This window comes from Dendrobates tinctorius, unplaced genomic scaffold (genome assembly GCF_039654945.1).
Source record: "Dendrobates tinctorius isolate UK_male_01 unplaced genomic scaffold, ASM3965494v1 ptg000158l, whole genome shotgun sequence".
NCBI classification, from domain to species: Eukaryota; Metazoa; Chordata; class Amphibia; order Anura; family Dendrobatidae; genus Dendrobates; species Dendrobates tinctorius.
The window spans coordinates 41,409,708-41,472,980 of NW_027361825.1; the positions used below are offsets into that span (position 1 = coordinate 41,409,708).

Below are 63,273 nucleotides of genomic sequence, written 5' to 3' on the forward strand. Positions count from 1 at the left end.
TCAATGTGGTTCTAAACGGCGCGTGCGCGCTGGAGACCAGAGGCGTCAGCTGATACAGGGGAAGGCGTCATACATTACCCCGGGTGCAAGGAGGAAGGGAACCTCCCAGAGCCCGGGGGAAGGCAAAAAGACGCCGCCCCCGATCGCCAACACCAAGGAAAACAGCGCGCACGCGCACAACCACTAAATCACCACCGGAACATAATGTCAGAGTAGAGAGAAGAAAACCTCCACATTAGAATAATATAATGTAGGACAAAAGTGTACCAAAAATATGCACCCTTACAATCGCGAATATGCAACAGTATATAGTCATATATAAAACATCCTATATCAGGAATATACTTTCAGACATACATACAAGCACAATACAAAAGATCATATAGACATGTAGTAGAGGAGCTTGATAGTACGGTAGATGATCAGAGGTGATGAAAATATATTTTCACTTCCAGATGAATTAGAAGGTCCCACGACAAACTAGAAAGATGAATTAAAAATGGGAGAAAAAATATTAAAAACACAAATAAAAACACGAGAAACCCTAATCCTGAGAGAAGGGGGGCCAAGGAAAAAAAAAATGAGAGGGAAAGAAAGGTAAGAATGTTATACTAGGATAATGAGAATGTCTAACTACTAAATAAAGGGTCCTACAAAAATCCTACAAAAAAGAGGAAAAAGACAGAGATTCATTGAGGCCCCTCGGGGCCAGGGTGTCCAACGTTACTATCCATTTGGCCTCAACTTGGGCCAATCTACGTTTATAGTTACCACCTCTTATGCCAAGATGGACCTGATCAATACCTCTAATCTTGAGCGAAAAAGACTCACTATTATGGTATTGCCGGAAATGGCGGGGTAATGTTTTAAGAAGTGATGGATCGGTCACTGTCTTTGACGCACAAATGTCCCGCACATGCTCTCGTACCCGTGTTCTTAACTCCCTAGACGTTAGGCCAATATATATCTTGGAACAGCCACATGTGGCATAGTATATGACGTTTGTGCTACTACATGATATCCGATACCGGATATCATATTGTTTCTGTCCGTCAGAGGAAGTAAAGGTAGAGCAGCGCAGGACATTTGTGCATGCCAGACAGTGACCGCAAGGTATGGAACCAGTAACAGGGCCCCTCGTACCAAATGGATTGGCCACAGCGGGTACATAGTGACTATTAACCAGAAGGTCATTAAGATTTTTTGACCTCCTTGAAGTCATCAGAGGGTGCTTACCCAAACACGATCCCAGGGAAGGCTCAGTACCCAAAACAGGCCAATGTTTAGTAAGGGCACGTCTCATATTGTCCCACTGATTATTAAAGGTGGAAATGAACCTAATAGGTCCATCATTGCTAGTCCAAGAGTTCCGAATATGAGATTTGAGGAAATTCAGGATGTTATTCAACATTTTAGAGATTTGCTTCGTAAACGGACCCGCATTTGGTGGAACCATGCATTTCTTGAAAAATATCTACAGAAGGACCTCATACCGCGTGGCCTACGGATTCAGGTCTTTCCATCTTTTCCTGTAAATGACGATGTTTTTAAAAATAAATGGGAAACTCTGATTAATACATGTTCCAGGGGCTTCATGGAATTACTTAAACAGATGAACCATGAGTCCCTGGTATCCCTGGAATCAGAGATTGAAACCTTACAGGTTACTCTCCGCAAAGAAATGACCAGTGATTCCCTAAAAAAACTAAATGAGGAATTGGATGAGCTGTCCCAGAAATGGGCCCAAGAAATTCAGACTACTAAGGCTAAAAAATTCCAAAGAGACGTAGAAGATAAAAAATTGCTACGTGTCTATAGATGGCGGAATCCGCAGGATCGTTCGAGATCACAATTTAGGAGCTATTCACGTTCCAGGTCCAGATCTACTTCTATGAGGTCTAATTATTCGGGGGAGGATGAGCAGACCCCCAAAAATTCCACTAAAGTGGGTTCCTTTGGGATTATTTCTACAAATAAACGGATTCTGACGAGACAGACGTTGAAAAATAAATTCAACAGTGGAAAGGCCTCGCAATCTCAGGGGGGGCTTCAGGTACTCAACTTATCATTACATGTATTGTCTGATACCCAATTGGAGGTTCTATCTCAGGGCCTCTCTTTTTGTCCCAGTAACTCTTTCCATTTCTTCACAGCCATGAAAGACCTGCACTTATTTTCTCGTAAGCTCTTGCTACGTAAATTACATATGAAGAGAGACTCCAGCGAATCGATGTGTGAGGTCGAGAGAGAGGCTTTACGCAATTTGGAGGAGCTCTTAAATGAGCAAACAACTACTATCTCAAGTAGGTTTCCACTATCTATTTTACCTAGGTCAACAAAATTCCCCCCCTTGTCGCTAAGTCCGGCAATTGAGGTTTTTACAAGGTTGGTACAGGAGGAATTCAAGGAGTTGACAACTAGGCGTCAATATGACAACCTTACTCATGCTCAACGCACTGCCATATCTGAACTTCAATCTTTGCCTGATGTTGTTTTTAAACCGGCGGACAAGGGGGGGAATATTGTTATCTGGCCTCATGAGAAATATGAACGTGAGGCATTTCGTCAACTGAGAGATATGGATACCTATTCTCGTTTATCTTATAATCCTCTTGCGACCTTCTCTCTCGACCTACAACGTATTCTCATTGAGGCACTTGAAAATAATATAATTACTAAGCAGGTCTTTGATGGTCTGGTTGCTAAATATCCAAGAGTTCCCACTTTTTATTTGTTACCCAAAATCCACAAGGATGCCCTCGACCCTCCGGGACGTCCTATAGTGTCAGGCATCGATGGACTTTGTGATCCTGTATGCTGTTTTATTGATTTCTACTTAAAACCTCTAGTAGAAACCCTACCATCGTATATACGTGACACTACGGACGCCCTGGCTAGGGTCGATGGCATCTTTGTGGAAGATGGGACTTTGTTGGTGACCGCAGATGTGGAGAGCCTTTATACTTGCATTGAACATTCACATGGGATCGATGCGGTCCGCCTCTTCCTGGGTTCTTCCGACCTGGACGGCCCCTTACGTGAGTTGATCCTCGAGCTGCTGCACTATATCCTTACCCACAATTTCTTTACATTCAAGGATCAGTTCTTTCTGCAGAAACGCGGCACGGCCATGGGCGCGGCCTGTGCGCCCGCGTACGCTAATCTCTTCCTCGGTTCATAGGAGAGATCTGTTTTTGGCGACGCGGGCGCGCCGGCCGCTTCCCATGTCCTGTGCTGGCATTGGTATATTGATGACATCCTATTTTTGTGGGATGGGACTATGCAGCAGCTCGGAGATTTTATGAGGACGCTTAATCAAAATGCATTTAATATTCATCTAACTTATATTTCTGACCCCCAAAAAATTAACTTTTTAGATGTCACTCTGAGTGTGGATTCTTCGAGCCACATTCAGACTGACGTCTATCGCAAACCAACATCTGTTAACTCTTTGGTGCATGCGTCCTCTGCTCACTACCCATCTACTATTAGGGCTGTCCCGGTCGGACAGTTCCTACGGATGAGGTGGATCTGCTCATCGGATATGAAATTTGAAGCCCAATCGGCTGATTTAAAATCACGATTTTCCAGCCGTGGATATTCTAATAGATGTATAAAAAACGGTTATTTAAGGGCAAGGGCGACTCCACGATCTGGTCTCCTCAAATCCCATATTCGGAACTCTTGGACTAGCAATGATGGACCTATTAGGTTCATTTCCACCTTTAATAATCAGTGGGACAATATGAGACATGCCCTTACTAAACATTGGCCTGTTTTGGGTACTGAGCCTTCCCTGGGATCGTGTTTGGGTAAGCACCCTCTGATGACTTCAAGGAGGTCAAAAAATCTTAATGACCTTCTGGTTAATAGTCACTATGTACCCGCTGTGGCCAATCCATTTGATACGAGGGGCCCTGTTACTGGTTCCATACCTTGCGGTCACTGTCTGGCATGCACAAATGTCCTGCGCTGCTCTACCTTTACTTCCTCTGACGGACAGAAACAATATGATATCCGGTATCGGATATCATGTAGTAGCACAAACGTCATATACTATGCCACATGTGGCTGTTCCAAGATATATATTGGCCTAACGTCTAGGGAGTTAAGAACACGGGTACGAGAGCATGTGCGGGACATTTGTGCGTCAAAGACAGTGACCGATCCATCACTTCTTAAAACATTACCCCGCCATTTCCGGCAATACCATAATAGTGAGTCTTTTTCGCTCAAGATTAGAGGTATTGATCAGGTCCATCTTGGCATAAGAGGTGGTAACTATAAACGTAGATTGGCCCAAGTTGAGGCCAAATGGATAGTAACGTTGGACACCCTGGCCCCGAGGGGCCTCAATGAATCTGTCTTTTTCCTCTTTTTTGTAGGATTTTTGTAGGACCCTTTATTTAGTAGTTAGACATTCTCATTATCCTAGTATAACATTCTTACCTTTCTTTCCCTCTCATTTTTTTCCTTGGCCCCCCCTTCTCTCAGGATGAGGGGTTTCTCGTGTTTTTATTTGTGTTTTTAATATTTTTTCTCCCATTTTTAATTCATCTTTCTAGTTTGTCGTGGGACCTTCTAATTCATCTGGAAGTGAAAATATATTTTCATCACCTCTGATCATCTACCGTACTATCAAGCTCCTCTACTACATGTCTATATGATCTTTTGTATTGTGCTTGTATGTATGTCTGAAAGTATATTCCTGATATAGGATGTTTTATATATGACTATATACTGTTGCATATTCGCGATTATAAGGGTGCATATTTTTGGTACACTTTTGTCCTACATTATATTATTCTAAGGTGGAGGTTTTCTTCTCTCTACTCTGACATTATGTTCCGGTGGTGATTTAGTGGTTGTGCGCGTGCGCGCTGTTTTCCTTGGTGTTGGCGATCGGGGGCGGCGTCTTTTTGCCTTCCCCCGGGCTCTGGGAGGTTCCCTTCCTCCTTGCGCCCAGGGTAATGTATGACGCCTTCCCCTGTATCAGCTGACGCCTCTGGTCTCCAGCGCGCACGCGCCGTTTAGAACCACGTTGATTGGCTCACTGATTCCCATGTGACCGCATCACATGGGACATAAGAAGGTCCTGCTCTTCACCACACACAGACTTCCCTTGAGAAAGCGTGGTCTCTTCACGCGAAACGCGCGTCGGGCTTTTCCTCACCTGGCCCTGGGGTCATCCCGCTCCTGCCTATACCTGGGTAAGATATCGTGCTACTGATGCTGCTTTTAGGCGATCGGTATTTACCTGTATTCTATGGTATCTCCCTGGGCATTATTTAATAACATGTCGGTGTACAACTGCACTTGCTTTCTATTTTTTTATATATACACCGCATGTATATTCTATTCTATAAGGCATGGTGGAGTGGGTATTACCCTGGGTGAACTGTTTCTACCCTGTGGTGTTGTCATTTTACTTATTATATTTTTGATATGATGTTACCCTATATATTTCAATAAAGATTGTAAGATTTTTTATCTTATTCACCTGTTGACTCAGATTCTCTCTTGCATGCAATTTTGTTGGAGTGGGTGTCTCTTCTCTTAGGGGGAGCACAATTTATCTCCCCTTTTTCATGACACGCATGATGTCACTGAGGCATTTGTATCTAATAGATTGAAGGATGCAATAATTATTGGTGATCTCCTAAGCTGTGTTCTGTATGAAGAAGCATGAAGGCCGCAGTATCACAGATCCGAGCTTAGAAGGGACACATGGCGATGCGGGGTGCAGGCTGCTTGGGGACTGACTGCAGGGAGGGCAGGTGAACTTAGATCTAAATACCACTTTAGAACCGGGGTCTCTGTAGTAGTTCAGTGGGGGTTTCATAATGACAGATGCTTTTGGAGCCTAAGGTTTCTGTCCACCTGACCTTCCCACTGCAGAAAATCTAGTGAAGTCCAGAACTGTAGATGCAGAAATGCATATCTACGTGCAATACAGAGGCCGATGTGTCAATTTATACTGCAGATTTGAAACCCGCGACGTGGTCAGTCTATGCTGCTGGTATTCTATAAACCTCATTCACGGTGGCTCAGTGGTTAGCACTGCAGCCTTGCAGCGCTGGGGTCCTGGGTTCAAATCCCACCAAGGACAACAAGGAGTTTGTATGTTCTCCCCGTGTTTGTGTGGGTTTTCTCCTGGTTCTCCAGTTTCCTCCCACATTTCAAAGACATACTGATAGGGAATGTAGATTATGAGCCCCATCGGGGATAGTCCGAATAATGTCTGTAAACCAGATCTCACACTTTGCACTGACGAGGGGCAGTACCCCGAAACACAATGCCTGCAAATTGAGATTCTGTCTTGGCTTTTATCAAGACATGTAACAAGTCATGTAACAAGTCATGTAACAAGTTAAATAAGCATATATTAGCAATTAGCATATATTCCAGAGGAGCATTGCTGCTTTAAGTCTCCTCACCTCAACATGCTTAGCATGTCATTCTCCGCAAGGAGAAATGATACTTCTCGGATATTGGTTAGACGTCGCTCACACAGCCAAACCAGATCTCACACTTTGCACTGACGAGGTGCAGTTTCCTGAATACCTTGAGTGCTGTCTCTTGGCCTTTCGGCATCGCCACTTCGGTGGCTTAAGCCGGTCGCTGCTTTTGGGAGATAGCCAGGAGGTTTCGGGGAGGAGATCCTTCCTTGGAGTTGTGGACGATGGGAGTCCGACTTCAATTTTCTGGTACCGGTGATAACCGGGTCAAAAATGGATTCAGGACTGACATCGCTGAAGATAAGAAGTTGCATTTTTCTCTGGGATATTTGATCAACATGATGTTTTATGACATCCTGAAGATTCAGAAGTCTGATATAATATGCCTGCAGGAGTTTAGGAGAGAAGGCAGGTATGTACTGGTGCTATCTTGTATGGCGGCTTGCCAGAATTTGTTTACTGCCCTGAAAAATGGAGTTGCAAATCCTTTGCTGGAAGGTCTTACCTTTACTGTGCTGTGTACTCTAAGGGAGATATCCCACTTGTTGTTTTCATGCACAACCCTTTTGTTTCCCTGGAGGATATTGCTTTATTTTTGAAAAGACATTGCTTTTATGTTCAGTACTCCCACAAGGTCCTGAATGGAGAAGGGCTCTGGACCGGTTAGTACAAATTTTTTGTGAAATTTGGGATGGATCCCCAAGGCCCGGGAGGCATCCATTATCCCCCTCTTAATTTTTCAATTGGAAGAAAATAGTGTTTTTTTTTGTGCTTTCCAGATGCCCTAATGTATTGCAGGAGGTGTAAAAATTTCGGGCATACCCAGGATAGTTGCAAGGAGATGCCAACTTGCAGGAATTGCAATGCTTCTGGCCATATGGCAAAAGACTGCACAAATCCTGTTATGTGTAATGCTTGTGGTGAGGAGGGCCATAAGTATCGGGACTGTAAGACCAGGATCAGTCCTAGGTCTTACGCTGAGGTCTCAGGTGGGGCAGCTGCGCCCCCTGCTGCTGTTGTTGACATTCCACAGGTTTCAGACCCGGATCTTTTTGAGGAACCTGAAATCATGGATGCACATGAGGAGGCCCTGCCCAAACGGAGTCTCCCAGCCCAGAAGTGGCAGTTTTGGAAGTTGCTGATGTTGAATGTGAGCTCCCTCATCAGTCTGATGTCTGTGGGGAGGGGGAGTTGGAGAGTACTCTTGGCAATACCCCCAGTGTATCTTGGTTTGCTACTGAGGAGGAGTTGGCCAGTTGTGGAGATTAAGGTGACTTCACTCTTGCGAGGTCCTCTGAGGATGAGGAGCCTGGAACTTCCTGTAAGAAGCCCAGAACGGATTGGGCAGACACCGGTGAAGTTGGTTTAAGTCCGGTGAGTGAATGTAGTTACCCTCAGAATGTCTTCTCTCCTGACACCAAGGCTTTTATAGGCATTCCCGCAGACGTAAACAGATTCGAGGAGTTGCAGTTCCAGATGGAAGACGAAAACGGCTGAAGAGGAAGTGGCGTGTTTGTCATCATGTAAATAAACAGAAGGAAAAAGACGGCACACCAGGGTGCACACACCAAATAGAGATAAAGTGAAAAAAGCTTTATTGTAACAAAAAATGCACACACATGTTAAAAACATTTAAAACACTAAAATCAGTGATAAACTGTGTAGTACATATAACGGACATATGTTGACAATCAAAATAATCTGCATAGAAGTCATGGAATGTGGCAAAAATATAACGGTTACAATACAACGACCATACTTTCAATGTACCGTATTTTTTGGACCATAAGACGCACTTTTTTCCCAAAAAATTTTGGGGAAAAGTGGGGGGTGCGTCTTATGGTCGCAATATACTCACCTCCGGGGCTCTGCGGTGCAGTGGTGGCAGCGGGCGGGGCTCTATGGGGCGGTGGTGGCGGCGGGCTGTGCTCCGGTGCAGGGGCGGCGGCTCCGCCGGCATTTCCTCCAAGCCTGGAGGCCCCCCGCACATCCCTTGCTCCGAGATTTCGGGACGAGATCTGAAGCCGCGCATGCGCCGTCCCCGGACAGGCGGCCATCTTCCCGGCGCCCATACTTTCAATGTATATGAGTCTCTACTAATACAGACATATCACCATAATGACAAAAAGATGTAAATAAGCTTGTTAACATATGTTACACTATTTCACCCATGGTGGTAAAAGAATATTTCATCAGGGGAAGGTGAAGTCCAATAACACAGTCAAAGTTTAAATAGTAGTAAGTGCACTTACTTATTGTTACCTCTCTGAAACATGCGTAGTTAGCAATATGCTGACGCTTCACTCCTGCCTTGGATGTTTATCTTTGGTTGCCCAGACAACTCTCTGGAGCTTCCGCCCTCCCTGTTCCCTCCTGTTGCCTTCTCTCTGAGTGATTCTAGGAGCCTGACACGCAGGCTGAACCGCACGCTTAGGCACTATCAGGAAGCCATATGTAAATAGCTGGATGATTGCTCCTTGGCTATCAACACAGGTGTTGACGATCGAGGTAACAATAAGTGCACTTACTGCTATTTAAACTTTCACTGTGTTATTGGACTTCACCTTCCCCTGATGAAGCTACAAGACGTAGCGATACGCGTAGGGACAGGCAGTACAGCACTTTAACCTTTGGTGAGTATGGCTATCTTAGCATCTATGCAATTCACATAGGATCTTATAGGGCCATATTATTATTAGCTCACTATTATGGTATTGCTGGTGTTGAGTAAATATTCTTTTACCACCATGGGTGAAATAGTGTAACATATGTTGACAAGCTTATTTACATCTTTTTGTCATTATGGTGATATGTCTGTATTAGTAGAGACTCATATACCGTATTTTTCGGACTATAAGACGCACCCCAATTTTCAGAAGGAAAATAGGGAAAAAAAATAATAATGTGTCAAATGGGGGTCCGTCTTACAGTCCGAATTCAGCTTACCTGGGAAGGGATCTGGCACAGGTGGAGGAGTAGTCACAGGGGTCATTCAGTGGTCCAGGCTCGTGCGGTGGCGGCTCTGTGCTGGGGCAGGTTGGTTGTGCTGGGGCAGCTGTGCTGGGGCAGGGGCAGCTGTGCTGGGGCAGCTGTCCTGAGGCTGGGGCAGCTGTGCTGGGGCAGCTGTGCTGGGGCAGGGGCAGCTGTCCTGAGGCTGGGGCAGCTGTGCTGGGGCAGGGGCAGCTGTCCTGAGGCTGGGGCAGCTGTGCTGGGGCAGGGGCAGCTGTGCTGGGGCAGGGGCAGCTGTCCTGAGGCTGGGGCAGCTGTGCTGGGGCAGCTGTCCTGAGGCTGGGGAAGCTGTGCTGGGGCAGGGGCAGCTGTGCTGGGGCAGCTGTCCTGAGGCTGGGGCAGCTGTCTTGAGGCTGGGGCAGCTGTGCTGGGGCAGCTGTCCTGAGGCTGGGGCAGCTGTTTGGGGTTGGGGCAGCTGTCCTGTGGCTGGGGCAGCTGTCCTGAGGCTGGGGCAGCTGTGTGAGGCTGGGGGAGCTGTCCTGAGGCAGGGGCAGCTGTGCTGGGGCAGGGGCAGCTGTGCTGGGGCAGGGGCAGCTGTGCTGGGGCAACTGTCCTGAGGCTGGGGCAGCTGTGTGGGGCTGGGGCAGCTGTCCTGAGGCTGGGGCAGCTGTCCTGAGGCTGGGGCAGCTGTGTGGGGCTGGGGCAGCTGTCCTGAGGCTGGGGCAGCTGTGTGGGGCTGGGGCAGCTGTGTGGGGCTGGGGCAGCTGTCCTGAGGCTGGGGCAGCTGTCCTGAGGCTGGGGCAGCTTTGCTGGGGCAGCTGTCCTGAGGCTGGGGCAGTTGTGCTGGGGCAGGTGGGCCTCTGCGTGGCGGTGGTGGCGGCGGGCTCCGCCGGCATTTCCTCCAAGCCCGGAGGCCCCCCACACATCCCTTGCTGGCCGCTGCCATGTTGCGGTGGCCTCCGGGAACATGGGCGCCGGGAAGATGGCCGCCGGTCCGGGGACGGCGCATGCGCGGCTTCAGATCTCGTCCCGAAATCTCGGAGCAAGGGATGTGCGGGGGCCTCCGGGCTTGGAGGAAATGCCGGCAGAGCCGCCGCCCCTGCACCGGAGCACAGCCCGCCGCCACCACCGCCCCGCAGAGCCCCGCCCGCTGCCACCACCGCACCGCAGAGCCCCGGAGGTGAGTATATTGCGACCATAAGACGCATCCCCCACTTTCCCCAAAAAATTTTTGGGAAAAAAGTGCGTCTTATGGTCCAAAAAATACGGTACATTGAAAGTATGGTCGTTGTATTGTAACCGTTATATTTTTGCCACATTCCATGACTTCTATGCAGATTATTTTGATTGTCAACATATGTCCGTTATATGTACTACACAGTTTATCACTGATTTTAGTGTTTTAAATGTTTTTAACGTGTGTGCATTTTTTGTTACAATAAAGCTTTTTTCACTTTATCTCTATTTGGTGTGTGAGCCTTGGTGTGCCGTCTTTTTCCTTTTGTTAATTCATCTTGTCCCTTGGCACACAGGCAGCACCCTTTATATTGGATATTGCATTTATGTGGTGGTGCCCGCCTTTTTCTCTGTTCATCTTTTGTCATCATGTAAATAACACAGTCATGTTATGGCTTCCCAAGCTGGTTGGGGCATTGCGTCCCTGAATGTCAGGCAAATTAGATCCAATTTCAGGAGGGCAATCGTTCTAGATTATATTAAACAGATGAATGCTCACATCTTTTGTCTTCAGGAATGTGGGATTGTGGACACTCCGAGCAATAAGGACTGGCCTTACGACAGCATGTATGGTCTGGCTCATGTGTTAATAGGAATGATCGTGTTGGGATATTAATGGGTAACAGGGAGATTAGTTTAGATAGCTACATGGTGGTAGAGGTGGGTAGATGTAAAATTGCACATGTCAGCTATAGGGGGTGGCGGGCTAGAATTATTAATGTGTACTGTCCATCAGGACACGACAGGAAAAAGGAGCGTCTGACTCTTGGAAAAATTAAGTTTGTTTCTTCCGGGCAAAATGCCTACAGTATTAGTTGGTGACTTTAATTGTGTCACAAAAGGGAATTGTGACATAACTGGTAAAAAGTTATCCAATCTTATTTCTGATTTTTCCCTTCTAGAAGCTGCTGCTCTGAAATTTGGCATCCCACCACTGCCAACGTACCATGCTGATAGGGGTGGTATTGCATCCAGGATAGATAAAGTGTTGTTTTCCAAAAATATGTGGTGTGTGAATTTTGAAAAAAATGCTGTACCTTTTTCTGATCCTGAGTGTTTGAGAGGTGTGCTTAGTGCGATTGATGACCGTGTGTATGGGGGTGGGGTTTGGAAGCTGAATGTAAGATTGTTAGATGATGAGGATGTGATGAATGAATTAAAAATAAAGTATAAAGAGTGGAGAGTATGTAAGAGGGATTTTGCGTGTGTGCTGGAATGGTGGGACTGGGTTAAGGTGTGTTGCAAAAAATTCTTCAAAAAATGGGGCTATAAAAAAGCTGCTATTTATCGGAGTAGATTTAATGATTTAAACAGGCGTTTATACTGGTTAAAGGGAATCTGTCACCCCTTTTTTGAGATATCATATAATGATATCATTCAATTGTGTGTCACATAAGGATTCTCTTAGTACTTTTGCTTCCCCCTGACCCTGCACCTTTCATGCATAAATACCTTTTTTATATCGGTTCAGATGTATGTGAACTGCCGCTGTCCGGTCCGCTGGGCGGGGCTTATTCAACTGCTCCCCCCCTCCCTGTCTTGCTCTACATAAGAAGAAATGCGTTGAATAAGCCCCGCCCAGTGGACAGGACAGCGGCAGTTTACATACATCTGAACTGATATAAAAAAGGTATTTATGCATGAAAGGTGCGGGGTCAGGGGGAAGCAAAAGTACTAAGAGAATCCTTATGTGACACACAATTGAATGATATCATTATATGATATCTCAAAAAAGGGGTGACAGATTCCCTTAAGGAAGTGTGGAGAAAGTGGCATGGATGTGTCTGATCTGCTGGCTGAGACAAAGAGTGAATTAAAGCGTGTTATGGATGAAAAAGGGAAAGAAATCATCTATCGCACCAAAATAGAACATCTTGAGAAAGATGAAAAGTGCACGAGGTTCTTTTTTAAGAAAATGAATGGGAGAAACGTTGATATGGATAAAATCCTGGATAGGAACGGTTTGTGTGTGTCAGGTGAGAATGTGATAAAGGAGGTGAATAGGTTCTATAGCAAGTTATATGATAAAAAATGGATTGATTCTGGTCTTGTTTCAGAAGTGCTGAATGGGTTAGAGAACAAGTTGGATAGTGGAGAATGTGATATTTTGAATGAGGATGTAATTATGGAAGAAGTAGAAAACGTGATGAAGAGTGCTAAAAAGAATAAGACTCCAGGTAAAGACGGATTGCCGGTAGAATTCTATGTGAAGGCGTGGGATTTTCTGGGTGCTGATTTGACTGAGATATGTAAGTATATGTGGGAGAGTGGTAAGTTGTGTGAATCAATGAAAGAGGGGGTGGTTGTGCTTGTGCATAAGAAAGGTGAGAGAAAGTGTTTAGAGAATTGGAGACCTATAACATTGCTGAACGCAGATTACAAAATCTATAGCAAATTGTTGGCGAATCGTATGCGTGAGGTGATTGGTAGTGTTGTGGATGAGGATCAAGTGTGTGCTGTGCCTGGAAGAAGTATGAGTGAAAACTTATTGTTATTAAGGGATTTGATTGGAGACTGCATGGGAAGGAAACGGAAGTGTATGGTTCTGTCAATTGATTTTGAGAAAGCGTTTGATAGGGTCTCGCATGTGTTTTTGTTTAAAGTTGTGGAGAGAATGGGATTTCCTCAAAAATTTGTGAATGGGCTAATGTCTTTGTGTTAGGAACGGCGGAACGCACTAAATAAAAATAATAATAATAATAAAGTGCGTTCGCCGCTCGGGGTCCACCGTGCAGTAGGTGATATAACCGCTAAGTGGTGGCAGGAGCAATATGGCGGAAATGCGCAGAGTTAAAATTCACCCAGGTGCGCAGAGCAATCTCAGTTAATTCACAGAGATGCCAAACAAGTACAAACACAAAAGACTGAGCCTGTTGAGGTCACAGTACTCAGTAAAAACGCACACACGGTATCAGGTCACAGGAGTAGCCCAAGACGGCGGCACTATGTCCATCTAGACCTACCGTGTGTGGAGCGTCGCAACTGCGGATGCAAAGGGGCTGCTACTGCAGCGCGGCGTGGACCCTGCCGCTAAACGTCAAGGCTAAGGCGCAAGCGCAATGTCGGACACTAGCAGCTGTGGATGTTGCAGCAGAGGAGCGCTGGCGCTGATTCTAAACGCAATCCCTAACCACATACGTAATATCAGAGGGAAGGGATTTTATAATGAGTCATTCACCAGAATCATACATCCGTCCTCATACACACAGCAGCAAGTAAGTCTATATTAGCGCATGGCGGAAGAGCCATGCACGCCTTTTATAGCAGCCGGGATCTTCCACAAGCTTCCAGATCTCTGAAATGGACCAATGAGATCTGGAGCGGGACCTGACCACATGACTCCCGATCTCCAATGGGAGATCGTCCCATGAGCATGCTCAGTAGGAGGACAGAAGGACTTAGCCTCAGGAGAGATTTGCTGCAAGGCAATCTCCTCTGCAATCTCCTCTGCAGTAGATAAACAGCAGGAGACTGCAGAATGTGAGGGTCTGGATCCCTGCGGAGTAAACACAGAAATCCGACGCCTAACACTTTGTATGATTGTGTGTCAAGTGAGTTTCCTTTTAATGGGTGGTTGAGTGAGAAAATGAATATTAAAGGGATTGTCCGGGCTTTTCACATAATCTCAGTGCACATCTGGGCTGCAGAATGGTGACAATAAGTAATTTACCTTCTGTCACCAGTTTGCAGGGTTTTCTAGATATCAGTCTGTTTTTTCTGAGCAGAACGTCCAAGGTTCTGGCATTGAAATGAGAACTGGTCGTTTCCTCCTACTCTACTAAAAACAGGACGATTTTCCCTCCTCACTAGTTTCACTTTCCATAGATCACTGTTCAGCGTGTGTCTGGGGGAGGAGCAGCTGCTCTCTGCACTGAGGCTGCTAGAGGGGGAGGATTTGTTACTGTGTGAGGAGGGATAGGCTTCTTCATGTGGATGGGGAGGGCCTGTTGCTATGGAGGGTGGGGTTGTTGCTATAGAGGGCAGGTTTTTAGCATAGTAGGAGGAAACAACCAGTTCTCATTTCAATGCCAGAACACCCCCCCTTGGATGTTCTGCTCAGAAGCAAGAGACTGATCTCTAGAAAACCATGCAAACTGGTGACAGAAGGTAAATTACTTATTGTCACCATTCTGCAGCCCAGATATGCACTGAGATTATGTGAAAAGCCCGGACAACCCCTTTAAGTCTGGTGTAAGGCAGGGGTGTCCCATGTCCCCTGTCTTGTTTGTATGTGTGATTGAACCCTTGTTGTGCTTGGTGAGACGTGATAAAATGATGCGAGGTTTGTTGGTACCTGGGAGTGGTGGGAAGCATGTGAAAGTTCTTGGATATATGGATGATGTTGTGGCTGTAAGTGAAAGTGTTGCTTCTATGAGTAGGGTTAAGTTGCTTCTGGAGTTTTTCTGTGGTGCATCTGGCTTTAGAGTGAATTGGAATAAATGTAGTTTTAAATGTTTTGGGGATGACAGGGTTAAAATGGAGGGGGTAAAGTGTGAGGAGGGTGCTATTAAGGTGCTGGGAGTATTATTTAATAAGGACTTGGAAGGTAAGGAGAGCTGGGAGGAGTGTGGATTGCGCATAGAGCGTAAGTTAAATTTTTGGCGACTGAGAGACTTGACCTTGAGTGGTAAGATTTTGGTCATAAAAGCGGTGATTCTTCCGATTTTGCTTTTTATTGCAACAGTTTTTCCACTGTCGTGTAGGAAAATAAAAAGAGTGGAAAAGTTAGTTTTTACTTTTTTCTGGAGCAGTAAAATAGAGAAACTTAAGAGAGAGAGTCTTTTTAAGGCGTGTCACCATGGTGGCATGGCCTTTCCAAACATTGAGATTTTTCTGGGGCTTCAGTATATCAAAACTGTTGTTATTTTGCTGAATAAAGGAAATAAGGGAGCATATATGGCAAGCTATTCTGCTGGTTGGATGTTATATGTTGGAGAAAGAGGGATGCTAGAGTGCCTGTTGCTTTCCAGTGTCCGGTCTGGCATGAGGTGATTGAGAAGTTTGTGAGGAAGCATGATTTACTGAGTGTACCGATGAATGATTTTAGAATGGCTAAGAATGTGATGAAAATAATACGTAAGAATGATGTGGAATGTAATATTGTGGGGCTGAGAGGGAATGACGTTTCGGTTGCATGGAAGAGTTTGGGAACGCACGGGATGTCTAATAGACAAAGGGATATTGTATGGATGTCCTTGCACAATATTTTGCCTGTGCGACAGGTTCAGAAGAGACGAGGTCTGACCAGAACTGATGTGTGCCCGAGGGAAGGATGTGAGACTGTGTGGCATACTATGTGGGACTGTGATTACGCGTGCAGTGTGTGGAAGTGTGTAGGTGGGTTGTGTAAGGAGTTAGCAGGTGTGAGTTTTATTGACTGGCGTGTTGCAATGTTTGGAATTGGTGCATGTGGTCGTGTGAAAAATAGAATCCTATGGTTATGACTTGTGTGATGCAGAGTTTGTGGGATGTGAGGAATTTAGAAATTTTCAAAGATAAACATGTATCTGTGAATAAGTGTGTCAGGCTGATCCTTTCTAGATTATACTTGATTTATATATTAGACAGCGAAGGCGGTGGTGGTTCTGATGCAGAGGGTGTCAGGAAATTTAAAAAATGGCAGCACCTGATCAAATATAAGTGAATTCTAGTGATGTTTATGATGTTTTTTGTGTATACCCTTGGTTTGCTATACTAAAATAAATATGAACCATGATGATGAGAGTTGAAACAACGACGTTTAAGTTGATGAGCTTATATTGAGTTGTTTATAACCTGAATGGTTTAAAAAAAAAAAAAAAAGAAACAGTGTCTGCAAATTGAGATTCTGTCTTGGCTTTTATCCTAAGTCATGTAACAAGGCTCCTTAACCCCTTCACGACCAATGACGCCACATAGGCGTCATGAAAACTGGTGCCAATCTGACAAGTGACGCCTAGGTGGCGTCATGACTTTAAAGCCCCCCTGCGGGTCGGATGACCTAGGTCACTGAAAGGTCACCCGACCCGCAGATACAGGGGGCTTAGTTCTTCACCATAGGGGGCGTGGCTTCGCCCCCACGTGACTACGATCGCTCTGATTGGCTGTTAAAAGTGAAACAGCCAATCACAGCGATAGTAATATTTCATCAATGAAAATTGATGAAATATTACAATCCAGCCATGTCCGACGCTGCAGTAGCATCGGACATGGCTGGTGACAGCGATCCGACCCCCCACCCGTTAACGGGGGCGATCTGCCCCCCGCCACTGAATGACAGCGGCGGCACATGTGCCGCCGCTGTCATCATCCCCCCCGCCTTCCCTCCGCTCCCCCCGACTTCCGATCTCCCCTCCTCCCACCCCCCGGTACTCACCGAGTGCCGTTATGGCTCCCGGTGTCCCGGACCATGGGCACCGCCATATTGGAAAATGGCTGCAATTTCCATTCATTCATTTTGATCACTGTGATAAACTCTCACAGTGATCAAAATAGAATGAAAAGTAAATAACCCCCCCGTTTATCACCCCCATAGGCAGGATCAACTAATAAAATAAAGAAATTATTTTTATTTTTCCATTAGGGTTAGGGTTGGAAAGAGGGTTAGGATTGGAAAGAGGGTGTTAGGAATCTGGTTTCTATCATGCCTATGCGGCAGTCCAGATCCTCACATTTGTCTCCAGAGGCTGTCCTTCTTCCCAGCTTCTGAGCATGCTCATGGGACGAGCTCCCATTGGAGTTCAGGAGTCAGGTGCTCAGGTCCTGCTCCTGATTCCATTGGTTCTGCTCAAGGCTCTGGAGATTTCCGGCAGGTCCCGTACGCTATAAAAAGTGCGCATGGCCGTTCCGCCATGCGCTAGTATTTCATACTTGCTGCTGTGTGTTTGCTGATGGATGCTTGGACTGGTGACTGACTCATTAAATACCCCCTTCCTTGGTTATTACGTATGTGTGAGTGATTGTGTTCAGCCAGTATTAGCGCCAGCGCGCCCAAGCTTCAGCCTTGCCAGCAGCTAAGCGTCCTGCATTGCGCTGCCAGTGTAGCGGTGCCTTTTCTGCGGCTCAGTTCTCGCCGCGCTGCGGTAGCAGCTGTTCGGGCGTTCGCAGTTGCGACGTCCCGCATCCTATTTTTACGGTAGGTCTAGAGGGGATATTCCTGGTGTTTAAGGCTATTTCTGTGACCTCTAATACCGTGTCCACATCGCTAAAGTCTGTGACCCTATACAGACTCAGCGTTATTTATGTTTTTGTTGGCAGTTCTGTGCATATAACAGAGTCTGCTTTAGTGCACTGGATGCAGCTAAAACCCTGTGCACATTATCGCCTGAGTGCCCTGCCTCTTTTAGCAGCGGTTACTCCATCTACCGCACGGTGGACCCCGAGCGGTGAACGCACTTTATTTTAATTTTATTTAGTGCGTTCCACCGCTCATAACAGAGGGTTAGGGTGGGAATTAGGGTTATGGGTGTGTTGGGGTTAGGGTTGGGATTAAGGTTGGGGATGTGTTGGGGTTAGGGTTGAAGTTAGAATTGTGGGGTTTCCACTGTTTAGGCACATCAGGGGGTCTCCGAACACATGACACATGCACAAAAACTGAACGGGTCAATAAGACCCTGTTCACACCACCCAAGAACTAAGACACAGAAACAGAACACAGTATGACAAACGTGCATGAATACTCTGTTGTAAAATATATATAACATTTTGCAAAAAAATGTGCGCTAAGCCACTCCGCCGCATCATGTGTTCTGAATCTATTGATTTCTTGCTTATGCAAGCTTTGGGAGATCCCCCGCCTCTCTCTTTTGGGACATGCATAAAAAGCCATTTTGCCCAGCAAGCCCATACCGGGCAGCACCTTTCTGAACCCTGCTCATGAAGGTATTATTCACATGTTCAGGTTTTTAAATATATTAGATAGGACTGCTCCGAGAAGGGTATGCCTTGACGCGGCGGAGTGGCTTAGCGTACATTTTTTTGCAAAAAAACGTATCAACAAAATACCCTGGTTTTGTTAACATCTTTTACTAGCACTTGCTACTTACAGTTATATATATTTTACAACAGAGTATTTATGCACGTTTGTCATACTGTGTTCTGTTTCTGTGTCTTAAATTTTAGGATCCATTTTATCCTGTTGCCCATGTGAAAATGAAAAAACTGAGGCTAAAAGAGAATTTTTGTGAAAAAAAAGTACTTTTTTTTTTTTTTACAGATCAATTTGTGAAGTATCTGGGGGTTCAAAGTGATCACTATGCATCTAGATAAGTTCCTTGGGGGGGTCTAGTTTCCAAAATGGGGTCACTTGTGGGGGCGCTCCAATGTTTAGGCACACAGGGGCTCTCCAAACGCGACATGGCAACCGCTAAATATTCCAGCATATTTTCCATTCAAAAAGTCAAATGGCGCTCCTTCCCTTCTGAGCCCTGCCGTGCGCCCAAACAGTGGTTTATGACCACATATGAGGTATCGGTGTACTCAGGAGAAATTGCTCAACAAATTTTATTATCCATTTTATCCTGTTGCCCATGTGAAAATGAAAAAATTGATGCTAAAATTTTTGTTGGAAAAATTAAAATGTCCATTTTTTATTTCCACGTTGCTTTAGTTCCTGTGAAACACCTGAAGGGTTAATAATCTTCTTGAATGTAGTTTTGAGTAGCTTGAGGGGTGCAGTTTTTAGAATGGTGTCACTTTTGGGTATTTTCTGCCATATAGACCCCTCAAAGTGACTTCAAATGTGAGGTGGTCCCTAAAAAAAAAAAAAAAAAAATGGTTTTGTATATTTTATTGTAAAAATGAGAAATCGCTGGTCAACTTTTAACCCTTATAACGTAACGTCCTAACAAAAAAAAATTTTGTTTCCTAAATTGTGCTGATGTAAAGTAGACATGTGGAAAATGTTATTTAGTATTTTGTGTCACATAACTCTCTGGTTTAACAGAATAAAAATTCGAAATTTTCTAAATTGTCGCCAAATTTCTGATTTTTTTTACAAATAAACGCAAAAATTATCGACCTAAATTTACCACTAACATGAAGCCCAATATGTCAGGAAAAAACAATCTCAGAATCGCTAGGATGCGTTGAAGCGTTCCAGAGTTATTACCTCATAAAGGGACACTGGTCAGAATTGCAAAAAATGGCCTGGTCATTAAGGTCAAAATAGGATTGGTCATGAAGGGGTTAAAGAGACAATATTGACTTTTAGGATTGCTACTTCCAATAGGTGGCGCTAGAGTTCCAGTCCTCTTCCTCTCTGAAGAGACAATTTGCATGTCTGTAAAGCGCAGTGGAATTAATGGCGCTATATAAATGAGTAAAATAAATTCACACTGCTGCTTCTGTAAGGCTGGTCTCACACTAGCTTTGTGCGCGTCCATGCGCATGTGTCCTGCACCCCTATCTTTAACATGGGGGGGGGGGCGGCATGGTCTTGCGTTTGCACGCGTTCGTATGCATTTTCGTGCGCATGTGGTTTTTTTGTAGTGTGTGCCTAGGCGCGCCAGACGCAACCTGTTGCATTTTTGGTCCGTCCAACCTGTCTCAAAAAAATGCATGCGCACGGAATGCGCAAAAAAAAATCACATTACAGTCTATGGGAATGCAGGCGTGCGCATGTGCGTTTAAAATCGCATGTGTTTTAAGAGTTAACATGGCTAGAAACTGGTTAAAACGCATGCGCCTAAAAAAGCAAACGCCTGCAAAACACATGATGTTTTTTAGCATGCAATTCTATTGCGCACGACGCGCAGCGCTAAGAAACGCTAGTGTGAAAGTAGCCTAACACATGGTCCATAGGTAAAGGGACGGTGTAGCATCCACCTGGGGGAATGACCCCTCCAGGATTCAGTACCTTTCATCACCTCTCCAGCATAGAGCCATAAGACATGAGGGCTTGTTTCTTGCAGGAAAAGTTATATTTTTTCCAAATCCTTATTCCAATAAATGTATTGACTTGAAGGTGTAAGAAGCCAATAAGTGAGTGCTCCTGCCCCAGGCACATTCAGACTGCACGTTTCCGCCCATGGTGGCTATGTACAGTATATACTGTATGTAAGTGCGTCGCCCTACTCAAATATGGCTGCGGCTGCTGTGCGTGTCAGGGGGAGGAGCCTCGTCAGCCTACGGTCATGTGCCAGCTTGCCCTTTACAGATATGGCGTCACGTCTAGCCGCCGCCTGCCCTGCCCTCTTCGAACATGGCGTCCGCTGCTTCAAGCGCCGGAAAACGCCAACAAGGTGACCCAGAAGCTCACTCTTCGCGTCGCCTTCTGATGACGGAACGAGCTGCCATTGGTGGAGATTGCGGTAGTGTGTGCGACTGTGTTCCCGGCTGCTTCTCCCGAGATCCGGCGAGTGCAGTGACAGAGCAAAGCGCAAGATGGCGGCGCCGGGGGGTGAGACTCAGGTAAGTGAATGTATCCTGCGCCTCGGCCTATAGACCGGAGAGGAATGCGCGGCGCTGCGGGGGGAGACCATAGTAACACGCAGGTGAAAGATCAGTGTGGAGCCCCCCCTCCCTGCAGCGCTGTGGTCCGGTCCGTGCCAGTCAGTTTCCTAATTCCCCCCAATGTCATATGTGCACGGGCAGCCCGAGCCAGGGACGGACGGGGATGTGCATCACAACTCTCAGCTGGCACTACTGGTTAGTGCATAGAGAAGCTGTGGAATCCGCAGGCTGGGTGGTAAATGTCAGACTGCAGGACTTGCCACCCTCCACACCCTGATTATGGGAGAGGGGACCCCCAGCATCCGCATAGATCCCTGGGAGGCTAGCGTGGGAGAGGGGGACCCCCCCAAAACCCACTCTGCACACTTTGAGCAATGGAAGGGTGATCGATCACTCTTTCCCCCTCTTCGATCCTTGGCATTGTGCATGGCAGGCAGGTATTGCATGTGCATCCTCATAGACAGATGAGCAATGTATGGCAGGCGTCCATCAGAGTCTTTGTTGACCCTGCGGAGACAGGTGGGTCAGTGGGTGCTCTCGTCTGGTGGCCTGGCTGTTACTAGACAGACCACATCAATCAGGGCTCATCCCACTGATTATTATACATTTTTATAGCGCCATTTATTCCATGGCGCTTTACATGTGAAAAGGGGAAATATAGACAAGTATAGTAAACATGTGCAAGACAAGGGACACACAAGTACATAAGGAGAGAGGACCCTGCCCGCAAGGGCTCACAGTCTACAGGGATGGGTGAGGATACAGTAGGAGAGGGTGGAGCAGGTCATGCTGTAGTTCAGTAGACCGAGGATTATTGCAGGCTGTAGGCTTGTCAGAACAGGTGGGTCTTCAGGTTCTTCTTGAAGGTTTCCGTTGTTGGTGAGAGTCTGATGTGTTGTGGCAGAGAGTTCCAGAGTATGGGGGAAGCACGGGAAAAGTCTTGTATGCGGTTGTGGGAAGAGGAGATCTTGAGAGGATTGAAGTTTGCTTGTGGGTAGGTACCCGGAGACCATGTTACAGATGTATGGAGGAGACAGGTTGTGGATGGCTTTGTATGTCATGGTTAGGGTTTTGAACTGGAGCCTCTGGACAATAGGAAGCCAGTGAAGGGCCTCGTAAGGGGGGAGACAGGTGGATTAGTCGGGCAGCAGAGTGTAGGATAGACTGGAGTGGTGCCGGAGGGGAGGCCAGCACACTGGCACTCCTTCCCCATAGGCAGAGTACTACTTGGACAAGACTGAGAGAGGGTAAAACCGTGTGCCAAAACTTTATTGAACCACCAACAGACAATAGAGCAGTCCCAACAAATACACAAGGTGGTGCAAATTACAGAGTCTCACCCTTCCATTGGCTCAGTGCGATTAGAGGAGCTGCGACTTCTAGGCCTGACTACCTCCTCCTGTTGCACCCTGATTTTGGCGGACACCCATAGAGCGGAGTTAGCGGCAAGCTTCGGAAGCTGACATTCTTTTGTGATATGTGGCCAGTTGACCTGATTGTCTCAACCTGGCTTCTCCAAATGTCTCCATAGGTTCAGAGATGGTCAATGGAGCAGATCTGTATTTCTCCAGCTGGAGCCATGGTCCCCTAAGCTGGCATCCTGTAGAATGTCTCAAATCTGTATTCCTCTGAATGGAGCCTTGTTGCATTGGCTACTCTTATGTAGAGTCCCTCTTAGAACAGAGGCTGATCCCACTTTTATAGTTCACAATTGTCCTTCAGGCCACCATCATCCACAGGTCATGGGGAAGGTGGGATGAGGTCATCTCTCATTTGTTCAAGTTCTCATTCAATCTGCATAGTTTGTCCTTCACCGGTTGCAGGTCAGCACGCTTCATGGACTAATACAATCGGTAACCACTTATTAGCAAACATTGATTGTTCAATTACCCTGCGTCTGTCTTCCAAGGATAGCAGCACAATAAGTTGCAACAAATATCAATTCAAGAGTCGTCGTTCAGACTCACATGAACATTGGCCTATGTCTCTTGACCCACTGAAGAAAAATACGACTGGCCCAATTAAGAATTAATGCTGTGTCGTCGCAGCCCCCAATATAGAATTCAGAGGTTAGCCCCTTGTTTGCAGTGGAGTACGATTGTGCCCAGTCCTCCAGAGACAGAGCCATCCTGCTATCCCGTGTAGGCTGGCTTCAGAAGGGCATAAAATTCTGTATGTGGACTGCTATGCCCTGACTGACCACTGGTCTCTTGACGTGAGCTTACTGCATCCTAAATAGGTCATGGTGTGTCTTGCAGTTTTGCAAAGGCACGTTACGTCGTACTGTTTATTAATAGGTTGTCCAGCACCTCTACCGTCTGCACACCTGCCGGTCATGCATTTTTCCCAAACACACTATCATCGGTGAGGCACAAGTGAGCGTCGCCGTACAGCCCTTGTCAGTGTTGAAGTGGGAAGTAATTTGTACAACTGATCACCCGAGTTCTGGCCAATATGTTATACGTAGGGGCAGCTATAGACTTATGTCATGGTGCTCAGCAAGACGGCTAAAAACTGTGCCGTACTGTCTACCCCTTCACAGAGCAAAGCTGAGCAACTTGGATTCACCACCTTGGCTCTTATCAGGTGCTTTATGGAATTGCTATGCATGCAGCTTGCTGGCTCCGCAGAGCATACCCATTAACCACAGTGTTAATGTTTGTGTCTGGTTGGACCTTAATCAGGAATTTTTATTGCGTTCACTTATTAACCAGTTCACGGGAGGATTCATTCACAACGGGTCTTTATGTAATTACTGGAGGTGTGAAGGCATCCTCCCCCGGGGTCTATGCGAAATGGAGTGGGAAATTACTCCTTAAATATTTAGGTATCCCACAGTGAAGTTTGGGCATCATCTTCTACATTCTTTAAAGGGCAACTTGGTAGGGTACCCTCACCCAACATCAGACTCTTTGGTGTGAGGATTCATAAAGTGGCCATTCCAATGAAGACCATCGCAGGGTGATCCTCGAAATGTCTGACTAGCCGCGGCTTCAGCATACATAACGTCTAATTAGAAGAGCAACTTTCTGTCCTCCTGAGTTAACCCCTTTCAATGGGACTTACCCTTATATTTAAAGCTGACAAGTTGCTCCATTGCACATAATATAAGGCAATGTACTCATGTGAGGTAGCAGGTGACGGCACATGGTGGTATGTGTGTGGCTATGTAAGAATAAAGTGCTTCAAGTGCGGTACCACAAGTGGAATTAGGTGCATATAGTGGACAAGGACTTACTGGTTTAGTGTAACTAGAGGGATACCAGCCTGCTGCCCCTAGGCGCGTTTCGCTGCATCTTCATCAGGAGGCCTCCTGAGGAGAAAAAGTCAGCCTTTGATCTCCTCCTGTGCTGAAGCCAATTTGTCAATCATGCCACTGTGTATGATCCCAGCGAAATGCAGTGGTGAGTGGCGGCGCTCCCCGATTTAGTCCACAAGAGCCTTCTTTGAAGGTGTTATGTTCAGATCAGGCGTCCTGTAGCCAGTCTGTGCTTAGCTTTCTGTACTCAAGACCATGATACACGGACGTCTGAATTAAACCTAAATTGCAGATAGAAAATCTAGCCAAACTGGCTGTGGTGCCATTGACATATACATCTTTTGGCCAGTAACACACTCCACCGTTCTACTAAACTGCATCGAAATCATAAAAGCATCTCTAGAATTTTATGCGGGTTCCCAATGGCTATTAAAATTTCCTAATTTCTATCCAGATTGCCATTTATACTGTAAGGGCTCATACTCACTTGCGAGAGACTCTCTCGCAAGTGAGTATGAGCCCTTAAAAAGATATCCAGCTCCTAACAATGATGTCGGGCTTCTCTACTGGTGTTTGTACAGCTCGAATGGGCAACACCCTGAGGAAGTGTCATCCAGGGCATAGTCTTACACATAAAGATTTTCATTTAGAGAAGTATTATTTGGGTAGAAAGGTAAAATGAGCAATTGTAAGTACACAGTGTTAATAATATGATTGTAATATATTAAGAGGAGAAATACTTTGATGGGAAGAGGAAGAGTCCTTCTTTAAAGTGGTTTTCCAGGCTCCAAATATGTATTATGTAGACACTTAATAATTAAAGGTGTATTGCAGTCTCTAAAAAACCACTAGATGGTAGATCTGTGAAGCTCCCACCTATAGTACCTGGACATGCACAATACTATATCGGCCACATGTGTGGACACTATAATGGGTTATTATGGATCCAGCAAAGTGGTGGCTTGATCAGTCATTTTATTTTGGGCTCATTATGTCACTGTGGGTGCCCAGACAAGCCTGAATTCGGGGCGGAATTGCATAAATTCTTGCACAAGTAGTTAAGGAAACTGGAAGCCCCGGTTTTTATTTTGAGCGATGTTGTAACTTCGTCAGATAGGAAGCAGATGATAATTTCTGTAGTCCTAGTGTTTTGGGGACAACGTTCTATGGAAACACACAGGATACTATCCAAATGCTGAGTTTACATTCGCTTCCACTCAAAAGAGGTGGCTGGTCTAAATCCCAAGGAGACGAACCTCCCATGTTTCGGCCATATACGGTACATTAAAGCACTATTGCCATATCTGCAGCTAATTTCCTATTTCTAGTCTAAGAAATTACTTGGAGGCTTATTTCCATCATTAAAGGGACTCTTGTCACCTCATTTTCGTGCTGTATGTAAATTAGTTGGGTCCGGTCCGATGGGCGGTGTTTTTTCTCCTTCCCTCCACCCCTCCTTGGCCACTGTACGCAATATTACAGGTAATTTCCCTAGTGATTGTCCATATGTCTTCATATTTCTTTTGTTTTTGTGGAAATTTCTGTCATCCAGGCTTAGTGGTGCGTGTAGCTGTCTAATACCTTGTGGGATGTAGTGATAATAGAGGTTTCCGTCTAGGGGTGTTTCCAGGTCCAGTGTGATGGAGGCCGCTTTAACTCCCAATTATGGTTAGATGTTGTTCCTTTGCGATCGTTTACTTTTTTTTTCTTTTTTTTTTTCATACTCGTGACCCCGTTTGCCTTGGTGTTTGTGGTGTCAGCAGGTGTTTTTTTTTTTCTATGTGATGAAAACATTTCTTTTGTGTGTGTATAATACAAGGAAACTGGCAATTCAGGAATCTGGTGGCAGAACGTATTCAGGTCTTGTTTAGCTGGAAAAGTGTTGTGCTTTTCATAGAGGTGACAGTGGATATGACGAAAGACTAAATACTGCGGATCAGTGGGTCACATTCAATCTTGTGACCCAACATACAGTTGTGCTCAAAAATTTACATCCCCTGCCAGAATTTTTGCTTTCTTGGCCTTTTTTCAGAGAATATGAATGATAACACTATAACTGTTTCTCCACTCATGGTTAGTGGTTGGGTGAAGCCATTTATTGTCAAACTACTGTGTTTTCTCTTTTTAACTCCTAATGACAACAGAAAGCATCTAAATGACCCTGATCAAAAGTTCACATACCCTGGTGATTCTGACCTGATAACATGCACAGAAGTTGACACAAATGGGATTGACTGGCTCCTTAAAGGTAACACCCTCACTTCAAGTTTGTGATCACCGAGATTAGTCCTGCCCGGGAGGATCTTGTTATCTGGTCAGTTTTACTGCACAATGAAAACCGTAAACAACAAGCCAAGAAAATGTTGGTGGAACTGCGGTTTTTTTTGTTTTTTCTCACCACGCCTGAAATTTTTTCCTTTTTTTCCTCCATACGTTATATGGTAAAATAAATGGTCTCCTTCAAATCTACAACTCATCCCACAAAAAAAAATCCTACAACTATGGAAGAATGAGTTATTGCCCAAGGAAGGGGGGGGAGGAAGAAACAAAAGTGGAAAAAAAACAAACAAAAAAACGACTGCACTTAGATAGCATTTGTTTTCATTCTCCTCTACACTTTGTTTAAACTTTTTGCGTGGAAATGGGCGCATTATAAAATCCACAACCTGCCTTTTATTTGGTCATAATGTGTTATGAGTTTAACCCTTTGCAACACTACACATGCGCCACCCCGATCCCTTTACCTGTAGATTCCTACCTCGGCTATTACTGTTTTGCAACATTTGGTGAGAGAACCTGTTTCTGGTTTATTTATCACAGGTGAGGGGCTGTTGATGGATTAGCAATTAACAGATTACCAGTCGTATTGAAGAGATAGAAAAAAAAATGAAAATATTGCCCATGGCCTAAATAATATATCTGCTTTACCCCTGCTGTTGCAGGGTCTCTTCCACTGATTCCTCCCCCCCATCCTGCTTGTGTTCTGTTTACATTGGCTGCAGCGGGCACGTCCTGTATACCCCACGTGACCACTACAGCCGATGAGTCTTCTGCTGTGGAGGCTATTGAATGGCTGCAGCGGTTGTGTGGGATGGGACGTGACTGCTGCAGCCAATGTAAACCGAAGACCAGCAGGGAGGATCAGGGATGGCGAGGGTAACATAGGTGGGTATGTAGCTACTTATCTTAGCTCTATGGCCACCTGTGAGGAATGTCTTAATTAACTCAGAAAACGCCTGTTAAGAAATATACTATGTAAATTTAAAGGGGATGTCTGGGTGCAGGTATTAACCTGTCCGTAGAATAGGTTGTTAATATCTGATCCGTGGGGGCCTGAGCTTGGTGCTCGAGCATCTATCAGCTCACCGGTGGGGGTACCTGTGCTCGGACAACCACATTAATGTCACCAGTATAGGGGTCCGGGGATAGCACTGTGTATACCCTTGTGTACGCTGCAATCCCCCAAGGACCATGCAGACTGATACTGACATATTGCAGCATACAGCTGCTTAACCCTTACTGCAAGAGCTTAGTCCTGATTCTGCACAGCACCTGATGAAGTCACATGGCTTATTAAAGGGGTGCACCACTACCTGGCCATCCCCCGAATTAAATAAAATACACCCCATTGTAAAATGAAAATACCCTACTCGCCTCCCTTCCCGGCCACAGATCTCATGTGGCATAACAATGTGATGGGAGACCTGGAATGGAGCCAGTGAGGAAGAGAGTATGGGGGATTTCTATTTTATAAGGGGAACTGCGATATTTAAAAAAAAGAGAAAAAAGTGTCCGGTTAGTGGCCACATTCTGCAAGTGGGGAAAATTGTAATCATCCGCCTCTGAAAATAATACATTTTGTCGCGACTCATCTTGATTTTTACATTGATCTGATTTACTGACAATGAACTTTTTTGTGCTTTTGCAGACCAGCATCAATGGCTCTGTCGGGACCGAAGCAGCCATCGCTCCTGACCAACCGAATGCACAACAGCAACAACAACCGCCCCCGCCTAATGCATGGCAGGTGATCAAAGGTGTCCTCTTCAGGTCAGTGGTCTCTCCGTACCCCAAACTTATAATACTGCAAATGCATCATGTACCCATCACCAGGTGCAGCACTCAGGTATTAGGGCCACTGAATGCGTCACACTCAGGTCTGGGCCGTCTATTGGGTCCATGTCGCCCTTTTGGTTTGATAATGGCAATTTATTAATACGACCACTTTCTATGTATATTTCCATCTGGATCGGTCACCCGTCAGATCCCTTTTTTCAATGGTTTCCAATCTGTGAAGAATAGAGCGCAGCTTTATCTGCTCCCCAGTATATGGTGCTTTGCAGGGTGTACTTTGTTGTGTTACCCATGTATGACCAATAGGTGGCACTATTGAGCCAAGGGTAAATCGATTCTATACCAATGAGCCATTTCTACAGGCCGAATCACATAAAGCATGGCAAGCACGTGCCTAAAGTGACTACAAGAGCATATTACAATAGGTCATTGGAGAGAGTGCAAAGCGATTCACAGGACCCGGTCATCAGTAATCTGTGGCTGCCAGACGGGAGTCCAGTGAAGCTCCTCTTACCTGACTCTTTTTTTGATTAAGAACCCTAATGCGTAACACCGCAACAATGACATTGCCAGGCCGAGTAATCAAAAGTGGAGTCTGGAAACCGACAGGTAGGAGGTGGTTCACTGGGCTCCTGTCCACTAACCACCGATTACTATCGTGGCCCCTGTACAGAATCCTGGGAATGGATTTGCACCAAAATCACGTCAGTGGTTTTGCAAAGGGTCAGACCCTCATAGAGGTAAATGGAAGCGCTCACCCACCATTCAATGCCACACTCTAATCAGCTGATGGGCCGGGGGGCTCAGAGCTTAACTCCCTCCCATTTGATAATCCTACAGATGGGTCATTCATTTTGACAACCTTATATAATAATGAGATATGAACTTATTCCTTCACTGACACAGGAATCTGTATGAAGGCTTCACTTCGAGGAACATGTCATGTCATGTCGACTTCTCTCCTATTACAGGATCTTTATCATTTGGGCCATCAGCAGCTGGTTCCGCAGAGGATCAGCTCCCCAGGACCAAAACACATCCGCTGGGGCTCCGCGACCCCCCAGCCGCAATCTCTTTCCTAAAGACACTTTAATGGTACAGTTGTATTATGGCTAGTACTATCCGGCTGAATCGCACCGCCAGCCCAGTGGCCACTAACTTTGTCGCTCATCTTGTTTTTCTGCAGGACCTCTACGTGTTCCTTTCGGAGAGCGAGCACTTCATGGAGTTTAACTCTTCTACGGCTCTCTTCTGGGAGCAGCGAGATTTGGTCTACGGGGACTGGAGCAGCGGCGAAAATGGAGACGGCTGCTACGATCAGTACTCTGAAATCAGTATTCCTGAGGTGAGGGTCTGCTCAGTTATTTGCTAAACTTATGTGTCAGATTTGTTTTTAAACAATTTGCAGGTTTGCTGTTAAAAAAAATCCCCTGTGTACCCCACAATGGTACCTCTATTAAAACTTCAACTCATCCTGCAAAAAGTAGGCCGCACACAGCTCAGTTAGCAGAAAAATAAATTGGGCCACACTATGGTGTCCCTTGATTGCAAATATGTTGGATTTTCTGTTGTTGGTCACAGTTCATATGCAGTTCACTTGTTATAGACTTCAATGCAAGTCACGTGCGATGTGTCTGCAAGAGCTGGCCTCTTTCAATAATTGCATTTAATGTCTTGGTCTTAGGGAGTCCAGAACAATGGCACCTTCTATATTCATGTATACCTGACCAAGAGTGGCTTCCACCCAGATCCCAGCCGGAAGGCCATACATCGGAGGCTGGCCACCGTTTATACATCTCGTAGTAAGGATTGCGTCTTCTTTATTATGGTCCATCACTCACCATACTGTTCTGTGTATTTCCCTATTCCCCCCCCTCTTTCACTATTTGCTGTCTCTCATTGCCACTTTTTTTCTAATAACCCCCCACAACATCACACAGGAGGATGTTGTCTCATCCTAATAGGGACAGGAAATACGAAAGAGGTCAAATAGCCCCTCCCATCTTCTTACCCCAGTGTTTTTCCTGTCGCTATAGGAATTAAGAGGTTATTCTTAGTGCTTTGTGCCGGCGGCAGACACCAGACATTTAACACAGCTGGGCAGCAGGAGATCAGTCGGTCTTACCCTTCTTCTCCACATGCTGTTCTTGGCTCCCTAGGATTTAGTACATAGTTTTTCCCCCACTCTGCGCCTCTGGGTAGAGTCTGGGGGAGTTCTTGGGCGGGAGGCCTCTCTGAGCTCTCCAGACCCATCTCCTCCCCCTGCTCCTGCTGGCGCGGACCGCTGTGCTGCAACGAAGTATGCTTCTGGCTTCCCTAAGTGTAAACTAGTGCAGTCCCGGTGGCTGGAAGCGACGTCAGATGCCAGTCTGGCATGCTGAGATCATCACTTCCGGTTTTGCGTTCCACATTGGAACGCACCAGGAAATTCAAACGGTGGACTTCACCGATGGAGTCCACCAACGGGGCAAGAGCGGAGAAGGAACCCCTCTGATTGCACGGAGGCGCTGGCCGGTCGCCCTACTTAACCCCTTCACTACCAAGGGTGGTTTGCACGTTAACTACCGGGCCAATTTTTACAATTCTGACCACTGTCCCTTTATGAGGTCATAACTCTGAAACGCTTCCGTGGATCCCGGTGATTCTGACATTGTTTTCTCGTGACATATTGTACTTCATGTTAGTGGTAAAATTTCATTCATATAACTTGCGTTTATTTATGAGAAAAACGGAAATTTGGCGAAAATTTTGAAAATTCCGCAATTTTCCAACTTTGAATTTTTATGCCCTTAAATCACAGAGATATGGCACACAAAAAAGTTAATAAGTAACATTTGCCACTTGTTTACTTTACATCAGCACAATTTTGGAACCAAAATTTTTATTTGTTAGTAAGATATAAGGGTTAAAAGTTGACCAGCGATCTCTCATTTTTGCAACACCATTTTATTTTTACGGACCACATCACATTTGAAGCCACTTTGAGGGGTCTATATGATAGAAAATACCCAAAAGTGACACCATTCTAAAAACTGCACCCCTTAAGGTGCTTAAAACCACATTCAAGGAGTTTATTAACCCTTCAGGTGCGTCACAGGAATTTTTTGAATATTTAAAAAAAATGAACATTTAACTTTTTTCACAAAAAAAAATTACTTCAGGTTCAATTTTTTTTATTTTACCAAGTGTAACAGGAGAAATTGGACTGCAAAAATTATTGTGCAATTTGTCCTGAGCACGCTGATACCTGATATGTGGGGGGGAACCACTGTTTCGGCGCATGGCAGAGCTCGGAAGGGAAGGAGCGCCGTTTGACTTTTTCAATGCAAAATTGGCTGGAATTCTGATCGGACGCCATGTCGCGTTTGGAGAGCCCCTGATGTACCTAAACAGTGGAAACCCCCCACAAGTGACCCCATTTTTGAAACTAGACCCCCTAAGGAACTTATCTAGATATGTGGTGAGAACTTTGAACCCACAAGGGCTTCACAGAAGTTTATAATGTACAGCGGTACAATTAAAAAATCATATTTTTTCCACAAAATGATCTTTTCACCCCCAATTTTTATTTTCCCAAGGGTAACAGGACCCTAAAAGTTATTGTGCAATTTGTCCTGAGTACGCTGATACCCCATATGTGGGTGTAAATGACTATTTGGGCACATGGCAGAGCTCGGAAGGCAAGCAGCGCCATTTGACTTTTTTGGCTGGAATTGAGATCAGACACCATGTCGCGTTTGGAAAGCCCCTGATGTTGCAAAACAGTGGAAACCCCCCACAAATGACACCATTTTGGAAACTAGGCCCCCCAAGGAACTTATCTAGATGTGTGGTGAGAACTTTGAACCCCCAAGTGCTTCACAGAAGTTTATAACGCCCAGGCGTGAAAATAACAAAAACATTTTTTTCCACAAAAATGATATTTTTGCCCCAAAATTTTTATTTTTCTAAGGGCAACAGGAGAAATAGGACCCCAAAAGTTGTTTTGCAAATTGTCCTGTGTAGGCTGATACCCCATATGAGGGGGTAAAACACTGTTTGGGTCCATGGCAGAGCTTGGAAGGGAAGGAGCACCATTTGACTTTTTCAACGCAGAATTGGCTGGAATTGAGATCAGATGCTATGTTGCGTTTGGAGAGCACCTGATGTGCGCAAATAGTGGAAACCCCCAATTCTAACCCTAGCCCTAGCCCTAACCCTAGCCCTAACCCTAGCGGGAAAATGGAAATAAATACATTTTTTTAATTTTATTATTTTTCCCTAACTAAGGGGGTGATAACGGGGGGTTTGATTTACTATTTATGGCGGTTTTTATGTTTGACAGCTGTCGCACGCTAAAAGACGCTTTTTATTGTAAAAATAGTTTTTGCATCACCACATATTGAGAGCTATAATTTTTCCATATTTTGACCCACCGAGTCATGTGAGGTCTTATTTTTTGCGGGACGAGTTGACGCTTTTATTGGTATCATGTTCGGGCATGTGACATTTTTTGATCGCTTTTTATTTCATTTTTTGGGACGCAGAATTTACAAAAACCAGCGTTTCATGAATTTCTTTTGGGTGGTGCGTTTACGCCGTTCCGGGTGCGGTAAAATTTATAAGGCGGTTTTATTCTTCGGGTCAGTACGGTTACAGCGATACCTCATTTAGGTCGTTTTTTTATGTTTTGGCGCTTTTATGCAATGAAAACAATTTTATATAAAAAATAATTATTTTTGCATCACTTTATTCTGCGAGCTATAACTTTTTTATTTTTTCGCTGATGATGCTGTATGGTGGCTTGTTTTTTGCGGGACAAGATGACGTTTTCAGCGGTACCATGGATATTTATATGCGTCTTTTTGATCGCGCGTTATTGCACTTTTTGTTTGGCGGTATGATAATAAATCATTATTTTTTGCTTCGTTTTTTATTTTTATTTTTTAAGGGGTTCGCTTAAGGGGTTAACTATTGGGACAGTTTTATAGGGCGGGTCGTTACGGACGTGGCGATACCAAATATGTGTACTTTTATTGTTTTTTTTTTTTTTTTTTTTTATATTTCCAAAAAATGAATTTATTGGGGAATATTATTTTTTTTTTTTTTTTTTTTATTTATTTGGCGATTTTTTTTTTTTTTTTTTTTTTTTTATTTATTTATTTATTTATTTTTTTAAATTATTTTTACACTTTTTTTTTATTTTTTTTTTACTTTATTACAATGTCCCAGGTGGGACTTCACTGATCTGTCACATCACAGATCACTGTGACAGATCAGCGATCTGTCACAGGCACTGCACAGGCTTCCTCATGCCTGCGCTTTGCAGGCATTGAGGAAGCCAGCTTCCTGCAGGCCCCCGGAGGTCCCCGTCGCCATATTGGATCCGGGGGCCTGGAGGAAAGGAGTCCCCCGCAGCAGCGCTGGACATTGCGCTGCCGTGGGGGGCTCAGGGAAGCAAGGAGGGAGCCCCCTCCCTGCCGATGCTTCCCTTTAACCCCCGGTACACCGCGATCGTGTTTGATCGCGGTGTGCAAGGGGTTAACCTGTCGGGGGCGGTCCGTGACCGCCCCTGACACATTGTGCCGGGTGTCAGCTATGATAATTAGCTGACACTCGGCCGCGATCAGCGGCGCTCACCACGTGGGCGCCGCTGATCGCGATGACGTAATATTCCGTCCATGGTAATTAGGTCCATGGTCACATGGACGGAATATTTCGTCATTTGTAGGTAAGGGGTTAAGGACCCCCGTACAGAGGGTCAAGTAAGGTAGCACAAACTGTGGTAGCATGGAGTCTGATCCTTCCCACTCTGCATCTGTGGAGCCCAGTGCTGTTCCGATCACAGTAAGTTTACAGGCATTGGATCCCCTCCGTGGTGCAGGTGGAGATAATTAACCTCCTCCCCCCATTTTACCTTCTCCTCTCTTTCAGGGGGACAAGGAACCTATAACCAACGAGTAAATCCAAGGCCACTAGTCGTAAATGTGCAATATGTGGAAAACCCCTATGTCAGGAGTGTATAGAGAAGGTTCTAAAAGAAGAACAGCCCTCTTTAAGAGAAGAAATTAAAGGGATGGTACGTCAGGAGATACAATCTTCTCTAACATCCTTCTCCCAGGCAATACCTGCTCCTAATGTCCCTCAAGCAGCAAAAATGAGGAAGATCTATCAGGAAGAGGATTCGACCTCCCAGGAGTCCATGCCGGAGGAATTCCTGAAAGAAGGCGAGCAGAGTCCCAACCCGGAGATGCTACTTTTCCTCTAATAACATATAGGAACTCCTCACAGCAGTGAGAAGAACCGTGGAAGAGGAGAAACAAGCATGTACAGTACAGGAAGAAATGTTTGGAGGTCTCCGATCAAAAAGGAAGCTGGGTTTTCCTGATACACAAGAATACCTGGGAGCTGGTTCTGGAGGTGTGGGAAGCTCCATAAAAAAGCTGAGCACTCCCTCAGAATTAAAGGATAGATTCTTAGTGGATGAGTAGACTGCAAAATGCTGGTCCGAAGTAGCCAAGGTAGACATTCAGGTTGCCAAGAGAACTACCTTCCGTTTGAGCATTCCTCTCAATTGAAGGATCCTTTAGAGGGCAAAATGGAGGGACTCCTCAGGAAAACCTGGGAAACCTCAGCGGCATTACTAAATACAAACGTGGTCTCTACATTGATAGCCAGATTTATGTCTCGCTAGTTTGAACAGCTGGAAGAACACCTGGCAACAGAAACCCCCAGAGAAGAAATCCTCTCCTCGCTACCCCTTTTCCAAAATGCTACAGCTTTCCTGGCAGACGCCTCAGCGGAGTCCCTCAGAGTAGCGGCTAGATCAGCGGCTCTTTCCAACTCGATGAGACGAGCCCTGTGGCTGAAATCATGGAGTGGAGACGTAGCATGTAAGATCAAGCTATGTTCCATTCCCTTTAAAGGGAATTATATCTTCGGGCAAGCTCTGGATGACTTGCTAGAAAAGGTTTCGGACAAGAAAAAGTCACTGTCCGAAAAAAAGGGTGCCAAAAAGAGGTCCTTTCGACCCCCTCAGGATCAATCTTACCACAGAGGTACAGAGGTAAAGGAAAGACAGGGAAGTGGAGCTACCCCAAGAGAGGTCGGGGCAGAAATTTGTTTCTCTCCCAGGGCAAGCATCAGAGTAAACCATGATGCTCAAAGGAAAGAAGGAGGTCGTATTTCTAATTTCCTTCCACAATGGCAGGAGAAATCTACCAACCCATGGGTCCTAAGATCCGTCCAGGAAGGGTTGAAAATAGAATTTACCTTCTACCCTCCACAAAGAGTAAGAGTCACAGAACTCACTACACAGACACTCCAAGGTGCCCTAAAGTCAGGCCTCAGAAACTTATTGGCCTCGGGGGCAATATTGCTAGTCCAGGAGAAGGAGAAGAACAGGGGTCACTAATCCAGTATCTTCTTAATAAAAAATACGAACGGATCCCATAGGATTGTAATAAACTTGAAGCCCCTGAACCAACACATCTGTTACAGGAGATTCAAGATGGAGTCCGTCAAATCGGCAGTCCCTCTGATAGGAAAGAACTTTGTCATGGCAGCAATCGATCTGCAGGACGCATATCATGTCCCGATCCTTCCCAACCATCGGAAGTTCCTGAGATTCGCAGTTGCCCAAGGAGAGCAGATAACTCACTACCAATTCCACTTACTCCCATTCGGAATATCGTCGGCACCCCGAATATTCACGAAAATCATGGCAGTGATCATGGCTCATGTCAGAGGTCAACAGACTTGTATCCTCCCATATCTCGACAACTTTCTGCTGGTAGCACTAACAGTACGGGTGTTACAGGAGCACATACAGACAACTTACCAGATTCTTACATCACTGGGATGGCTAATAAATCATCAGAAGTCAGATATGATTCCTTCTACCAAAAAGACTTTCTTAGGAGTCTCCTGGATTCTCAGGAGCAAACGTCCTTCTTGCCCAAAGAAAAACCGATTCAACTGAGGGCAAATATAAACATCCTGCAGAGCTGAAGATCGGTATCCATGAGGCTTTGACATCTTGTATCCAGTCGGTGGCCTGAGCCCAAGCCAACACCAGAGACCTGCAGAGCTATGTGATAGCAGAGCAGGACAGATCCCCCAGAACACTGGACAAGAAAGTGTCAATACCAGCCGGAATACGGACATCATTAGCCTGTTGGAACAACCCAAGGAAATTGAACAATGGAATACCTTGGATCCAGACCCTGCTAGTCACCATAGAAGTAGATGCCAGCAAAAAGGGGATAGGGTGCTGTAGAGTCTCCCTGACATCCTTCCAGGGTCTCTGGTCAACCCAAGTCAGCAGACAGTCTTCGAACTTCAGGGAGTTGAAGGCAGTGGAGGAGACCCTCTGGGCAGCAACAGCAATGGTCTGAGGTACCCACGTGAGGGTCTGTTCAGACAATATAAACACAATTGCACACCTCTGGCACCAGGAAAGGTCGAAGCACGAAGACCTAAAGTGTATCTCGGCAAGAATATTTTCGTGATCTGAAAAGAATCTTCTCTCCGTGTCAGTCATTCACATAAAGGGAACAGACAACAAGCAGACCGACTTCCTGAGCAGAAGAGATATCCACCTTGGGGGGGGTGGGGGGAGTCTGAATCCAGATGTTGACCAAGAGATGAGGCAATCCAGGGGTCGATCTATTTGTGGGACGCCAGAATGCAAAGGTAACCTGCTATTTCTAGCTAAACCAAGACGACACATGCCTCTGCATAGACGCCTTCGCTCACCAGTGGCAATTCAATCTGGCTTACGCCTTTCCTCCAATCCCGGTCTTACCAAGGACTCTACAGAAAACAAGATGCGAACAGACCAAAGTCATTCTAGTGGCACCCCTCTGGCCGAAGAGAAGCTGGTACGCTACCATAACCAGCCTATGTGTAGACGGACCTCTAATACTTACACCAATCGAGGATCTCCTACACCAGGGGCCGGTCTATCACCCAGACATATAAGCCAAGCCGCTAGATGCAAGTTCTCGATTCTGAGGGCCAAAGGTCTCTCTGAGTCATCAAGACGCTACAGGAAAGTAGGAAGCCAGTGACAAACGTCTTGTAACAAAAGACCTGAAAGTCGTTTGTGTCATGGTGTGCACCGGACTGGGCCAGATCCCCGACAGGCCAATATCGCCCAGATCCTATATTTTCTGCAGGAGGGCTTAGAGAAAGAACTCAGACGCAGTACTCTTCAAGTACAGGTGGTAGCATTAAGCTCATACTTCGACCAGGCCCTTGGTGGGTGAGACGATTCATGTCAGCAACTACAAAACTTCGTTCTAGACCGGTCAGTTTGGTCCCCGCCTGGGACCTCAATATCGTCCTTAAAGGATTAACGCTTCCACCATTTCAGCCCCTACCATTGATAATGTTGGATAAGCTGGCCTGGAAAACGGCGTTCCTGGTGACAATCACAACGGCAAGGTGAGTGGGAGAGTTGCAGGCTCTTTCAGTAGAAGAGCCCTACCTGAGAATATTAGAAGACCGGCTAGTGTTCCGACTTGATCCTTCTTTTTTGCCAAAACTGGTTACAGACTTTCATAGAAATCAGGATATAGTAATGTAAAGAGAGTGGTCCTACATTACCTCCACATAACCAGGGAGTGGAGGAAAGATAAAAACCTGGTTATTCAACCCTATGGCCAGAATAGGGGGGGGAGAAGCCATCCAAGACTTCGGTGGCAAATTAGATAAAGAAAGCAATCGTTGAAGCTTATTGAGTTCAAGATGCCTCCACAGAAGTTCACGGCTTGTTCTACAGGGCAGTAGCAGCTTCTTGGGTGGAAAAAGCAAGTGCCTCCATCGAACAGATATGCAGAGCGGCTACCTGGTCATCTGTTCACACCTTTATCAGACATCATAGATTTGATTTAAAATCTGTCAAAGATTTATCGTTTGGGAGACAGATTCTCCAGGCGGTTGTCCCTCCGTAGACATTAGTCTTTGGTATTCCTCTTGTGTGCTGTCATGGAGGGTTATTAAAGAAAATAGAATTAGACTTACCCGTAATTTGATTTCTAATAACCTTCCACGGCAACACAGGTGATTCCAACCCCTTTACTGAATTATTGGATCCAGTAGTAATAAATATGATTTAAAGCCTTCGTATTATTGTGGTCCTTTATAACAACATTGGGGAATGGAGGTGGGAGGGGCTATTTGACCTCTTCGTATTTCCTGTCCCTATTAGGATGAGATGACATCCTCCTGTGTGGTAGGTTATTAGAAACCAAATTACCGGTAAGTCTAATTCTATTTTCTTGCAGTGCTTAATAAATACAAACGCAAGCGATTCCTCAAGACCAAAAACCTCTTGACGGGAGAAACAGAAGTTGATCCAGAGATAATAAAGGTGGGCGTCCGTATATAGCCTAGTAGTCGCATCACGCTGACTTTATTTGGAGAGACACTCACTCTATCCTCTTATTTCAGAGAGCAGAGGACTTTGGACCTATAGAGATCATCTCCCACTGGCATCCTAATTTAACCATTAATATTGTGGATGACCACACACCGTGGGTGCAAGGCAGCGTGCCACCTCCTCTCGACCAATGTAAGTGGTGTGCAGACGTTTCCTCTGACTATCACTGTATGTATTGGCTGGAAACTGATTAATGGAACATGGCAGTGTAGATTGTGGCAGAGAAGTAATTTGTAATGGACTTAAGTTATCATTTTGGTTGATATGTGCAGTAGTTATCCATACAGGGTTAGATTTCATTAAGTGAGAATATCGCTAGGGATCCAACCTCTAGGACCACACAGTCTTGAAAATGAAGCACGGCGCTGCTGCTCTATGAAGATTTTTTTTTCCCCCCTGTCCTGCATCCCAGGCCGTGTGTCTGTGCAGGAAAATGGTAGTTGGTAATACCCCTGTGTAGAGGAGCAGTACCGTAGCCCCTTCGTTCTCAGGATCAGTGGGGGTCCTAGAGGACTGCATGTTCTCATGAAGTGCCATCACTTCCTGAGATGGGAATCCATCTTGATGGGGTTTAGATTAGTTTGAAGTGGGAGTAGTCAATGTCTGACTAGGGAAGTGGTCGCACATCCTGTTGACTGTAATGGAGATATGGAGATTGACCACACACAAACGAGTGCCTTCTTCCCTGCTGGCACCCCTCGTTCTACAACCAGTTCTGTGTCTTCCTCAGATGTGAAGTTTGATGCGGTCAGCGGCGACTACTATCCCATTGTGTATTTCAATGATTACTGGAACCTACAGAAGGACTACATGCCAGTCAATGCCAGCGTAACAACCTTGCCCTTGCGACTGTCATTTTGTCCTCTGTCCCTGTGGCGGTGGCAGCTTTATGCTGCTCAGAGCTCTCGTAGCCCCTGGAGTTTCCTCGGAGAAGACATGTACGAGCAGTCTGATGAGGAACAAGACTCCATTAAGGTGAGGGAAATTTCTCTGCAACCAAAAAAAAAAAGCATGTGCATCACTATGTAACTTATCTTGAAATGATACAATGATCAATACGGGGCTCGATCTGATATTTTGCATCACCAGTCAGAGAAAATCATGTAACACCCACAGCTCCTTCTCCATCCGTCGCTTCGCCCATCGTCTGCTGCCTCTATTCCCTATGGATGGTGTGCATTTGTGGCAATAACCGTCCTGCATTTGCCTTAGAGTGGTCCAGATACAATCTGATGTTGCTTCCCCTGCGGAAACGCTTCAGGAGCAGGTTTGGGCATAGCTGGTTGTCTTGGGGGTAAATGGTCTATCATATTTGATGTTGCATATCCCTCTTTTGCTTAGAAATTTGGACTTTGGCTCAGTCATCATTACAAATCACTGAGTCAAATGATGTGAGGGCACAGTGGGTTGAGTGTTTGACCCCCAATTAAATGTGCTTTTGGTCTTTCCAGGTGGCTCTTTTGGAGACCAACCCCTACCTCCTAGCTCTTACCATCACCGTCTCCATTGTACACAGCATCTTCGAGTTTTTGGCTTTCAAGAACGGTGAGCTTTTCCTATCAGACATTGTCGGAGAAGATTCTACTTGATGATGCTTATTTGTACCATGACTGACTTTGTGTTTTCTCCCTCAGATATCCAGTTCTGGAATAGCCGTCAGTCTTTGGAGGGGCTCTCTGTCCGATCTGTCATCTTTGGAGTCTTTCAGTCCCTTGTGGTCTTGCTTTATATCTTGGACAACGAAACCAACTTTGTAGTGCAGGTCAGCGTGGGCATTGGTCTGCTGATTGATTTCTGGAAGATTACCAAGGTTATGGATGTGAAGGTAAGGGGTCATTTATACAGCTTGGGCCTCTGTATGATAGGCAGGGGTCACGCCATGCTGGGAGGTTGCTGACCATTGAACTAGGCCTTACAAGTTTTGCAGCCAAAGTGATGTAGCATCACGGTATCACAAAGTCCTACTGACAGTGGTCAATTTACTACTTTATAAATGGGCAGGATGGTGGCTCAGTGGTTAGCTTGTACGTTGTTTGTTTGTATGTTCTCCCCATGTTTGGATGATGTCTGTAAAGCGCTGTGGAATATGATGGCGCTATATAAGGAAACATAATAAATAAATTAATAGCATTGAGCAAAAACATTTGCTGGTACCCAGCGGCTTCGGCTGTAGTCCGTGGCCCCCAGACCCTTCTATTATCAGCTCCTCTCCCTTAGACCCCACAACATCATTACTCTTTGGCACACCGCTAGATGTCACATTGGGTTTACTAATGAGAAGCAGCACTGGCAGATGGTAGACGTAGGAGGAGGATTACAGGTCTCTGTTCCTGCGACCATAGAATACTTGGGTAGCTGCGGGACTAGGGCCTTACATTCTGAAAAAAAAAAAATGTTTTGCTCATGTCTAGTATGTAATAAAGCTTGATTGTTATTGTGGCATCAGGTGCATATTTGTTCTGTGAAAATGGCACTTTACCATTTTTAACCCTTCATTTTTTTTTTTATTTTTTATTTTTTTTTTTTTATGCTTTGCAGTTGGACAGAGAGAATAAAGTGGCTGGTATCTTCCCCAGAGTGACGGTGAAGGACAAGTCCACATATGTTGAGTCGGCTACAAAGGTGTACGACGATGTAAGTTTTGCGTTCTTGAAATTACTTGGGGGTAAATGAGGATCTGCTGCGGGTCTGATGCTGCATATTAATGCAGCATCAAATTCGCAGCGGCCATATGTCACCGCATAGTGGATGGGATTTCTAGAAATCTCATGTCCACTATGCGTACATCTGTGCCTGTGGATCACCTGCAAAGACTGACACGTGGGGCATCTATCAAGACCGCAGCATGTCAGTTTCTCTTTTGAGTCGCTAGTCTCCACAACAGAAATTACTTCACTCAATCGCATTCAACACATTTCTTTTGATCACATGCGGATTTACCTGCATTCAATAAAAGGCAGCGCTTTGGACGCAGCAAACGTGCTGCATGTTCCGGGTCGTGGGCACCTGGCCTTACAGTACTTGCCATACTGCCAGGTTTCTTCTCATCACTTGGTTGCCCATCAGGGCGGATACTTGTCAAAGGACCCGATTAACAAGGCATTTGTTACAATAGCTCGATAGGAAATATGATCTGCATGTAGGGAAGCATAGAAGGCGATGGAGATGTTCACTATTTATATTTCATGTATATATTATTTATGTAATGTGCATTCATGAGGCTGTGAATTGCATAGATTTGAGTACTTTGTCCTCTCTTCCTAGAGATTAACCTCCTTTGTTTCCTGTTTACAGATGGCTTTCCGATACCTGTCCTGGATCCTCTTCCCATTGCTAGGATGTTACGCCGTATACAGCTTGCTGTACATGGAGCACAAGGGCTGGTATTCCTGGGTACTGAGCATGTTATATGGCTTCCTCCTCACATTCGGTAAGTATCGACAGAATTACATTTGTAAACTGTTAGTGTGTGAACTATGTATTTAGTGAGGACTTTCTGCACAATACAGTGAGATTTTAACAACTCTCTACACATCGGACATTTACTGTTTTTTCATTGCCTGTTTTTAAGTCCACAACACGTCAATTCTTTGTGTAGATTCAGCACAGATTTTCACTTTTACATTGCTGTGCTGAAGGTCCAAATGTAAACCGTGTAGGTTTAGCTGCAGATACAGAGAAGTCGGCACCATATATGCAACATTTATACTTAGCAAAAATTCTTCTTTTAAGGCATGCTAATACTTTTATACCCCAAAATGACAAAACCACCATGGTTACTTACTGGTAGCCGTTTTTTCCGGAACCCATGACAGCACACCTGAGAGAGGGATCCGCCCCGCCAAGACACGAACCTACTGAGATATAAGGGGCAGCACCTCTCCCCCGCTTCAGTTGGTTACAGAGCATGAGAGGACTTCCTAGTTAGTTACATGTTAATCCAACACCACATCACACAAATGCACCCTACTAATCGTGCACACCCATACGGTGAAAAGGGGGGGAGGGATATACGGGTGCTGTCATGGGTTCCGGAAAAACCGGCTACCGGTAAGTAACCATGGTGGTTTTCCCTTCACCCATGACAGCACACCTGAGAGATTTTTGGAGACTTCGAAACACCTTACGGGAGGGACCACCGCTTGTAACACCCTTCTACCAAAGCTTAAGTCAGCCGAGGAGGATAGGTTTAATCTATAGTGCTTAAAGAAGGTTGAAGGTGAGGCCCAGGTAGCGGCCTTACAAATTTGTTCAATCGATACCTCTGCCTTTTCAGCCCAGGAGGTCGCCACGGCTCTGGTGGAATGAGCCTTGATGCCGTCAGGAATCGGAACACCACTAGCTGAGTAGGCTACACTAATGGCCTCCCTAATCCATCTGGCAATAGTCCCTTTTGAAACCCCATAGCCTTTCCTGGCACCCTGAAAAGCTACGAATAGGGACTGGGATCTCCTCCACTGGCTAGTGACAGATATATATTCTAGCAGGGCTCTCTTAACGTCCAAATTATAGAATTTTTCCTCCCCTGGATTCTTTGGATTTTCGCAAAAGGATGGAAGGATAATTTCCTGACTTCGATGGAAATCTGATACTACCTTAGGTAGATAAGCGGGGTCCGTTTTTAATACCTCTCTGTCCTGAAAAATTTGTGTATAGTGTGGATTCACTGAGAGAGCCTGCAAGTCGCTTACTCTATGGGCCGATGTAAGGGCCACTAAAATGATCGTTTTTAGGGTAAGATATTTTATGGGTAGTTGTTGTATAGGCTCATATGGTTCTTTTGTAAGGGCCCCTATGTCCATGTTTAAATCCCACGGGTCTATTCTCGGTATTGGGATAGGCCTAGACCTATGGCAGGATTTGATAAATCTGGCTACCCATCTATTTGCTGCCAAGTTGCAGTTATAGAGCGCACCTAGTGCAGATACCTGAACTTTAAGAGTGTTTACCGCTAACCCCAGCTGCAATCCTGATTGTAAAAAAAATTCCAAGATGGCACTAATCGGGGGTTCTTGTTCTAACGGCTTACCTAGGATTTGCAGGAATTTATTCCATGTTCTGCTTCTGCCGTAGATATTAGTCGTCACTGGCTTCCTACTCTTTAGCAGAGTGGCCACCAATCCGGGAGAGAACCCTCTATCCCTTAGCGACCTTTCAAATTCCACGCCATCAGATGGAATCCCTTGACCTGAGCGTGGAATATTGGACCTTGAGCTAGTAGGTCCGGGATTTGTGGCAGAACCCATGGATCTGAGAGGGACCTCATTCGTATAGAGTGAACCAGAGCCTTTTTGGCCAAAATGGGGCTATTAGGATCAACCTGGCTTGATCGTTCCTGATCTTTCTGATTACTGTTGGGATCAGGGCCACTGGGGGGAACGCATAGGCTATTCTGAAGTCCCACGGAATCTGCAATGCGTCCACTGCCCATGGTTTTTCCCTTGGGTTTAGTGAGTAAAACCTCTCTACTTGCTTGTTGTTTTTGTTGGCAAAGAGGTCTATCACTGGTTTCCCCCAAAGCTGTATTATTTTTTTGAAAAACGGACCGATTTTAGAGCCCATTTTCCTTGCCTCAGAGTATTGCGGCTCAGGAAATCGGCCTCTATATTTTCTGCCCCCTTTATGTGCAATGCTGTTAGGGAGTGTAGGTGCTGTGCCGCTCTGTACAAAATGTCGCTGGCTGCCTTCATTAAGGAGTGTGATCTTGTACGTCCCTGGTGAATGATGTACGCCACTGTTACTTTGTTGTCTGACATGATCCGGACATTGTGGCCCCTGAGTACGGGAATAAAGTGGCTCAGGGCTTTGTTCACTGCCCACAGTTCTCTCAGGTTGGAAGATGCGCACATCTCTTGAGGCCTCCAGGAACCCTGGGCCACATGACCCTTTAGGTGTGCCCCCCACCCCGAGGAGCTCACGTCTGTTAGTATTATATCGGTTGTCTGTCTGTCCCATGGCATTCCTGAAGCCAAGTTTGTCCTGTCTAGCCACCAGTTGAGAGAGTCTCTGACCTCTAAGGAAAGCTCCTGTCTTCCTTCTAAACGCCCTCTCAGCGATCTTTGTGCTGACAGAATCTCCCCCTGAAGCTGTCGGGTGTGAAATTGAGCCCACCTGACCGCCGGAATACAGGACGTCAGGGTACGTAGTAGAGATATCGCGTTTCTCAATGTTATATGAGATTGATCTCGGGCAGCCAAGGTCACTTTCTTCACCTTTTCTATCTTGGTATCCGGTAGCAGACAAGCTTGCTGCTCTGAATCCAGGATAAATCCTTGAAAGGTCTGTTTTCTTAGGGGCCGTAGTCTCGATTTTCTTGAAATTTATCATCCACCCTAGTTTCTGTAGGGTGTCGGTCACCCGGCTCAACTGTGCCGTGCAGTGGTCTTCCGAGCTGCCCACTATTAGGAAATTGTCCAAATAGGGTATTATGACTGTATCGTGAATTCGGAGGAAGACTGTCACCTTCGCTACGACTTTGGTAAAGACCCTCGGGGCTATAGATATGCCGAATGGAAGAGCCCTGAATTGCAAAGGCCTGAGCACGCCCTAGATATAGAGAGCTACTCAAGTATTTATGATAACCTGGGTGGATGGGGATGTGATGGTATGCATCCTTTAAATCGACTACGGCCATAAAACAATCTTGATGTAGCAGTTTTATGGCTGTAGCTACCGATTCCATCTTGAAGGTCTGATTTTTTTTTTTTTATCCGATTGAGGCCTCTGAGGTTTATGATTGTTCTGAACGACTGATCTGTTTTTTTATCAGAAAAAGGGGGGGAATAGAACCCCGTTCCCTTCTGTATGTTCGAGACTTCGGAAAGGACCTGCTTCTCTACCAGGTTCAGGATTTCTGCTTCTAAGGCCAGCTGCTCTTCAATCGCTTTCCTGATAGGGGTAACGACAAACGTTGCTCTTGGCTGGTGAAAAAAGGGGATCTTCAGGCCTTCTCTTAAGATGCATAGGATCCAGGTATTGGAAGAGATCTTTCCCCAGGCCTGAGAAAAGAGCGCCAATCTCCCCCCTACCGGAATGCTGGCGTCATTGTGGGGATTTTTTTGAAGTGGAGGTGCCTCCACCAAACCTAAATCCGGACTCCTTTTTTCTTTTATCTCCTATCGGCCGGAGGACGACCCCTAATGAATCTTCCTCTCCGAAAGGGCGGCCTTCTCTGATCTGCCGGGAATCTGGGAAAGCCTTTCTTTCTATCGCTTGCTTTCTCCAAGATATCATCTAAATTTTTCCTGAATCAAAAACGACCATCGCAGGGGAGAGAGCACAGTTTAATTTTAGACTGTAGGTCACCTGGACAGCCTTTAAGCCACAACGCGCGTCTGGCGGCATTTGATAATCCTGCCGCCCTAGCTGTCAACCTCATAGAGTCTGCCGAGGTGTCTGCCAAAAAAGCTGCTGCCCCATGCAGAAGATACATATCTGCCAATATTTTTTCTCTTGGGACTTTTGACGCTAGTCTCTCTTCTAACTGCTGCAGCCAAATCATTAGGGAATGTGCCGTGCAGGTGCCCGCTATTGCCGGCTTCAATCCTCCTGCTGTTGCTTCCCATGCATGCCTTAAATAGGAATCTGCTTTTTTGTCTAGCGGGTCCCTAAGAACCCCTGAGCCTTCCAAGGGCAAAGCTGTTTTTTTGGAAGACCTGGACACCGCTGCGTCGATCTTTGGGACCTTGTCCCATATTTCTGCGTCCTTGTGCTCAAAGGGGTACCGTCTCTTAGAGGAGGAGTGAAGAGCCCCTGATCTCTCGGGTTTCCTCCATTCTCTCTCAATGAGTGCTTTGGACCTTTTCATTAACTGGAAAGGTCCGTTTTTTCCTCTCTTGTAGTCCCCCAAACATGACATCCTCCAGGGATTTAGCCGTTTTTTTTTCCTCTAGGCCCATCGTTGTCCTGATGGCCTTGAAGAGAGCATCCGTGTCTTCTACTGGAAAACATGGCTTACCACCCGTGTCACTGTCTGAGGAGTATGAGGAGGATGGGTGTTCGGTCTGATATAAGGCCGAGGAGGAGCCTGACGTGGAACTAGGGGGATTCTTCCTACTCTTTTTTTCCCTTTTTTCAACAAAGCCTTAATTGAACCATACATCTCTGACCTAATGGCCGATATAAGGTTGGTTGGGAAACTAGGCACTTCTTCTGCCATGGTTCTCTGGATGCAACTGGCGCAGAGGTCTTTCTGCCATTCTCTTGCTAGGGGGCTTTTACATATGGCACAATTCCTATTGTTCTTCTTGCTCCCCGCTTTCTTAGGCTTTTCCTACGGGGTTAAACATATAACAGGGAACACCTATTAACAGATTGCTAGCATTCACGAAGATCACTCACCACCCGTAATCAAGGGTACCGGACTCAGAGGCTGTGTCGGAGCACGAGATCTGTGCTCTCTGGATCTTGAGGAGTCCCCCGACCTGCGGCTGGGGGCGACTGCTGCTTGAACGGCTTCCTTGCTTGCGGCCGGAGGGCTGCGAGTGAGACAGTCGGTGGAGACTGCGATCGCTCCTGCTCTGGCTCCATGGTTGTTTGCCCGCTATGCCACTCTTCCTGTTTAAATATACCGCCTCCATCCTGGTGGGTGTCTTCTACCCTCCACCCCTGCGACCGCCGGCCGACCGCTTCGGAAAAGCCGGCCTGCGTCGCACCCGGCGCCATGACACCGTCGCCTAGCTGACGTCAGCCGGCGCGCCCATGATCCCTTGCGCCGCTGACGTCAGCGGCCGGAAGACGCCCGCAGCTCTCCCTCGCTAGGTGCTCGGGGGGGAGCAAGGCGCGGTGGAGCCGCCACGCACACCCACACAAACCCGGAGCCCTATGGAACACCGGGGACTGTGCTTCCAGAACCCGACGGCTGGCGCTACAGGTAAGGCACCCTGTTCTTCCCGTGCCAGGACGGGCCTGGGACCTTTACCCGTGATAGGCACCGCTGACAGTGGGATTCCCTCCAGGACAGGAACCCAACTGAAGCGGGGAGAGGTGCCGCCCCTTATTTCTCAGTAGGTTCCTGTCCTGGTGGTGCGGATCCCCCTGTCAGGTGTGCTGTCATGGGTGAAGGGAAAAGTGTTGTCCGAGTGATACCTTTATTGGCTAACCAGCAAAAATATATTTGCAGCTTTCAGAGCACAGAGGCTCCTTCAGGCAGGACTACAAAGGAATTAAAAAGATGGGAGCACATCATTTCAGAGATATTACAGCAGGGCATTGTGAGGTGGGAGGGGTGATGGCTCCTAAGATAAGCCAGGGAAATCAAATTAGGGATTTTCTTACAATTGAAGAGTCGGTGGGAATGTTCTTAGTTATTTGGAGTCCGTGTGGTGGGGGTGTGAATTGTGTCCATGTAGTGACTCCTAAATCCAGGTGTTAAATTCAGTTTTGGTGTCAAAGAAATGAGCATCTTTATCAGTTTGAATTCCCAAATTCCATCTTACAGTGTCCAGGTCCAGAGAGATGTGTCTAGTTGATTCCTGTGCAGATTCATCCTTGTTTGTAGTTCTTGCATGGTTTCGCCAATATAGCTACCTCTGGGGCACCTTGTACATTGTATCATGTATACCACATTGGAGGATGGATCATGAAAAAAAATCTAAGAGCGTATACTCTTCTTTTCTGTTTGGTGATGAGAGGACACTGCTGGCAAGTAGACTCCTTAAGCTAAGAGACTGTTTGTAGAAGAGAAGTGGTAGTTCTGGCAATATTGCTTTCAGTCTGTGGTCTCTGTGGAATTTGGGTTGGAGATCAGCACCACTTTTCCTTAGGATGCTCATGTGGGGGTTGTATGTGACCACTAGAGGTGCCCTATTATCCTCCCTCAGTCTGTAATCCAGGAGGCTACTGCTTGGGATCCTTGTAGCTCTGTGGATCTGTTCATCTTTTAAGGCAAAAATCCATTAACTCTTTGTGTGATATTTTTTTTTGCAGGTTTTATCACAATGACTCCACAGCTTTTCATCAACTATAAATTGAAGTCAGTTGCCCACCTCCCATGGAGGATGTTGACCTATAAAGCCCTGAACACCTTCATCGATGACTTGTTCGCTTTTGTCATCAAGATGCCCATGATGTACAGGATCGGGTGTCTGCGAGATGGTAAGACCTCCGTTATCTTATTGTGAGGGGTTGTCTCTCTTAAGGAGTCCATCAACATTAGACTAATGTCAGCTGAACTCGACAAATTCGGCAGGATAGGCCAACAGTCTAATGTGTATGGGGGCCTGCGATCTCTTTCATGACAGATGTGTGTCAGGAAAGGGGGCTGTTTGTGGGGGCCTTTCATATTCTTCTTTCCTTGTGTCCTGTTGAACAGCTGTGAGACATGCAGCCATTGCGACTCGAACATAGAGTATCGTAGGCATGCTATTAGCACAAGAGCATGCTTAAATAACACCTTATACGATCACTAGAAAATAGCAATAATAATAAAAAAAATACTAGTTTTTTATGTGTTGATCTGTAGAATCGTGTTGTCAGGTCATTTTTGCAGCACAATGAACAATGATGAAAAAAAATACAGAATTGCATTTATTTCACCCTACTTGGAATTTTTTCTTATTTTTCAATACATTATATGGTAGAATGAATGGTGTCATTAAAAATGACAGCTTGCCCCTCAGAAGCAAGAAAAAAAAAATCTCTCATTTGGCTGTAATGAGAGTAAAAGTTATGTCTCATGGCTGAAGGGGCAGGAAAAAAAACAAAAGCACAAAAGAAAATTTGTAAAATTCATGAAGGGGTTAAACTACAGCTCCAGTGTGACAAACTCTAATCTGTGTACCCCTTTCCTTTCCAGACGTGGTATTCTTCATCTATCTGTATCAGCGCTGGATTTATAGAGTGGACCCCACGCGAATGAATGAGTTTGGGACCAGCGGAGAGACCCCCGCTCCTCTTCCGAACCAGGATCAGCCAGCCCTCCCCTCCTCCAATCCTGAAGACACATCCCCACCAAAACCAGCAGAAGACAAAAAGAAAGACTGATTATTATTTTTATTTTTTTTTCTTGTTCCCATTGTACATGAACTGTTGCCCCCGCAGGGGGGAGATCGGCTGCTGTTTTATATATTAATCCCCTCTGTCACTGACCCCCCCCCTTTGTTGAGACGGCGTTTCCCCTTCTGTTAATTATGTATATGGGACTGGTGAAGTTGGTCTTCCTCTGCCCACCCTGTTGTTTTCGGTCATCCCGTCCATCCTGTTCTTTCTTTCCCCCTCTGTCTCTCCCACTTGCCCTCCTTTCCCTCCTCTCTGATATATTTCCTTTGTGCTGTGCCCTTTTCTTCTACCTTTTCATCATGACTCCTCCGTGGGATCAACAGCCTCAAAACAGGTTTAATAAATATGGCCGCTCCTTATCTTCCTGCAGTTTGTGCGGCAGAATAGTTCAAGATGTTTCAAGCTTGTTTTCCACTAGTGGAGCCGTTCTAGATTGTAGATGTGGAGTCGAGGAGCTTTCTTTCTTAGTTTAGGCTTTAGCAGGAATCCCATCATGTAGCGCAGACCTAAGGAGCATTTCCTCTGATACGTCCCACTATGTCATGTCAAAATATGGCAATTGTCATGTCTGACATTCGGTTATTGGCTAGTTTTGCTAAAATCATGAATGGTCAGTTTTTAGTTAAGATTCCTTTTGGGTAATCCCTGTATGTGCTGCGGCTGTCAAACAGCCGCGGGGCCTAGTAAATATTTTTCCAGGATTCCGAAGACACTCGGGTTAGTACTAGATCATGCTCAGATAACACCTTATTTGATCACGTTCACTCATCACTAGTTGTGACCCAACCTTTTACAGCCAATATCTACCCATGGAGTTACTGGAGGACAACTTTTTTTTTTCTTAGAAGTACAGACCTGTTTGCACTGATTTATAATAAGACACAAAGCCGGCTCGTCCCAGGCGCTAAAGCGTCTTCTCCGATCCTTTTATTGTCTGTCTTACTGACTACATTCATCATGTAAAAAAAATATGGACGAAGGCGATGATCTCTCTCATGTTGTACTATATACGGTTTTCCATTGTTATGTTTTTAATAATGTTGTATTTGGTCGACAAAAAAAAGCAAAAACAAGTTCCGTACTGAAAATGCACTGCTGTAGAGACGTAACCTCTAGAGATGCATGGCCGGTGTACTGACTGCTAGGATGTTCAGAAGCAAACTAATAGTCTAATACAATTTTTTTTTTTTTTTTTTTTTTTTAAATTGGGTTGTAACTTTTTGATCAATGCTGCGTATTCTTCACTCGGCGGCAGATTATCGGAGCCTTGTTCTGCGAGTCTTGGATAATCTGCAAGAAGTAAGACATCGGTGCAACCGGCTAAGCATCTAACTAACGTGTATGGGGGTCTTCTAACTCTTCCCTGAGAGTTGATGGAGAACATAAGGATTAGATGCTCGTAATTTAATCTTCTGATCCCTCTGTTCTCCCTGGATTAGCGCTGCCATATGACTATGGCATTGACTCTCTCATAGAGCACAGGTGAGCGGCCAGCTCCCTAATGTTCATGCCTTGTATGTGTATTATTTGGCTCCATGTTACTTCAAAATCTAAATTTCTAGAAAATTTGCTGTCTCTCCATCTTGATTTTCGCAGTCAGGTCCTCTTCTTTCCGCAGTCACGCACCGCCAGGACTTTCAACTGCATCCTGGCCCCGGAGGTCGCTGCAGCTCATCCCACACGTTGCAACCTTACAACATGGATTGACCTCTCAGGCCTGGTTGTGAAAGGAGATGCAGCGTGCGGTGGCAGAAAGAAGAGGACCTAGGCAGCGAGGTATTCATTTTTTAAATTTTTTTAACCATCTATTGCTAACAACTAGGGGCCGGGGACTCTCTGTATGCTGTTCTTCTGCCAAAAAGTGCATCTGAATAATATAATCCTTCTATTAATATGTAACTCTGCAGAACATCTGTAGGAATGAATTGTCAAAAATGAACAACCCCTTTAAAAAAACAAAAAAAAACAAAAGCAAATTATTTTACATGAACTGGAAACAACAAATTGAAAAATGTCCAACATTGAACTGAACACAGGTAATATGTAATATCATATCAGATGGTGGACTTTTTATTTTTTAACCTGGACATGTTTGATTTGTACAAAATCGGAGTAAATTTCAGATTTGATGTCACATCCGAGTCTGTGGAGTATGAAGACACCGAGTAGGATGTACAAACCGTCCTGTATTGTTTGTTCACAAACCTACAATTTAGCTTTTGGAGGATGCTGGGTTCTTGACTTTTGTATTTTATGCACTTTTTTTTTTTTCTTTGTTTAGGGTTACTCTACGTCGGGGTTCCCCAACTCCAGTCCTCAAGGCCCACCAACAGATCATGTTTTCAGGATTTCCTTTGTATTGCACAGGTGAATCAATTATCACCTAAGCAATACTAAGGAAATCCTGAAAACATGACCTGTTGGTGGGCCTTGAGGACTGGAGTTGGGGAACCCTGCTCTACGTAGCCTGTAGTTCCCACTTTCTTCCCATCTCTTATTTTCCTCTTCGCCACGACAGCACCCACTGAGAGGGAATCCGCCCCTAGGAACAGGAAACCTACAGAGAGATAAATGGGGCGGTCCCCCTCGCTCCTTCAGTTTGGTATCCTGTTCCTAGAAGGGAACCAGCAGAAGAGGATGCTTGGTCTGGTAGCCGCCCGCATGCATAATATGAGCAGCGGGGGGCGGAGAGAAGGTTCCCCCCATGGCTGGTAATGCAGGTGAGGCCGCGGTAAGAAGTGCCGAGGCTCACTGGGTTATGGGGCAGGCTAACCCCCCACCGGGAGCAGGGCGGACGCATTACGTGAGCGCGGCACCGGGGATGGTAGCCTCCGTGCCCCCCCGAGACAGCGAGGCCGGGACGAGAAGCAGGAGATCCTGACCTCGCGCTGATGGTGCCAAGCAGCGCTAAGAGGGGGACATACCTTGCGGCGGTGTATAGCCTGGTAAGCAAGGGGTAGCGACGAGCAGAACGGGCAGGATGCCGGCTCTTCCAGGCTGAGGCGACCCGGAGGTGGAGCAACAGCTTCCGGGGTCAGATGAGACAGGAAGACAGCAGTATCGCAGGAGAGTGGCCGCGCATGCACAGTGGAGCTGGAAGGGGAAAATAAAGGCAGAACCAGGAAGTGGCATAAAAGGACCCGGTAATGTTGCAGCAGTGCGCAGTCATGTCGTCCACAAACGACCCGGTTTCGCTCCCGTTAAGTCAGCCAGGGGAATCCCCACATGGCAGCAGAAAAAGCGGTACTACGAGAAGGAGCAGCAGCACCAGAAGAAGTGGCAGCTCCAGAAAGGAGTCCAGCGGGCATTCCAGGCAGGAGGAAGCTTTGGGAAAGAAACGAAAAGAGAAAAAATCGTCCCACACCTCGCCTCAGCCGGTAGTTTGCTGACGAGATTCACGGGTGAGTGTTTTTAGTCAGACTTACAGCTGATGGCATTTTTTCTGGTCCATACCCTTTTAGGCCAAAAGAACGGAGAAGGCGAAAAATAGAGAGTGTGCCTTATGTTCTCAGCCTCTCCCAGATGGCCACCCTAAGAGATTATGCCAGTCTTGTATTGAAAAGACCTTACAGGAGGAATCCTCAGGGAAGAAAGAGGATATCCGAGCAATAATTAGGAGCTATGGGCCTTGGGCAGCTCCAGTAGTCTGGGGGGTCACTCCTCTGTCAGAGGAATAGTTTCACCGAGAGGAAGAGCTTCGCCGGCGTCGAGATCGCCGTCAGAAACTGGGGAACTAGACTCGGATAGATCCCAGGAATACTTTTCCTCAGAGGAGGAGGAACAGACTTGTTTCCCTACGGACAGTGTCAATAACTTGGTTAAGTCTGTCCGAAATACCATGGGGCTACCCGAGACTAAGGACCCCAAAATTCCGCAAGACATGATGTTCGCAGGCATTTCCTGGAGAAAGATCTGGGCTTTCCCAGTAGTCCCAGCTATAAAGGAGCTGGTGAGGAGGGAGTGGGAGAAACATGGTCAGAGAACCTTCCTCCCCTTAACTTCAAAACGCAAATACCCATTTGATGACGAGGAGTTAACATCTTGGTCGAGAACCCCCAAAGTAGATGCGGCAGTGGCCTCTACCTCTCGTAGATCCTCCCTGCCGGTGGAAGATTCAGGGATGTTGGCTGACTCATTAGATCGTAAGACAGATGCCTTTCTTAAACGATCCTGGGAGGCCTGCACGGCAGCTTTTAAGCCAGCAATAGCAGCCACGTGCACAGCAAGGTCAATGTTGGTGTGGCTGGATGACCTAGAGGGAAAAATTAAAAGTGGAGTATCCAGAAACAAGCTCCTTTCCTCTATTCCCCTGATTAAGGGAGCAGCGGCTTTCCTGTCTGACTCCTCAGCGGACTCTCTCCGATTATCTGCTAGAGCAGCAGGGCTAACCAATTCAGGCCGGCGGGCCTTATGGTTGAAAGGTTGGAGAGGAGATAGACAAAGACTAAACTTTGTGCTATACCCTGCCAGGGTAAGTACCTATTTGGCACGGAGCTGGACGAGATCCTAACGAAAGCGGGTGAGAGGAAGAAAGGTTTCCCTAACCCGTATATTCCCTTTAACAGGAGAGCCTTCAGGAAGCCTCCGTTTGGGGAAAAAGAAAGATTTCAGACCTCAGGACCGCTGGGGCAATAAGGATCCCAAACAGAGGGGCAGCCTATTTGGAAAACGTCCCTTAAGAGGGGACAGATTCCGTAATTCAAGAACACCGGTAGGTGGCAGACTACTAAAATTCAGCCACCAATGGGGAAAAATTACATCCAACCCCTGGGCCATTAACATCATTTCATCAGGCCTAAAACTAGAATTTGTTCGGCACCTGCCGAACTCCTTCCTATTGACTTCCATGAAGTCCCAAGCACAGCAGGAAGCACTGGAGATGGAGATTGCAGGGCTGTTAACTAAACGTGTTCTGATAGAGGTTCCGAGGGATGAGAAGGGAAAGGGCTTTTATTCTCCCCTATTTCTAGTCCCTAAACCAGATGGCTCTTTTAAGACTATAATACCGTATATACTCGAGTATAAGTCGACCCGAGTATAAGCCGACCCCCCCTAATTTTGCCACAAAAAACTGGGAAAACGTATTGACTCGAGTATAAGCCTAGGGCGGGAAATGCTCCATAGATTATTCCCCTATATGGTGTCCCCAGAAGAAGCTCCATAGATTATTCCCCCATATGCTGACCCCATAAGAAGCTCCATAGATTGTTCCCCCGTATGCTGACCCCATAAGAAGCTCCATAGAATGTTCCCCCGTATGCTGACCCCATAAGAAGCTCCATAGAATGTTCCCCCGTATGCTGACCCCATAAGAAGCTCCATAGAATGTACCCCCGTATGCTGACCCCATAAGAAGCTCCATAGAATGTACCCCCGTATGCTGACCCCATAAGAAGCTCCATAGATTGTTCCCCCGTATGCTGACCCCATAAGAAGCTCCATAGATTGTTCCCTCGTATGCTGACCCCATAAGAAGCTCCATAGATTGTTCTCCCGTATGCTGACCCCATAAGAAGCTCCATAGATTGTTCTCCCGTATGCTGACCCCATAAGAAGCTCCATAGATTGTTCTCCCGTATGCTGACCCCAGAAGAAGCTCCATAGATTGTTCCCTCATATGCTGACCCCAGAAGAAGCTCCATAGATTGTTCTCCCGTATGCTGACCCCAGAAGAAGCTCCATAGATTGTTCTCCCGTATGCTGACCCCAGAAGAAGCTCCATAGATTGTTCCCTCATATGCTGACCCCAGAAGAAGCTCCATAGATTGTTCCCTCATATGCTGACCCCAGAAGACGCTCCATAAATTATTCCCCCATATGCTGCCCCCATGCTGCTGCTGCATGTAAAAATAAAAAAAATGACATACTCACCTCTCTGTCACTGGGTGTCAGGTGCCGGTGTCTCTGCTGGCACATGAGATACTCACGTTTCCTGCGTCCATGGCTGCTCACCGCTATCTGCCACGTCATCAGTCAGTGACGTTCAGACTCCAGGGGGCGCGGCGCGCACTAACCACGTCACCGTGCCCTCTGCTGTCTGAAGTCACTGACTGATGACAGACAGCAGCAAGCAGCCATGGACGCAGGACAGATGAGTATCGCTATACTTACCTGTCCTGACGCTGTGTCTTGAGCCCCCAGCTTCTCCCCGTGCTCTCTCTTCCTGCCTTCAGCGGTCACGTGGTATCGCTCATTAAAACTCATGACTATGCGCATATTCATGAGTTTTAATGAGCGGCACCACGTGATCGCTGAAGGCAGGAACAGAGAGCACGGGGAGAAGCTGGGGGTTCAAGACACAGCGTCAGGACGGGTAAGTATGACCTGACACCCCCGCCCCCCTCCGACCCCCTTTGTATATGACTCGAATATAAGACGAGAGGGGGACTTTCAGCCCAATTTTTTGGGCTGAAAATCTCGGCTTATATTCGAGTATATACGGTAAATTTAAAAAAGCTTAATACATTCTTGAGGCTGAGGCAGTTTAAGATGGAGTCAATACGTTCAGAAATAAAACTCTTGTTCCCCAGGTGCTATATGGCAGTCTTGGACCTAAAGGATGCCTATTACCATCTCCCCATATACCAAGGGCACCAGAAGTTCCTGCGGGTAGCAGTCTGGTTCAAAGGTCGGATTCAACATTTCCAATTTTACGGCAATGCCGTTCGGACTATCGATGGCTCCTCGAGTGTTTACCAAACTGATGCTAGAGGTGATGTCATATATAAGGCTGAATGACACTCTAATGGTCCCCTACTTGGACGACCTGCTCATAGTAGGAAATTCTGTTTCCCAATGTGAAAAAAGAATAGCTGATATTGTCTCATCCCTACAGACTGGCTAATCAACTGGGAGAAGTCCAGGCTGAGACCGGTAACCTGTCAGATGTTCCTAGGCCTCCGTAAGTCAGAAATGCTTTCTTACAGATGCTAAGGTGCAGGCCATAGTTAGTAAAATACGGAAAATCACTGGAAAACCCGCAATATCATTGAGACAGGGTATGTCCTTGCTAGGGTCCCTAATATCATGCATACCGGCAGTGCAATGGGCCCAATTCCAATCCAGAAAATTGCAGTGGGCTATTTTAAAGGAGACAGACTGCGGGGACGGTTCGAAGGGAAGATGTCCCTATCGCCCGAAGTTATTAACTCCCTAGGTTGGTGGTTGGATCCTACCAATTTGTCAAAAGGAGTTCAGTGGTGGGTTACTCCCTCTATGATACTCACCACGGACGCTAGTCCCTCAGGGTGGGGGGCCCACCTGGAGGAGGATATGGTGCAGGGCCAGTGGCTGGAGCATGAAGCAGAAAGCTCCTCTAATATAAAGGAACTAACAGCAATTTATTATGCTATATCTCAATTTTTCCCGCAGCTAAAAGGAACCCACGTAAGGATACAATCAGACAATACCACCGCTGTGGCGTACATAAACCGGCAAGGGGGAACGCGATCAGGACCATTGATGTCTATCGCAGAAAAAATCTTAGAGATAGCCGAAGTGCATCTTCACTATGTATCTTCACTCCACATAAGAGGAGTGGACAATTCTCGAGCAGACTACCTCAGCCGCCAAACTTTATATCAGGGCGAGTGGGTCCTCAGCCGGCACATCTTCGAGATGATAGCGGCGAAATGGGGCAGACCAGAAATAGACCTGTTCGCGACCAGAGCCAACAGGCGGGTAAAAAAGTTCGCTTCTCTTTACAGAGCAGACAACCCAGACATACTAGATGCCCGCCAAGCATCCTGGACATTCCGGCAAGCCTATGCCTTCCCTCCAATGGTTCTGTTTCCAACAGTGGTCAGGAAAATAAGACAGGAGAAGGCGAGGGTCATCTTGATAGCCCCGTTTTGGCCCAAGAGGCCGTGGTTCTCATGGCTGAGAGCCATGTCAATAACCGACCCATGGATTCTGCCGCTACACCAGGACCTTCTCTCGCAGGGACCCTGTTACCATCCACAGGTCAAAGCCCTGTGCCTAGCGGCCTGGAATTTGAAAGGGAACTATTGAAGCAGAGAGGCTTCTCAAAAAACCTAATTAATACCCTTCTGCAAAGTAGGAAGGAATCCACAACAACAATCTACGCTAAGGTGTGGAGAAAATTCCTGGCTTTTCACCCAGTAAGATTGTCCGGTGAAGTACCCATTACGGCCATTCTAGAATTCCTTCAGAAGGGCCGAGAGTTGAGGCTCTCAGTAAATACTCTAAAGGTACATGTATCGGCCCTAGGAGCCTTGTTTAACCACAACGTGGCAGGTAATAAGTGGGTGACCCGGTTTATTTCAGCTTGTCAGCGATCAGAGCCAGTTCATATTCCTCAGCTACCAGCGTGGAACCTTAGCCTTGTTTTGGATGCCTTCACTCAGGCCCCGTTTGAACACATAAATTCAGCATCAATGAAATGCCTTTCATTAAAAACTACTACGTTAGTAGCCTTAGTATCGGCTAGAAGAGTAAATGATCTTCACGCCCTATCAGTAGATCCTCCGTTCCTGTCAGTAACACGGGACAGACTAGTATCGAAAAGAGACCCGTCCTATCTTCCCAAACGGGCTACTAAGTTTCATAGGTCTCAGGAGATCTGCCTGCCTTCCTTCTATGAGAACCCAACAACACAGGAGGAGGTTAAATATCACACCTTAGACGTAAAAAGAGCTGTGCTAGCTTGCTTAGATAGGACCAGTCCCTGGAGGCAGCGTAGGTCTCTTTTTGTCTCCTTCCAGGGTAACAAAGGGGCTAGAGTTACGACAGGCATGTTGTCCAGAAGGATCAGAGATGCGATCACAATGGCATATTCGGCAAAAGGAGACGACCCTCCACTGGGTATTAAGGCGCACTCTACTAGAGCCATATCATCCTCCTGGGCCGAGAGGGCGAACGTCCCAATTGAACAAATATGTAAGGCTGCAACCTGGTCTTCTCCATCTACCTTCTATAGTCACTATAGACTAGATTTGTCCTCTACCGAGGATTTGACTTTTGGTAGATCTGTCCTTAACACGGTGTGCCCTCCCTGGTGATTATCTCTGAAAATCTCTCTGTGGGCGCTGTCGTGGAGAAGAGGAAAAACCGGATTACTTACCGGTAATACTCTTTTGTAGAGTCCACGACAGCACCCGCTCACTTCCTGCCCATAAAATTCTCACAAGTGGTTCTCCTTGGTGGTGGAGATTAGAATTAGGACTTAAGATGTAGATAACTATAGCAAGCATAGAGGTATATATGTATAAGGATAGATGAAATGTCTAAACAAATTGACTAAAACATGTATGGCTGTTCCTCCGCTGTTCTCTGTAATACAAACTGAGGGAGCAAGGGGGACCGCCCCATTTATCGGTAGGTTTCCTGCTGCTAGGAGCGGATCCCCTCTCAGTGGGTGCTGTCGTGGACTCTACAAAAGAGTATTACCGGTAAGTAATCTGTTTTTTTTTTTTTTATGTAAAACCCACCTTCTACCCCTAACAAAATAATAAGAATCAGCAAAAATATGCTGTACACTGTAAGATCAGAGGAAGAGCTGCACTTTGTTTTTTTGAGTGTGTGTCTTAGGAAAAAGGGTTTCTCAATTCAGCTGAAAAAGACCCCAGAGTGCTTTTTTTTTTTTACCTCCCGACAACCTGCTGTACTTTAACCCCTTAATGTCCAATGACGGACACAGTCCGTCATTGGACTTCTCCCCTGCTTTGATGAGGGCTCCGGCGCTGAGCCTGTATCAAAGCCGGGACATGTCAGCTGTTTTGAACAGCTGACATGTGCCCGCAATAGGCGCAGGTGGAATTGCAATCCACCTTCACCTATTAACCCGTTAAATGCCGCGGTCAAACGATGACAAGGGCGTTTAACCGGCGCTTCCGTCCGCCGGGCCGGAAATAAGGTCATCGCTGACCCCCGTCACGTGATCGGGGGTCAGTGATGCGTTGGCATAACAACCAGAGGTCTCTTGGAGACCTCTATGATTGTTGATGCCACATTGCTATGAGCGCCACCCGGTGGTCGGCGCTCATGGCTATGCAGTAATTCTGCTACATATGGACAATCTGCTCATCGCCTATATGTAGCAGAGCCGATCAAGTATGGCATGTTTCTAGCCTCCCATGAAGTTCAAATCGCCCCCCTTTCGCCCTATTCAAAATAAAACAATAAAAAAAAAATTACACATATTTGGTATCGCCGCGTTCAGAATCGCCCAATCTATCAATAAAAAAAAAAAAGCATTAACCCGATCGCTAAACGGCGTAGTGAGAAAAAAAAATCAAAACCCCAGAATTACGTTTTTTTTTTTTTATCTCTGTGACGATGCATGAAAATGCAATAACGGGCGATCAAAAGAACGTGTCTGCATAAAAGTGGTATCATTAAAAATGTCAGCTCGGCACGCAAAAAATAAGCCCTCACCCGACCCCTGATCACGAAAAATGGAGACACTACGGGTCTCGGAAAATGGTGTTGGTTTTTTTGTTGTTTTTTTTTAGCAAACTTTGGATTTTTTTTCACCACTTAGATAAAAAAAGAACCTAGACATGTTTGGTGTCTATGAACTCATAATGACCTGGCGAATCATAATGGTGGGTCAGTTTTAGCATTTAGTGAACCTAGCTAAAAAGCCAAGCAAAAAACAAGTGTGGGATTGCACTTTTTTTGCAATTTCACCGCACTTGGAATTTTTTTCCCCGTTTTGTAGTACCCAACATGGTAAAATCAATGGTGTTGTTCAAAAGTTCAACTCGTCCCGCAAAAAATAAGCCCTCACATGGCCATATTGACGGAAAAATAGAAAAGTTATGGCTCTGGGAAGAAAGGGAGCGAAAAGCAAAAACGAAAATAAACTCGGTCCTTAAGGGGTTAAAGAGGTTGTCTACTACTTGGACAACCCTTCTCAATCCTGGTTTTCCCCCACTGTAAAATAGTGACATCTATACTCTCTTACAGTGTCTGTGCCGTTCTAGCAGTGTTGAAACTGGCTCGCCGTGACATTGTCGCACGTTCCGCGCTGGCTTCACTCTTGCCACTTTTGGATGTAATTTAATTGACATCTGGAGGAAATGATAGGTCAGCAGCAGTCCTCACTTCCTCAAGCTGGCAGGAGAGTGAAGTCATCACTGATTGGCCCCAGGGATTGCGTGACATAGTGTCATGTAATCCCCATGAGTGCCAGTGCTGACCCTGCTGGAATAGTGTTGACACAGGAGTTGAGTAATAGGTGTTTTTATTTTATGGGGTGATAACTGATTGAGAATGGGTAGTCCAAGTAAAGGACAATTCCTTTTAAGTAAGTTTCACATGTCCCTACTTCACAACCTGACTTTTGACCTGAACGCAACAGCTTCATCAACAACGTGAATCCAATCTCTGTGCGTTTGCACACACGGCAGATTGATTGCAGGCATTTTTGGTTGTAGTCATACAGTATGCACGAGGTTGTTTTGGAAGCAAGAACATGGATTTCTGCAAGCCGTGTTTACATGCCTAGAACGGTCAGAACATCCTGCCGTCTGCCAATTTGCATTAATGATACCCTTTGCAACCTGCAGGTATGAATGTAAGATTTGCAGTGAAAATCCTCTGCACCCCAGGGCCCTCTTTACTCCAGATGGTTTGTTTTTTTAATGCCAGGTGGATGATGAGATTTAGTAAAAATCTCATTCACTCTAGGGTTTCTATAATACTCCACAGATTTTCCACCTGCAATTATAGCAGCATTACCTGCCCTATACTGAGGATGTATGCTGGGCGAGGGGAGAAGGTGCAAGGATCGATGAAAAAGGTGTATTATAAAATGAATGCATGCTCATAGCACCGGTTATACGCTGGAGCTGTCGGCACAGGACATTTCCGCTCTATGATCTAACAGCAATGTAATGGGAACCTGACCACATCTGGCTGCCATCTGGAAATACCATACTGGTCCATGTACCAGACACTACACACCCGATCTCACAGAACGGAAATATGAGATGAGGATGTCAGTCAGATGCCCATGGGTTTTTTTTTTTCCTCTCAATGTGTTCTTTTTCTTCTGTATATCAGCTGCTTGGTTGAAACATGGACATCATCCAAGCACTAATTTTTCCGCAGACTCATTCACTGCATGCGCTTGATTTATGAAACGACCAAAGGACAGTACTGGTATGTGATCAATCTGTTACAAAAATGGGAATACAGCACTTATGAGAACGGACATATAAGTGAGGCCGAAGTGTCCTCCCTGCATTTTGGATTCAGTCCTCTTCTGGTGGAGAGTGCCAATACAAGCCTGAAATGTCAGAGTGAGGAGACTTATAGGCCATGCATGCTCCTCTGGGAAATTGAATATGCAAATTACCTCTTCACGCAGGAAGATGACTAGCGCCACTTATTGAATGCAATGATCCTTAACTTGACTATTCCAATAGGTGGTGCTAGAGTTCTAGTCCTCTGCCTCTTTGAAGAGACAATTTGTATATTTTCTCATGTGAAGCGCCAAGGAATAAATGGCGCTATAATAATTCAAACTCCAAATCTGTAAAGCTCTTCTCTTCTTGTCATCAGCCAGTCCTCACCGGCTATTACAAGAGCAGCTAAATATGAGTCCGAGACAAGAAGAGGAGTGATGTCACAACACAGCTGCGATGATGTCACCCAACCTCAGCTGATATGCCCATTTGCTCAGGCGTCCATCAATGAGTCTGGATGTTGTTTTCGTAGATTTTCAATCTGTCGGAGCTACTGGGTCTCAGAGTTCTAATATAATGGTGCAGCATTGACAATTATCACTGACACATGATAGATGGAGCTGGAATGTAATCCTGCAAATGTCAATTATTAGGAGCGGAAACCACCTAGGGGATGGGAATGTAGTAGTAATAGGATAGGTCCTTCCTTCCACAGTCCATTACACAGAGCTTCTTGCTTTGTCCTATATCTTAAAGGGGTTTTCCAGCTCGAAAAAAAGAAATCTGAAAGTTACTTATGGGCACATACTCCCGTTGTAAGTTTCTGTGATCGCTTTACATCATTAGGTTAATGAGGAGGGGGCCATGTTGTCCCAATCACTAACAGCAGTTGTGATGCTGGCATTGATGGCTGGTCATTGGCGCAGCATTAGAAGCAGAGCATACACCAGTAAGGGCCCACAGGACCGACGTAGCGGAAGGAGCAGGTAAGTTAAAGGGGCGTACTATCCAACCAAATCAGACTAGGTGTGGAGGGCCATAACTGCGCTCTGGGTGGTCAGATTGCTAAAGGAAACAAACCATGTTGCAATCATTGCTCGCAGCCCTCGCTGGGTGTTGGGTGGCCGAGTCACAAATCTGACCAGTTGGTGTGCAGCTGCATTTGTCCACGCACGGTGTCAGATCAGCAGGAGATATAGAGGTGCACAGACAACACCCCACCCTTCAAAATGTGACTTTCTGCATGATGTTATTTTTTAGAAAAATTACAGCTAGGCTCCTGCTTTAACAACC

The 63,273-nt window shown here is 45.9% G+C and overlaps 1 protein-coding gene across 4 annotated transcripts; it reads left to right on the forward strand.

Annotated features, from left to right (window-relative positions):
- Positions 1–8,909: 8,909 nt before the first annotated feature.
- On the forward strand, positions 8,910–51,962 carry CLPTM1 (CLPTM1 regulator of GABA type A receptor forward trafficking). Of its 4 annotated transcripts, none has more exons than XM_073549356.1 (14): positions 8,910–8,966; positions 28,262–28,383; positions 29,379–29,502; positions 29,594–29,752; positions 30,092–30,209; positions 38,676–38,761; positions 38,842–38,962; positions 39,561–39,805; positions 40,282–40,375; positions 40,465–40,655; positions 41,369–41,464; positions 42,125–42,260; positions 48,758–48,925; positions 49,626–51,962. In XM_073549356.1, the coding sequence occupies exons 1-14, from the start codon at positions 8,925–8,927 to the stop codon at positions 49,811–49,813; spliced, it is 1,890 nt and encodes a 629-aa protein (XP_073405457.1). In that variant the 5' UTR covers positions 8,910–8,924; the 3' UTR covers positions 49,814–51,962. The 4 variants fall into 4 exon arrangements, with proteins under 4 accessions (XP_073405457.1, XP_073405459.1, XP_073405458.1 ...); XM_073549358.1 differs by lacking the exon at positions 8,910–8,966 and adding an exon at positions 18,477–18,503; XM_073549357.1 differs by lacking the exon at positions 8,910–8,966 and adding an exon at positions 20,870–21,032.
- The last annotated feature ends 11,311 nt before the right edge of the window (positions 51,963–63,273 follow it).

Excerpts from the sequence above, each read along its gene's own strand:
- CLPTM1 (XM_073549355.1), top strand. The coding sequence starts at position 21,195 with ATGTCATATGTGCACGGGCAGCCCGAGCCAGGGACGGACGGGGATGTG. Across the intron at positions 30,210-38,675 it reads CACCGTTTATACATCTCGTA|TGCTTAATAAATACAAACGC; the intron begins GTAAGGATTGCG and ends ATTTTCTTGCAG. Across the intron at positions 40,656-41,368 it reads CCAAGGTTATGGATGTGAAG|TTGGACAGAGAGAATAAAGT; the intron begins GTAAGGGGTCAT and ends TATGCTTTGCAG.